Here is a 72,089-nt window from a genome sequence, read left to right as displayed (position 1 = left end):
ACCGCTTCCTTGACTGGTGGAGGGTCGTTAGCCGAACGGGTAGGACAAGGACTATAATTCTCCCTTCATTAAAAGTATTAATGATAAATACAAAGTAACTAAACCTTTTATAAATACCCAATCTTAGTTACTTAGGAAAATGTGAATAAGGTGCTAATCCATGAAATTACACTTTGCACTTTGTTTAAGTCAGTTAGTGGAGCGTGTATGGTTAACCGGCACACTAACTCGTATTTAACAAGGTAGGCAAATGGTAACTTAATGTTTATCATAGTATCGATGGAGCGTGTGTGGTTAACCAGCACATCGATTGAGGGGTAAACACTTAAGGGTGCCAAGTAATTTGCATGGTTACTTCACACCTTGTTTTGTGATCCTCGGCATCCCAGTCACAAAACCTGAAGGGCACACTCGAGATTGAAACATGCCATTGAACAGTTCAATGAATCTCAAAGATCTAGGAGTTTCAAAACCAATTAAAACCTAATTATTATTTCGTTTTTCATGGTGGAAATTGGTGAATCGTCATTCACCTACCTTCAAATATTTTATAGCTTGGATTACGGCATCCCTCTTCTAAGTTATAAAATAGTTTGTTGGGTCCTATCTTAATATTTCATATTGGGTGTCATATTAAGGACTTTAAATCAACTATCTTGAATATCTCCCAAAAGATGTCTAGTTTAGACATTTATGATCTTCCCAAATCTCTTGAAACAAGCTTTCCTAATGAAGATGATGTCCCTTGGAAATCATACTTCTTTCACCTCCTCCAATTATTCTCCCTAACCCACAATTTCTTGAAAAGTTTAAGATCACTCAAGCCCTATTCGCAAGGCAAGGTCTAGGTGTGGTCACATCTTGGAGATGTAGTCACATATTGACAAGACGGGAGAGTTAGGTGTCAAAGTCTTGAGAAAGTTGGTGGTTCAATCATTTTCTAAGTCACATAGTGAGTTCCTTTGAGACACCTATGAAACAGACTATGACATGACCCTTAATGATCTTATCTATTTGTTAAGATCAACTTCCTTAAAACTTGATGGACATTGACAATAGGGACACAGGAAATCCAAAAAAGCATTCTCTTCCCAATGGAAAGGGATCGGCCATAGTCAACTCGGTTGACCAAATGGTAAAGAGAAAAGCTAAGTCTGTGATAGTCCAGTGTACCATTATCAAAGGGTCCATATGTTTATATTTCCAAAGGAAGGGGCATTGGTTGCGAAGCTGCCAAATTTACCTAAGGAGGTTAAAGTTAACAAGTTTGACTCTACTTCAGGTAAAGTCCACTATCTAACTCTGTTAAGTTTCTATTATGAGATTCCTGATACATGATGTGACTGGGTCATATGGTAATGTTTTAAGAATCAAAGAAAAGTGAATAAACTTAAAGAAAGAATACGCTGAATCTGATCGCATAGATGGATTTCTATCGCATAGTTTGAAGATTGGATTCTTGAGCTACTTCTTAGGAGTTATGAGATATTGCTTAGGAATAGATAACAACAAGTTTTCATATGGATTGTAAGGATAAGTTTTTCCGCATAGTTTTAAAATAAAAGAAAATTTTTGATTTTATTTATTTTAAAATATCCTTACAATGGCATTTGAGGAAAAATTGTTGCTTATATGATTCCATTAATAGCAATAGTGGAAATATGAAATTGATTCCTTCATTTGTGGTAATGTCTAAATTTATCAAATAAGGAAAGATTCTCATCACCCAAGTCTCAATTGGACTGGAATTTGGAATCATGCAAGTTGTATAGCATGATGAATGAGAACTTTCAAGTATTGGAAAATTAAGACTAATTACTTGTTCACATGGATGTGTGAGTCAAGTAAAGGACTAAGGGGTCGAGTACACATTCTTATGCATTGGTCAAGTCCACCACAAAAGATCAATAAGATTATTCGTCATAATTTACTAAAGTTCAGTAAATATGGTTATACTTACAAGCTTAAGTGTAATTCTGATACATTGGAAAAAGGTTCCAATGTAAGGCAGAGCGAATAAGAAGAATTAAATTAGGCAGAAGGATAGAAGTTTCTCAAATCTGAAAAGATGGGAGAGTACTTTTGTATCAGTTTTTATGATCATCTTAATGATTTAGAGACCTTATCACAATTCATCCTCTAAGTGCTTTCTTATAGCTAAGAAGAGGAACTATGAATTGTTGAAGTGGTTAAATCAAGAAGATGATTCATACTTCGTTCCAAAAAAAATTCTTAGAGTCATACTCCAAGATTGTAACTTGAGTGACATGTCTCAAAGAAGGTTTAAAACACTTGTCAAATGTAAGAGTAAAAGTTTTCTACTCTTGTACATTTGAAATTGGTAAGTTGTGATGTTTTGGATAAAACAAAGACCAACTTAGGCCAATTGTGTGAAGTGTTTGTCTTGGTTAGAATCCACACTATCTCTTGGATGTTTGACAAGGGAGTCTTATAGGTCAAGAGGACAGTGGGAGTCTTAAAAGTCTTGAAAGTCTCAAGAACTAATCAAGAATAGAACCTGAAGTTCTTCACTAGCACACGACTTGAGGTTTATAACCTATCGTGTTGACATATTCTGTGCCCATTCCAGTTAAAGATGGCTTTGCATATGAGTTCTTAGAGTTTTCAATGTGTTGCACAACAACTTGGAAGCAATGGCAGGCCCTTGAGCTGCTAGGTGGCAAGAAGTTAAGATTGAGTTTAGTCCATATGAGTTTGGATTTGTCATTATCCTTGTCTTGTGACTATGGTTTTGACAATTCACATGGATAAGAACAAATACACCATTAAATCTAAGTGTCATAAGGTTGCTCTTCGATTCATGAAAATGATGGTAAGGAAACTCTTTCACTAAGTAGATTTTGAGTAGATAGCAATTGTGGGAATGACAAAAGGTCTAAACATTATGATTACGACGTCCCTCTTCATAATTGTTTAGACACACATGTGAGCTATCTAAGAGAGGTGTATGATATTGATAAAGTCTTATCAAGGAAATCTAGTATCAGAAATCTGAACTTTGGTAAGAAAGTCAATAAAGTATTGAATTCTAGAAGTTGAGTTGATTTCTGGGTACATGTCAAAGCTAGTGGGAGCATAAGTGTTATGCTAATAATCATCATGTTAGTGGGAGCATGATAATTATGATAAGTATTGCAAGTTAGCAATGTTAATTATAGAAAACAAAAGGTTTCAATTGGGAAAAGTTGTTTTTCCATAATTAAGGGAGAGGAAATTATACTTCATCTCAAATCTATAAGCTTAGATCGTGAGGTTTTAATCATTTAGTCAAGGAAATATATATGAATTTCATGTTGGAATGGGTCAACATAAGGAAATTCTGTATATGGGTCCATTATTTGCGTTCTTAAATTTGATTATGATTACGGCATCCCTTTTCATAATCTGAACTTGGCAAATAGAAATCGAAATGTTATAGCAAAAGACTGGTTTAGTCTTTATGTGAGACATCATGAATCGTGTCCCATATGCTTTGGATATAGGATCGATTACATGTGCTATATTCATCCTTTCTAAAATTTTCCAAATGCCTGGGGCATTAAGAAGGGAAAAGGTTTAGATCTGGATATGACTAAAAGGATTAAACAATTATCGAGGACAATCTAAGGTTTACCAAAGATTGGTTACTCAAGGACAGTTGGAAGTATAGTGATAATTCTGGAAGGACTATATTGACATAATCTGTAAGGAGACAACTCTTGTTCAAAAGTGATAGTCAAAATGGAATCTGGAAATGTTTCAAAGTTAGAATTTTCAATATGTTTAAGATTAGGAAACTTAATGCAAGAAGGATGTTTCTAAGGAGCTGATCTCTTTTGGAATTCTCTGTAATGGTTGTTGTCAAGTCTGTCTGACTTTGTGCATAATCATTACGAGAGGATCAATGCATATAAGTTTAGAATCTAACAGATTTCAGTAAATGACATGAATTTGGAATTCTTGTATTTGCAGTAAGGATTTGGGAGTGTGAAAAGAGAATCATTGAAGTTATGTTCAATTGATCTAGTTCACAAAGTAAAGATCATAGACAAACATAGTATGCATACTTGGTGTATGACATGACTAGTGTTTAGAAAACATAGTGTACATGCTTGGAGCATGGGACAACTATTGTTTTAAATTCAAGAATATAGTTGATAGCTGAAACAGTATACGGTGAATAATGTGTAATCATATGGTGATAAATAAAAGGTGTTTTATTAATGTTCATATGTTTTGATACCATATTGGATTTGATTATTCTTGTGTTTCATTTTGCATGTTTTGACTTCCAGAATAAACTAGGTTATTCTTCCGGAACGACTAAGTTATTCAAACCATCCACAGTTGGCCATATGTTGGAAGTAGATATGAATCAAGACTATCATGGGTTGGCGTGTAGAGGTCTAAGATGTTGGACAAAGGGCTACAACACTCATGAGTGCTCATAAGTTCTGAGTATTGGATTCAACCCGCGCTCATTGGAATCACTTCATGGATTTTATCACGAGTGATCATGAGACGATAATATCTTATATTCTTCAAACCTAGAGATAGGAGTTGTTACTATGAGATGGTTGTACATTGATTGCACAAAAACGCATTTGATAACTCGGTGCTATAAAACGTGCCTTTGTGTATGATTCAACAAGTAGTAGAACAAGCCATATGGGTTGAAGTTTATCCATTCCTTTTACCTTCGGGATAAAAGCGATATCTGTGGGCCCCTCGATGATTTGATGATGACAAATGGAAGTGCTCAGCCGGGCCATGACTGATTTAATTTGTTCAATTAGTCAGTCGTCATAAATCGGAAATCGGGAAACAACATATGGACAGAGAGAATGATTATAATCCATGTCTCAGTCCATATGATATTTAGAATGGAGGAATATATGATCCCTTATCTAATGGATGCGTCATTGATTTGTTCAGAGTTCGACAGCGGCTTTAAGAGCTACGATTGCTAGTCGGGTTATGAAGTCGTACTTGCAATAATAGTTTTAGACTTATCCAAGTGGGAGACTATTGGATTAGATGTCTAAGCCCATAACTATTATTGGTATGTACTTGACCCGAGAGTAGCATGGTCCATTTGGGTTGCATATCATCAGGACAATTTGTTAGGATGGACTTTTGAGAGAAGGTTATTTATGGTTTATTAATATATTATAAGTTATAATATATTAATATGAAATCATATGTTTTAATTAGTATCGATCAAGAATTAATTTGGAATTAATTTAGTGATCAAAAGAGACTATTTAAATCTATGGGGACTAATTATGAAAATTAGTTATATTTATATGTGTTGGGCTTATGATCCATGTTGGACCACGTTTATGTATGGATACATAAAGAGTTGGGCCACATGAACCATGGATCATAAAACCCATGGGTATGGATTATGGGTTATACCCATGACCCTTGGAATCCTACATATAAATAGGTTACTCCATAGCCAAAATCACCACTTCTTTTCTTAGAGAAATATGGAGGTGTTTTGGTGCATGGAATTCTCTCTCAAGAGCCACCTTTGTCCTAGGTGTGTTGTGATTCCATTTGAGGCATTTCATAATATTGGTGCTAAGCTCTTAAGGCCAAATACATCAAGACTTCAAGCCACATAAAAGGTATGTTTCCCTAACTAGTATATTATATGGTTTATGTCAAATGCATGCTAGTTATGGGTTTAATGCCTTGGAAACCATTTGCATGTATAATTAGTGAAAACATAGATCCAAGGTATTTAGGGTTTTATGTGCACCATAGGATGTTGTATGATACCAAAACCCAACACTTACCTCTTGTCGAATTTTCATACAACAATAGTTATCATACGAGCATAAAGGCTGCCCCATTCGAAGCCCTCTATGGCTGCAAGTGCAGATCCCCTCTATGCTGGACTGAAGTTGGCGACACACAATTAGCTAAAGGACGAGATATTGAAAGCACTCTCACCGGTCTGAAAATCATAAGGGAAACGACAGAGAAGATCGTTCAGATTTGTGAACGGTTGAAAGCATCTAGAGACCGACAGAAAAGCTACGATGATCAACGGAGAAAACCTTTGGAATTCCAGGTAGGAGACCGTGTCCTATTGAAAGTCTCGCCATGGAAAGGCTTGATACGCTTTGGAAAGTGTGGAAAGCTAAACCTAAGGTACATAGGGACTTTTGAGATTCTCGCTAGAATCGGCCCTGTAGCTTACAAACTTAATCTACCACGTGAACTTAATAACATACACCCAACCTTCCACGTATCGAATTTGAAAAAAGTGTATGTCCGATGAGACTCTTGTTATCCCACTCGACGAGATCGAGATCAATGAGAGCCTCAACTTCATGGAAGAACCTTTAGAATTCATGGACCGAGAGGTCAAACAAACAAAACAAAGTCGCATACCCATCGTGAAAGTCCGCTGGAACGCCAAGCGAGGACCTGAATTCACATGGGAACACGAAGATAAGATGAAACAAAAATACCCGCATCTTTTTCTCTGATTCACTTGTATCTTTCTTGCTTTAAATTTCGGGACAAAATTCCCTTTAACGGGGGGATGATGTGACAACCCGATATTTCAACTACATGTAAACGACCTAAAAAGTCAAGTATTGTAACCACGTTAGTTGTAATAAAATTAACTTCGAAAATAAAATATCCAAAAATCAGTAATTAAATTACCTATTATGTTAGAAGTCATTAAACCGTGATCGTACGTAAAAAGAACGCCCAAATCCGACTTCGTATAAGAAAGTTAGGAATTTTTCAAGTTCGGATTAACGACAGACGGCTAAAAACTCGAATCAGAGATCGAGCGACTTTTGACCGGAATGACCTAAACGAGAATCGAAAGTCTCAACAATGGTATTTCAGTGGTAAAAAGTCTGGCAAAAACCGACGTCAGATAAAGAAGTTACGAATTTCTAACGAAATTTTCTTAACGCGACCTTTTAAAAATAAATAATAAAAATAGTTTCGGAATTTGCTGACGGAATCTAAACGAAACTTGTAGAGTATGGTCTCACCTTCGCGGGGATATAAAGAACGTCGAAAACGGAGTTCGTATGCAGAAGATATGAATTTTTGAAGTTTGCTAAATAATTAATATATAATTTTAATTCATAAATTTGGTATTATCCAAAGGGGGAGTCATCGGGTTTATCCGAGTTACGCGCCGCGTACAGGCGTACGCGAGGCCTTGGCCTCGGTTCGTCCACGTCACCCCTATGCGAGCTACCCCGACCCGTCCCATCCGCAGCTGAGGCAGTCGAGGACTCGGTCACGCATGACGCACGAGTATGACCCGCGTACGCTCGTACGCCCCGCGTACCGAGGCCTCTCAGCCCCCTATAAATAGAGATGTGAGGGTTCTGGGAAAAACACCCCATTTCTCTCATTTCTCTCTCGATCTTGCCTCGTTTTCTGTGCCCGTACTACCCCGAAGCCCGGATCACTTTGCTCGAGTCCCGAAGGTCGTTTGTGCCTCCGAGATTCCCGAGAATCCTGAGGAAATCCACTTTCGCGTGCCGAAATTCTATCCGGTTTTCATCCGGTAACCTCCGATCTTACAAGTGAGTTCAAACCCCTATAATTGACACTTTTAAATGTTTTATGAGTACTTTTACATGCTTTTAAGGGGGGGGGGGGGGGGAATACAAGTAAAACACTCGATTATTATCGTGTGTTATATAAACTTTCACTATACGCGTTTTATCGAAGGAATAACACGTTATTTAAAACTATTATAAGGAAACTTTCATATGCAAATTATACCACGACAACATTTTATCTTTTGAAATGAGAAACGATTTATGTATTTATATAAATCAGATATTGGCTTATACTACATTTCTGTGTGTCGGTTTTGGCACTGTAAAAACTACACTTTTCATAACAATTGAACATTTTCACTAAGGATTTATTATACAAACGAAACACACTTTTAGGAAACTATAATAGGTATAGTTTTACGAGAATACTAAGAACTTTTATATACATGGAAATACTATTTCAAGAAGCTACTTTCATATACAATAACAAACAAACGTTTTCACACGTAAATCTGTTTTATACTAAGTTTGTGAGACATTAACTTCACGTACGTTCGAGTACACATTTCAAGTCCTGTATTATATACCAGAATCCCTTGGAGGGGGAGCATGGTGTTTGTGTATAGATCTATACGGGATTGACAACTCGCGCCCTGACTGTTAGCTAAAGTCCACCATTTGACCTAAGACTAAATTAATGTGTGTAGTTAAGTTCTATGTCAAACAAATCGGAAACCAAGAAACAAATGCTGGACAATAAGTAATACCATGTTCCACGTATTTGTCCGGCTGATATCTAGAATAGAGGATTATATGATCACTTATCTAAATGACGCGTTCTAGTTCAACAGAGTTTAAAGAGCTATGATTGCTAATCGGTTCCTGAAGTCATACTTGCAACTATAGTTATTAGACTTATCCAAGTGGGAGACTGTTGGATATAGTGTCTAAGTCCATAATTATATTTGGTATGTACTTGATCCAACCCGGCATGGTCCATTTGGGTTCCACTTCACCCGAACAATTTTATGGATAACATTTTGAGAATAGTACAAGTTATGATTTATTAATATATTATAAGGTCTAATATATTAATATAAGATCATATTATTTAATTACTATCGATCTATAATTAATCTAGGATTAATTTAGAGATCAAAGATATTACTAATTAAATATGAGCTTCTATATTTATATAGTGTGGGCTAATGCTTATTTGGAATGGGCTAGGCTTGCATGGAAAAGTTCATGGATACTCCATGGAACTTTAACCCATAGATCTCATGCAAATGAAGAGACATGGGTATTAGGGTTTACATGGATGTAACCCTAATCCACCATACTATATAAAGGAGGTTTGGTTCTTGAAATCACACTAGTTGACACTTGTTGAGGTGAGTAAAGCAAGAGGGCCGATTTCAAGATAGTAGTGACTATTCTCTCAAAAGTTCCAAGTTTGTGGTGATTTGTGATTTCCATTTGAGGCATTCACACTATTGGTTCTAGGCTCTAAAACTCCAAGCAATCAACTACTACTACAAGGTAAGTATTTCTACTAGCTTTATTTGATTCATGTTCCCCATGCCACGCTAGTTAGGATATGAACCTTGGCAAATTAATTATTTGCATGTATCTTACACAAACAAAGATCCAAGGTTTATTAGGGTTGCATGTACACTCAGGAAGTGTTAGAATGCTCAAAACCCATCACCAGATACTATCATGTTAGAGTTAGGGAGGAGGACATGAAGAAGATCATGCTATGTACTCGTTATGGACATTACAAGTTCGTGGTGATGCTGTTTGGGCTCACCAACATACCGAAAAAATTTATGGACCTAATGAATCGGGTATGCAGACCAATGCTTGATCGCTCGGTCATTGTGTTGATAGATGACATCTTGGTGTACTCCAAGACCATAGAGCAGCACGAGGAGCATCTTCATGAGCTCCTGGCAGTTTTGATACGAGAGCGACCTTATGCCAGGTTCTCGAAATGTGATTTTTGATTGCGAGAGGTTCAATTCCTTGGACACCTTGTTAATCAGGAGGGGATTTTGGTCGACCCGGCCAAGATTGAGGCGGTTATGCAGTGGGAGTTTCCAAAATTTCCCTCGGAGATGAGGAGTTTCTTGGGATTGGAAGGGTACTACCGGAGATTCATACAATATTTCTCCAAGACTGTGGTAACCCCTCACTCATTTTATGAGGTAGGGGTGGATTTCCGGTGGGGCCCTAATGTGACAATCGTCAATCTTGAGTCAAGCCAAGTCATCAATTCAAGCCGGTCAACTCTATTAAACCTTGTGTATTAGGGTTTGTGTTATGTTCATACAGTGTAACTTGCTATATTAATGGGAAAACATCACTTGAGAAAAGTCTTGTGTTAAAAATTTCCTAAACCCTAGTTCTAATCAATGAACTAGAACGATAAAACAATGTTGCATGCTCAACGGGAGTGTGTAAGATCCTTAAACAAGGCTTAACAGGGTTTACGAACCATGCATTACGGTGCCGGATACTCACAACTATCCCACATGAAATCTCTCTCAATCGTTTCCACACTATCTCTCTCTATGTCAAACCTCTCCCAAATCCCTCTAAGTATGTGAAAACTCTCGCAAATATCTCTTTGTATGAGAAACCTCTCCAAGAATGTCAAATCTCTCCCAAATCCCTCTAAGTATGTGAAAACTCTCGCAAATATCTCTTTGTAAGAGAAATCTCTCCAAGAATGTCAAATCTCTCTCAAATCCCTCTAAGTATGCGAAATCTCTCGCAAATATCTCTTTGTATGAGAAATCTCTCCAAGAATGTCAAATCTCTCTCAAATCCCTCTAAGTATGCGTAATCTCTCTCAAATATCTCTCTGTATTAGAAATCTCTCCAAGAATGTCAAATCTCTCCCAAATCCCTCTAAGTATGTGAAAACTCTCGCAAATATCTCTCTGTATGAGAAATCTCTCCAAGAATGTCAAATCTCTCCCAAATCTCTCCAAGTATGTGAAATCTCTCCCAAATCTCTCTCAAAAGCTTCCCGTAACTTTTTAGAATCATTCGGGTCATTCCGACCCTTAACCGGGTCAAAAACAGCTTAAAACGGGGTAAAAACGAGAAAAATGGACCTTAGGAACCGAAACCCTCTTATAAGAGGCGAAGTTCCTTAGGACCCAAAAGTCCTCTTAGGGACCGAAAGTAAGAGGACCGAACCCTCCTGATGCAGAACCGAAACCGAGAGCAAGAACCGAACCCTCCTGATGCAGAACCGAAACCGAGAGCAAGAACCGAAACCTCCTGATGCCGAACCGAACCTCCTGATGCCGAACCGAAACCTCCTGAGCCGAACCGAAACCTCCTGAACCGAACCGAAGGTATTGTTCACTACTGTTCACTACAGTACGTTCGGTTCTGACATTCTCGCCTCTTATCCCGAACCGAACCCCAATGACCCTTCAGACCGAACCCTCGCCCCTCGCTCTCGCGTCTGACTCGCCCCTTTCGTTTCCCTCTGTTCGCTTCCGGCTACAGTCCTCAGCGTGGACCGGGTCTCGGCCTAGGGACCGAACCTTGGCCTAGGACCGAGAGGTCTCGCTGGGAACTCATTTTCTCCCGGTTTTCGCGTAGTTTTGTGTTTAAGGCCCGTTTTTAATTATTTTAACGTGGGAATTTCACCCAAAATCATATTTTAACATAATAAACCCTAAATATTCACAATTTAATCATATTTTCATAAAAATATTTATTTAAATAATGAAAGCAAGTGGGAAAAGTACAAAGAGGTGGAGTGTTGACTTTGCTTTACCTTCTAACACAAGCAACCACTCCCACACCCACTCTATGACCAGCCACACCCCCCCACCTTACCTAGGTCACATCAATGTCTTTTCCACTCAATTATCCCTCTTTCCCACGTTTTTGAGGGCTGAATATTCATCCTCTCTCCTCACTTCTCTCATTTGCTCTCATTTCACAAGAAGATCAAACTCTTTCCTCTCTCACTTTCTCTCTCTAGAAATTCGAGATTCAAGGGCTGATCTTGAGTTTTTCCTCCACATTTGGTAAGCATAATCCATTCTCTTTATGATTATCTCAATTATTTCCACTCAAATCATAGATATCTTACACAAACTCTCTCATAATTGTGTTAGATCTTCGAATCTTCAAGTGATTCTTCAAGTGTTCTTGGGTTGAACACTTATCTTCTTCAACACTTACCTACTGAAATCACTTAAGGTGAGTTCATACCCCTACATTTTCATGTTTTCTCAAGTTTTCAGGGGGGGGGGGGGGGGATACAAGTTAAAACACTAAGAACATAATTAAATTTTTCTAACAGCCTTCATCAGAAAAGTTCAACTCCATTCAGGGACTGTTTTGGGCATTTTAAACATTTTTGTTTTCAAAACTGTACAAGGTGAAAATAGATCTAGTTTGTAGCTTTAAAATGACTACTTGCACATCTCCATACGATTTTTCTACAATTTATGGTGATTTTTACAAAACTGCCTATCATTTCAAACAACAATCCGGACCAGTCTGTGATTATGGACATTTTCACCCAAGTTTGAGGTCATTAAAAATCGTGATAAACATTATGAGTAAACTAGACACATTTTGTGAACTCTCAAAATTTACGGATCTAGTTTTCGACTTCGTATGATTTTTCTGTGATTTTTACAAAACTGGGCAGAATTGCTAAAGTTAGCCATCAGCATGTAAATATCATAACACTTTGTAATATGTTGAGCAAAGTGTATAATCATAAGTTCTAATATTTGAATGTGTTTCCTTGTTAGTTTATCATTGTGAACTGAAACTAAGTTATTCATATTAAATATTGTTCATTCATTTAGAACACGTATTATGTAACTATAAAAAGTATAGTTAGATAAATCCACAACACTAATACATCTCCATAAAAAGAATTCATACATATTATATATATTTTAGATAAACTATAATAGGTATAGTTTATGATACATCACTCAACACACTCGTACAAAAAGGGTACATTCATACAAGAAAGATTTATATCCACACACATTTCACGTGAACTTGTTAACCTATGTTGTGAGACTCTCTCTCCCCGTACGTCCGAGTGCGGGATATAATTCCTGGTAGTTATAATCAAAATCTCCTTGAGGGAGAACGTGATACTTGTATATAGATCTATATTGGGTTTGACACCCCACACCTTGCTGCTAGCTACAGTGGGACCTGCAGGTCTACGGGTGACAAATGTCATTTCATTTTCGCGACGCCTGAGAAACGTTGTGGCAGGTTCACATAGTCACAGTATGATTATAGCGACTCACCTAGGGAGATAACAATTCATAAAGTTTACGGGGTTTCATAAAACCGAAGTAGGTTTTTGATTGATAAAGAAATTTACTTTCCACATCATTTTAAACTCACGACGTTTCTACTAAGAAATGATGATCTCTTATACATTTTTAGTCTTTGGTTATAAGGCTACATTTTTCGGATTTCAAGGAAAATATCGGATTTTTCTGACACAAACGCGACATTTACATGTGATAGACTTCTACTAAGTTTTATTAATAAAAGCTTATGAACTCACCAACCTTTGTGTTGACACTTTTCAAACAACTCGTATTCTCAGGAAAACACTAAACAGGTAATCAAGTGCTTTTGAGGATGGGACGTTAAGATGTCAAACTTTTCATATTTTGACAACATATTGTAATTGATTTTGAAACATGTAATTCATACAAGTGATGTAACTTTTTCAATTATATATATGTTGGTTGTGTTTGCTTAAATTACTATTGAAATTGTGGTTATGATACTATACATGAAGTCCTCCACCCCCGGACGTTTCCGCCATCCTTGGTTTGGGGGTGTGAAACCTAAGCAGCCGACTGCATTTTACACTCTGTGACAGCGACTCTGCGAGGCGCCGGTTTTGACAGTCGTTGAGTGAGTTGAGGATTTCGTGGTGTTCTGTGATGCATCGATCACTGGAATGGGAGTAGTCCTTATGCAGAGAGGATGGGTGGTAGCTTATACATCACCGCAACTGAAGCCGCAAGAGACGAGATATGCCACACATGATCTAGAGTTGGGAGCGGTGGTAATTGCTCTCAAGATTTGGAGACATTATCTCTATAGGGTCGCTATACCATATATACAGACCACAAGAGTTTGAGACACATCATGGATGAGCCGAACCTGAACATGAGACATCGCATGTGGTTAGATGTAGTCATGGACTATTACTGTAGGATCCTTTACCATTCGGGTAAAGCGAATGTGGCTGCAAACTACCTGAGCCACAAGATGGCTAGATTGCCTATTCTAAAAACATGTATGAGGATATCAGTGGATTCTCCACAAGTGGGATTGATTACACATGCTCAGGGTTAAGGGTGTACGATAGGAGTACTGGAAATTAGATAGTCGGGGATTATTGACCCGTTGCGGTCAGGTATAGGTTTCGATGTCTAAAGAGGTAAACAGATTGTGCTAGAGGAGGCTCATAAGTTTCATTTCTCCATTCACCCAAAGGTCACCAAGATGTATCAGAATCTGATTTTGAGCTACTGGTGGCCGTGCATGAAGCGAGAGATTGCTTGGTATGTCGAGAGGTTCTTGACCTGTAGGATGGTCAAGGCCAAGCATCAGAAGCCGCATGGCAAGTTTCAACCTCTGGAGGTTCCCAAGTGGAAATGGGAGCATATCATGATGGATTTTTATCACCAAGCTACTAAAGATGGCAAGAGGTTTCGAAACCATTTGGGTAATCATGGATCGATTGACTAAGTGTTCCCATTTTCTGGCCATTCGGGAGAGCACGTCGGCTGAGAAGCTGGCTGACGGGTATATCTGCAAGATCGTTGCTCGCCATGGGATTCTGGTCTCTATTGTCTTAGACTGTGATGTTCGGTTCACCTCCGGTTTTTGGCAGAAATTCCACGAGGAACTTGGCACGCGACTGCATTTCGCTACAGCTTATCATCCGCGGACGGATGTTCAAAGTTAGTGGACCATACAGACCCATGAGGATATGTTGAGGTTCTGAGTTATTAACTTTGGTGGGAGTTGGGATTCCCACCTACCACTTGCAGAGTTCTCTTACAACAACAACTTCCATTCTATTATTGGTGCTCCACCTTTCGAACTGTTGTATGGGAAGAGATGTCGTATGCCAGTCTGTTGGGGTGAAGTCAGCGACATGGTGATGGGTCGGACAGAGGTAGTTTTGCAGAATACCGAGGAAATCCAGTAGATCAGGCAGCGGTTACAGATTCCTTAGAGTCGGTAGAAGATCTACGCTTACTGACGCCGATCCAAGTTGGAGTTCCAGATCGGTGATATGGTATTGTTGAAGGTCTCATGCTGGAACGGTGTGATCCGCTTTAGGAACAGGGGAAAGTTGGGCCCTCGATACATTAGACACTTTCGGGTTATTGCCAGGGTTGGCAAGGTGGCATATAGACTTGATCTCCTATAGGAGCTCAGTTAGATTTACAACACTTTTCACATCTCCCAGTTGATGAAGTGCATACTAGATGAGGAGGCAATGATGTCATTAGATGATATTTAGTTCGAGGAGGGACTGAATTACATGGAGAGGCACGTGGTAGTTCAGGAAAGGAAAGTGAAGGTTCTATGAAACAAGGAGGTACCTTTGGTGAAGGTAAAATGAGAGCATCGGAAGGGATCTAAGTGGACTTGGGAGCCGGAAGCGGAGATGCGAGAGCATTACCTGGATCTGTTTGCGGCAGCAGACTTTGAGTACGAAGTCTAGTTCAAGTGGGGTAGAATTGTAACATCCCGAATCCTATGTATTTATTTCAAGCTTTTATTTTCACATTTTTAGACCTACTTGACGAGTTGGTTTCCCCAACTCGTCGTGTAGAATCGGATCTGGACATATAGTTTATGAGGCCTACTCGACGAGTTGGAGGACCCCAACTCGACGAGTTGAGGTTGTGCATGAAAACCCTAATTTTTAGGGTTTTCTCCCTATTTAAAAGACCTTAAGTTGTTTCTCCCAGAAACACTTTATGCTTTCAGGTCCAAAGAGAAACCCTAATCGGGCTAACCTCCATTTTGAGTTTGTGTGTGTGAGGCTAAAGTGTGTGTGTTTGTTGCATTTTTGATGAGGATTGAATATTTAGAGGCGTGGAACAAGAAGAAGCTTGTAGATCCAACATCTACTTTGTTTTTCCATCCATTTGGAGGTAAAATGTCATTACCTTGGCTTTCCATTTCTTAGATCTCCTCTTATGTAAGTATAACAGTGTTTTTGGTGCAAAATGGGGGTAATTCTCAGGTTTGATCTTGTCATGTGAACATGATCTCAGATCTTGACTACTCTAAGCCCTTAAGAACATAAAGTTCTCGGCTTTATCTATCCTTAGCCCTTCTCCATTCCTGAAACCACTTCCTAATTTTACTTTGAATGTTTTAGCCTCATGTAACAAGGACAGAAGGAAATATCGGCAGAAGCGCCTCATAGAAAATGTCCCAATTCTGGCAGCGGTGCCTAAGTGACAAGATTAGCACCTGCGCTTGACCAATGTGTCATTGGCAACAATGGACTTCATGTTGTTTCCTTAGGATGATCCTTAGGAATGAATGAAGGAGAAATAGCTGATTCTTAGGGTAGATCCTTAATAATAAACAAGATAATGGGGATGGGTAATTCGGTTGATTGTTTGATTGTTTAAACATAATAATTATATTATTGTGGGTTGAAAACCCTATGTACTCACCAGGTTTCCCAACCTGACCCACTCAGTTTATTTATATCACAGGTGTTGATATGAAGTCACATTACACTGAGAGATTTAAAAGAGATGTAGATCACTAGTGTAAATACATGTAAGTTCTGTTTATGCTTATGTTTCTGTATTGACGATGACATCCCAAATGTTTTAAAAGTGAATAAAAACATATTTCTTTAGCAATGCTTTGATAACGCGATTATCATGTTTTTCTGGGAACAAATTCCGCACCATTTTTATTAACAGAGATACTCTAATTTTTATAAAGCATAAACAAAATCGGTCTTTTCTGGCCGTAAAAATGGGGATGTCACAGGTTGGTTAAGGTTTTCTCGATCTTCTAGACTCAACATGGACTCGACGAGTTTCTTCTCAACTCGGCGAGTTGACTCAATGTTTCACGTTTTCTGAGTTTCTAAGGAGCTCGACGAGTTAGTGGATGCACTCGACGAGTCGGGTCAACATGGACTGTTGACCTTGACCGTTGACTTTGACTTTGACCAAAGGTTGACCAAGTATGATTTCTGAGGGTATTTTGGTAATTTGGGATTTTAATGGAATCAGTATATGATGATTACATGCAATTGAGTTTGGAGCCGAGAGTTGGAGCTTGTTCTTCTTGATTTCAGCACTATTTGTGAGGTGAGTTGTCCTCACTATACTACCAGGGTCGAAGGCACCAATGTCGGCCCTTTTTTGATTATTACCTGGTTATTTCATGAAGATATGCTTAGTAACCTATTAGTTCGGTATCCTGGCATATAGGGTGATGCTATGTTAGTGACCTGTTAGGTCGATATCCTGGTATATATGATGGTGCTATTATTAGTGATCTTTTAGATTGGTTGGACTGTTTGTACATGCTAGCTAGCATATGATATTATGTGTTGATTGTATATGTGTGGTTGTATTGAGGCAAACTTGCTTTTTGTTGAAGGCCAACATACCCAGGGTAGACCAGATAGACTACAGACCCATTAGGGCATATCAGTTAGACTGAAGGCCCGAAGAATGGTCCAGACATGCTGAAGGCCTAAGAGGTCGGACCAAACATGCTGAAGGTTATGAGAGTAGTCCAAATAGACTATAGGCCCGATAAGGGCGGTCCACTCATACTGTGGACTCTTTATGCATGTTGTTTTCCTATTACGATATGGTTATGATTTGTATGGCATCGGTATTTTGAGGTAACTCACTATGCTTCGAGCTTACAGTTTTGGATTGTTTTTGGGTTTAGGTCATTTTTGGTCACTTAACTTTTGGTTTTGTGCTCATTTGGTCACTTAACTCTTTATAAGTTTTAAAGGTCATCAAACTTTTGGCTTTGTGCTCATTTACACAATTAACTTTTGGTTTGGTCACATTTAGTCACCTAACTTTTAAAATTGTGCTTATTTAGTCACTAAACTTTTAAATTTTTTCAAAAGTTTAGTGAGTAAATGAGCACAATTTTAAAAGTTAGGTGATTAAATGAGCACAAATCTACAAGTTAAGTGACCAAACCAAAAGTTAAGTGACTAAATGAGCACAAAGTCAAAAGTTTGATGACGATTTGAAACTTAAAAGGAGTTAAGTGACCAAATGAGCAAAAAACCAAAAGTTCAGTGACTAAAAATGACCTAAACCCTTTTTTTTAGGTACTCCAGATGTCGCGGTAAGGTGAAGGCTTGACCGTGCATCTCCTTGTATTTTATGATTTTGATTTTTGGAATAATCTGATATGAAACTATTTTTAAAACATTGTGTAATAAATAATGGTTTTTGGATTTTTGAAATTTTTTTAAATTTTCATGAATTTTATGGATGTCACAATGTCATCCTGACATTATGTTTGCTACAATATTGTATGCATGTTTTCAAGCCAGTCCTAAGGAATCTCATATTCTTTCTGTAAAAAGGATTTGTCATTACTTAAAGCGTACACCTAATCTTGGGTTATGGTATCATTGCTATTCTGAGTTCAAGCTAGTCGAATACACTAACTCCGATCATGGCGGATGTGGCAGTGATGGTAAAAGTACTTCCGGAGGGGCTCAAATGCTTGTAGATATATTGGTGAGCTTGTCCAGCAAGAATCAAACATTAGTGGCTTGCTCTAGCTCTAAAGATTTCTCTTTGGTGCTTCTACTCAAAAGATTTTCTGCTTTTATTATTCTTCTGAAAATGCTAAGTAAAGAGCCTTTAAAAAATAATTATATTCCCTTTTAGATATTATTATGTTAACTGTCACTTACACTTTTATCTTCTTGCCTATTATATCTTATACATCATTAAATGAATTGGAGATGAACTTCAAAGTTCTCGATTGCAGCTCCACTCTATGAATCGGAAGTTGAACCAATTATTGTTGATGAGCTGATGTCGTTTACGATTCATGCTGATTCTACCTCAACGTGACTAAACACACTCTATTCTCTCCTTAGTTTATTCTCATTAAAACATAACGATTCACTGTGGTATACCACACACTAATAAAAGTTTGAAACGTTGTGATAGTTTTATTATATTTCCTTCTTTTCGTAGTTTATTTAGGTAATTTCATGTCATTTTAGTTAACCTTCATGCATATTTTCTCTTTTTTGTTATTTTCATCTTTATCGGTTACTTTCTAGTCTTTTGAGCTTAATTACATGATGTATCAAGACTATTCAACACGGAGAATGGATGGAATATGGGACTTTGCAAGCTTGTAGATTACTTATGTGCTAATTTATGGAACTATTGGAATTGGATTGCAAAGGAAGAAGATAGTTGGCTTATTGCCAATATAATGATGAAGAAGGTTGGACTAAATCTTAATTGAAGAATGATGATGATGAGGAAAATACAAGCCATTGTATGACAAAAGGAGCAAGGGATCATCTTTGAAGAGCTTAAAAGGCATAATTGGAATGGATCAAGATTTAATGGGTTGGATAAAGAGACACATTTGAACATGGGCCAAATTGGCCCAACCAGCACTTTCATGTAGTCTATGTGGAGTCCCAAATGGTCTGTGTGGATCATGCTATAAAGGATCCAGATTTTACCCTTTTGCCTCAATTTAGGGAAAGTTGGTGGTATGATTTTGAGCATGTTTTTCATTTGTGTTTGGGACCCTTTGACTGAATTTTTTATGAGAAAAAATAGAAGGAGCTCTTGAAGAAGCATATATATTTTGCTTTTTTTAAGGTTTGAATATTTGTGGACTATTTAAACTTTCATCATGAACAATGTTTCGTGTTTGTAACTATCTTGTTTTTCCTTAATCTTAGACATGCTAGGCTAGATTTATCTTTGGTAGATGTTGGTTTCACCCATGGATGATTAGTTACTTTGAAGATTTCTTATGAACTTGTGTTTGAAATTTATGGGAATGCTTTCTAGTTAAACATCTTCTGCGATTTAAAAAGCTGTATTATTGGCCAAATATGAAGATAGAGATTTCCACCTATGTTGGTAAATGCTTGACTTGCTCAAAGGTTAAAGCAGAGTACCATAAATCGTTTAGTTTACTACAATAACTAGCAATCCCATAATAGAAGTGGGAACAAATAACCATGGACTTCATCAGAAAACTGCCAAAAACATCAAGCGGTTATGACACCATATGGGTAATGGTTGACCGTTTTACCATGTCCTCCCATTTCTTAGCCATCAAAGAAACTAATAAGATGGAGAAACTCACTAGTACCTATCTCATAGAGATAATTAGATTGCACGGTGTGCCAATATCTACCATCTCAGACCGACATATTAGATTTACTTCCAGATTTGGAAATCACTACAAAGGTCTCTAGGAACCAAACTTAATATAAGTACAACATACCATGGAAGGGCACCAACAGATTAGGAAAAGAAGGTAAAGTAAACCCCATTACATTGGACCTTTCAAAATCCTAACAAGGGTTGGTCCGGTGGCTTACAAGCTCAAATTACTTCAAGAACTTAGCAAAGTCCATGATACCTTCCGCATATGTAATCTTAAAAAGTCTCTCTCTAATGAGAACATCTTTATTCCACTCGATGAGATCCAGGTCAATACTAAACTTCACTTCATGGAGGAATCAGTGGAGATCATGGATCGAGAAATCAAAAGCCTCAAGCAAATTCGCATACCTATAGTAAATTCCAATGGAACTCTCGTAGAGCGCCATAGTTTACTGGGGAACGTAAGAATCAAACGTGACAAAAGTATTCGCAATTGTTTACCAATGCTCCCTCCACTAGTGGAATAAAGTAATATTAGAATAAAGTAGCCTAGAACTTATTAATTTTGGGAAGAAATTCCCTTAACGAGGAGGTAACGTGACATCTCGAAATTTAGGTCATATACTATGAACGGTTAATTTACAATAAATCTCTTTGTAATTTGACTCATTAAGCTTGTGGTGCATCTAATATAAAATAAATGGTTTCATTTCAATTATTATAATATACCATATGATATCTAACTTCCAAATGTGTAAACTGTGAATTAATCAAACAACTCAAACTACAACCCTAGTTAATGCCACTAAAAAACTAAAAATTCATGTTAGGTAGTTGTGAGCAAAGTAAACATTAAAATCTCATAGTAAAACATTTTTAAGATATGACAGCTTTATGAAACGCAGTTTGTATGCAAAATATATGATATTTTGTATGCAAAAGATAAGATAGTTTTAAGAAAACAAATAGTAAAACAGACTTTGTTTAAACTTCTAAAACCGAATCGATATTTTGAGGCACTTGCACACCTTCGATGGAAATTCCAAGAGCATTTTTGGACACATGCTATGGTTTAATATTTAATTTCATACTCAAAATAGTTTGAGTGAAATATTTGCAAAAGACGAAAAATCGAGCATTATGGGCAATTTAGACGTAAATCTTTAAACGCGATGTCTCGGAATTCCATAACTTGAAAAAGTAAACCGTTAGGGTTTTTGGAATGCTTTAACCCGGATCTATCTAATGGAACTTTTGGAAAAATTACTCGACATAGATCTCGATACACCAAAATATGATGGTTTTCGGTAATTTAAGAGGGTGTGACACCCTTATCCAACCCACCAAGACCCATGAGACTGCAAAAATATGATCTTGGCCATACTCCATCCCTCTCCCATATTTCTTTTCTTCCCTCCACCATCTTAGGTTATGTACACTCCTTTCCAAAGAGTATAAATGATTTGGTGAAGCATGGATTCCAAGGGTGTGTGTATGTACTCATTAACTATAAATAACATGCATTAGACACTTCCAATCCTCACAATTTATCAACTTTTTCCTCTCTATCTATACGTGTCTATCTCTCTAGATCACCACCACACTCCACCAACCACAACCATAGCACCACCCTAATCCACAACCCAAAAACCACCTTATAATTCCTTCCCTTGATAAAGATCACCAATTTATCCCTTCCCACATCCTCCTATATCCTCCCCTCATTGTTTTCTACCACGAAGAGGTAAGAAAAATGTGGCAGCAAACTTACGGCTACCCAAAAGACTCTCTCTCTTACTAGAAACCATGGGCTTGGTTCTTTTAAAATGTATTTTAAGTATGAATTTAATTATACAAAGATACATTTTGGTATTCAAAGCATATTTACAAACACTATTTTGAGTATGGTATACTTACAAAGAAAATACTTTTTATAATTTTTAAAAGTATCATAATGTTGTTAGCAGAAAACATGTGACCCTCACCAACTTTGTGTTGACTCTCAAACTACATGTATTCTTAGGGAATCAATAATATCAAGCATTTAGATAGTGGAAAATCATGGATTGTAGGTGATTTAAGTTACTAGTCTTTGTTATGTTTGCCTATCTATTATGTCAATTAATATATTATTACTATATGTAAGAATCTTATATTCATACATCAAGATGGAATACAAATGTTATTCTTTTTTATTGTTGTACTTGTGCTATATATTTAGTTTACCTGTGATCCATGAACTCGGTCACATAGCCTGGCATGTTCGCCACCTCAGACAAGGGTGTAACAGAAAAGCTCGAGAACATTATCATCATGAAGGACATGCGTAAGGGACGACTCTAAGCACACTGACAAGCCCAAATCATGAGAAATCTACCACACCAGATCATATGGAAATCTAAACCACCTAGACATCTATTCGGTCAACCGGGAAATAAATAAGTTTTGGTCCTTGGGAGACATATCAATAAGAATCTATAGAAAGGGACGTGATGGCTAGTTTACCGATAACTGACATGCCTGCTAAGGTAGCTAGAATTAAGATAAGCAAGATAAAAAGGAAAAAAGAGGGCTGACAATATGTTTGCATGCATTAAGAACTACGCCACACGTGGATTGAAGATGCCAGGCGCACTCTAAGAACATGACGAACATTCGGTTCCAAAAACCTTAAATTTGTCCAAATTGAAAACTAGGATCAGAAGGGGAAAGTTAGATGAGGTGTATGCAAGAAAATACATTATCCATTAGGTAAAAAAACACATCTCGAATCAATAAATTTTGTAAAACCCTTGGTTTTACCCAAAAACTGAAAAATCCTAAATTGGGTATAAATTAAAAAATTAAACTAGAAATTTAGTATTTGGATGAGATAACCGGTAGTAAAACTATACATTAGGTCAATCAATTTCGAAAAATTCGACCGGAAATTTTTATGGGTGAAAAACCCCAAAAAATCGAAGATATAAAGTTCAAATAAGTGTTAAGGGTTAGTGTTGAAGATGTATTGGAAGTAGAATCGGAAGAAACGAAATATTAAAGTTTGGGATTCATCGTGTGGTGTACTCATCGGATGTATATGGCATCCAATCGAAGTGAGTCCAATCAATCTTTTTCGGAGTAATGTCAATTAAAGCCAAAATTTTGAAATTAAATACTGGTCTAATGTTGGTGCACACTATTAAAAATTTCAAAAAAAGAATTCGTTTTTTCCTAGATTATTTTAAACTACTAACCCTTAGAAACTTGACCTAGCTAGAAATCAAGGAACATGGATAGAAGATTTTCATTCAATAATATAGGAAAATTCTATTCATAGACCGATAAGAAGACATATTGCTACTATAGCAATAGTAGCATGCGATAATAAGGGAAATCGTATATCCTAGTAGATTAAAACATATAAGAGTTAGAGATAAAACCACATTAGTCAATCCTAGGAATAGTAAGTAACCTACACTTTATCATTCGTGCAGACTACCTTTGAATGCTAACATTGATACACCCAACCACCATTCAAACCATGATCCAACATCAATAAGTAAATAGGTTACTACACTGGATTAAGGAGATTAAGAGAAAGTTTGCAAAAGACAGTAGGATTATGAAGAGCTCTCATTTGGTAGAATACCCAAGTCAGGACTTTAGGAATAGATGCTACCTATACACTCTCGTGGGAAGAATTAAAGTAGCATTTGATAAGGGAATTTTGTTCAAAAGAAGATGTGGGTGAGTGGAACATGAATAATCATTTAAGCACTAGGAAATCAAGTTTAACCATCTATACCATATGCTTTGATGACCTAGCTATTGTATGTTTTGAATTGATAGGATCAAAAAGCAAGAAGATTGAGGCATGCCTTTAAGGGCTAGCTCATAAATTTAGAAGAGCGAAATTGTGCACCCCAACCCAATACATACAAAGAAGGTAGATGCTTAGATTTTAACTTCAAGGAGCCAGTGATTGATGGAAAATCATTCAACTCAAGCAAAAATAAGAATAAACCCAAGCAATTTAGTAAGAAATGGGAAAGGAGTCCCAAGGGAGAATGTGGCTAGCCTTTGTGGAGGGAAGTAGACAACAGGAAGTATTGAGAAAGAACACCAACTCCACCAAGAGGATAGTATGGATGGCTCCTTAAATGAAATGATTGTAGTCTTTATCATCAAGGAAATTGTAAGGAATTTAAGTGTAACAACTCTGGTACATCCAGACACATCTCAAATTCTTACAGAAGCCAACAAAGCCAGTAAAAGGAAAATATTGGAAGTTAGGAAATTAGGAATAAGAGATTTCGGGAAAGCTTGATAGAAATGATTATATAATGTTTGAAAAAAGATTGGAAATCCTTGAGATTGTACTTATCTATATATATATATATATATATATATATATATATATATATATATATATTATTGTGATAAGTCTTCGAGCCTAACAACATCTATGGTGGTTTTTGCCTTAGTTAAGCATGAAAATCACAACAATGAAAAAACCAATGTTAGTCATTGTTCAGGAGAGGGTCCTGGAATGAGACTCTGATGGTCTAGTAAGTATGAGAGAATTAGGGTTTAGTTTGAGATAGATAGATAGATAGATAGATAGATAGATAGATAGATAGAGAGAGAGAGAGAGAGTATATCCCCTCTTATGGAGAAGAAGGGTCTCTATTATACATGTCACTGAGGGAGCATGTTCCCATTATTACTATTTGTCTTTTCTAGATCGACGGGATGTTGAGGCGTCCTATTAGCAGATCATGCACCACTAGCGGTTATTTGCTATTATTGTAGAACCACTAAAAAACAACGTTATGAGCGCTACTCTTATCGCTCTAGGGAGTGGTTCGTACTGTTTTGGGATGTTATATACCAGGGCCAGTTGCTTTGATTCGGACCTTAGCGTTAGAACGTTGGGGCCTAAGTATGAGGCCTAGATGACGATGTCCTGAGCCTAAAACTTATTCTGAGTAGTGACCGTTAGAAAATCATCCTGTTATCTTTAATGTATTCCTTTAAAGGTATGTTAACAAGTCCACTAGGCTAGTAAACATCAGTGTTAGCCTTGGGTAGTTGAATTGTTCTATGATAGATTAAGGCACGTGTTCGGTAGGGATGGTTTTAACATCTACTGACGTGATGGGGCCGGCTGCACATACAGTTTGTATTGGAGCGACCGATCGATTCTTTTGCTCTATATTTTAAATTTCGTTTTACTAGGAGCAGCTTTGATCATTATAATTGATATGCTTCAACGGCCTTACTATGCTTCTGTGACATTCTTTTCTTACTATTTTCTGAGATCGATACTGACAGTCATGCGATCCGACAATAATCTGACATCTGAAAAGTTTGAGTTTCTTCAGTTTTGAATTGGGTTTATCCTTGAACACGGACTGTAATTTTCGAATGAAAGGGGTATTTTCTATCAGCCACAAGCAAGAAAGTTTGGAGTCCCTATGTCGATTTTTGAAGTGGGGCTTCAGCTACCAATATCATATTTATTTAATGAGTTATGCGTGAGTATGAATTCTCAGTGGGATGACCTCACTCCTAATGTCGTTAACAAGATATTTGGGTTTGAGTTATCCTGTCAAGCCTTGGGTGTAATCCCTTAACTCCAGGCTTTTATTTCTTCTTTAACTCATCAACCCAGTCTGGCATACATACTTTCTCTCAACGGCACAACACTTATTCATTTAATGTTAACTAGAGGACTACTCGAAGGATATCAAATTATTAGTGGTTGTAGGTTAAAAGAGACTTGATCAGTCTTGGATATCCTCATGTGACCATCTTTACGGATCGGTCACCTCAACTATTCGACACTATTTTGTTTCTGGTTGAAGCGTTGAAAGGGATCTTCTTCAACAGGGAAGATTAAGAGGACTACTCCTAATGACAGCATGAATAAGTACTGCTTGTTGAGCCCTGAGGATAATGCCTCAATTCTACATGGAGAAAAACGTTAAGTGAAATTTACCTACCCCCTCTTTATTTTTTCTATGAGGAGCTTTCACTAAGGAGAAGTTTGGTAATTTAACAGTTGTTTTTGTTGTTGTATTTGTATGTGCTGAGAGGGTTTTGTCCCTCAAGAGAATGTTGCATGGGAAGTTTAAGGGTGACCTTCAGTATCGTGAAGTCTCTTTGGTGGTAGATGTCACACCATCCACTGGCACTACTCGTGCGCTCGTTTTGAATGTTCCTCCTTGCTACGTATGGGGGACCTTGTGTGCAAGCCGACTTTAGTCCGTCGAGTGTATGTGTAGGTGGTGGTTTCAATGGTGATCCTTATTTTTTCTTTGTCGGAGTATGGACGTCGAAGGGTGAGATCGTTGGTGGTAGTCAGATCATCGTTAAGAGGCGCACATCTTGGGTAGACTCTCCACTCGTGAGTGACATTAGGGCTAACAAAATTGGTGGTCAGTTACCAAAAAAATGTAATATTTATTTCTTATGTGGAGGCTTGCCTGATGTGATTGACATTCATGATGATGACACTACATACCAGTTTGAGGGAGCCGACCAGGGAACCACTGCACCACATCAATAACCCAAAAAGAAGAAGGGATATGGTTGATTTAGATGATGGTTATCTTGGTATTAAGCCTGTGGTTGGTTCTAAAGTTTCCTACCTTTCTTGGTTAGTTCCACCACCTAATGGTGCTATCTATGGTGTCATTTCTACACAACTAGGAAGCGATGATGTATACCCCACGAGATGGAATCTTACTCACGGGTGTCTTCTGACACAACCTTCCAACAACAAAGAATGGTGTCATGATGCGTTTCCTCTAGCCACTTTGGAGTCATTGCAGCTTGTTTCTCATTCCCATATGGCTACCAATCTCCTAAAAGCTGTATCTCATGTTGTTCTGTATTTCGTAGCAGCAGTCAGCCATCTTCATTATTCTTGTGCCGACCTGGCAGAATTGGTTGCCATCAAGACAAAGTGTGATGAGCTTAGATAGAAGGTGTGGCTCCTTGAAGATGAGACATGCAAATTTGAGGAGCGTTATGTTGTTTTAACTGGAGAGAAGTCTACCACTAAAGACCAAGTAAATAGCTTTGATGGGGAGGTGGAGCGTTTGTCGCAGCAAGTGCAAGATCTGGTGGTTAAGAAGGAAGTGCATATGAGACAACAAAGTGAGCAGCTGGCGGTCGAAGCGTCAATTGGGAGAGCTTTAGAGGAGGATTTGGCTTGGATCCTTCAAGGTGGTGTGGTCCGATTGACCAAATGATTAAGAGTGAAGAATTTTCACTTAGAGTCTGGCACTTGAAGGCGACTTACATGGCCGCTGGTATTAAGAGTGGTAAGTAGACGGAGCAAAAGCAGTTGGGCATATGAAATTTTTATCTTCAGGAGCCGAGCATTGTGTTGTAGTCAGCGCAGTCAATGAATGCTGCCATAAAGGCATTCTTTGAGATAGATTTATCCTCGTACCTCCGCCTTGGTGAGTTAGACTTGGTGGGGATTCGTTAGCTCTGTTTGGATCCTTCAGCAGAGGAACATCCTCTGATGGGCTATTTGGGGAATGCCAGACCTTGTTCTACTTCTCCTAGCAATTGACTCTTCTTTTTTCCTTTAAACTCATCATATGTTGTTACAAGCTTATTTGTGATCTTTATGTAAGTATGGAGAATACCCAGTGGAAAATACATATTTATATTTTTTTTATATGGCATTGTGCTCTTGTTTAAAATGCTTATCTGCCTCCATTTCTGGTGGTTCATGTTGGCCACTGATGTGTGCCTTCACTGCTTTTCTTAATTAAGCAATCCTCTCCTAAGGTTTACCTTGGACTTTGGGCTTGATTGGGTTAATAATTGAGCCATCTGTTTAATCTGCGACTCTAGAGTCCTGAATGCCTAAGTTCCCTTTTTGAGTCATAGGCTTGTTTTTCTAGGTCGAAGAGTTTTAGTTAGCTTTTAGTTTTGAGCTTTGGCTAGCTCATTATTTTGGGGTGTCGTTTTATTAGATCTTATTGATTACCCCATTGGGACTTTGCTCAAAGTCCTAGATCTTAGGGAGTTGCACTTCCATCTTAATCATCTAAGTCAAGCCAGGATCATTACCTTGAGGCTTTTAGGACTTAGGTATTATTTGTTTTAAAGGATAGGTTATGAACCTTTGAAGCCTTTATTCATTTCATGGTCAAAGCTTGTTGCCTTTTGGACCGAATTGACATGTTTAGGGAATGGTTATGAATCTTTGTCACCTATGGTCGCATTCTCATAATGGTTTCGCTAAAATGATATGGATGATCAGTCCTTGTTACCTAATGGTTTTTTTAGTGGTCAATTCGCATCACTTTACGAATAACTTGTGTAGAATATCAATATCATCTAACAAGAATAAAAAGTAACTACACTATGATACAAACTAAGGAATGGATCTTGGGCCAGTTAATGGGTGTGATTATTCATCTGGAGTTTGATCATGTTATACTTTCCCCAATTGTACCTTACTTTTCTCCTTGCTCTAGAAGTAGAACTGGTGCATGTTATGTGCATGCCAGCTATAGGGGATTGGTCTCCTGTCCTAGGCTTCTAGAACATAGGCTCTGTTCCAGTGTGCCTCTACAACTTTTTATGAACCTTCCCAAATGATGCTCATCTTGCCTTCAAGATGTGCATGGCTGGACTCATTGTTTTGTAGTACCCACTCTCCCACCTTGATGTTTTTTACTCGTACATGCTAGTTGTAGTAATTTTTGGTGTGGGCCTTGTAGGCAGCTTGGTGAGGCTCGGTAGCTTCACGCTTTTCGTTGAGTATGTCTAGGTCCTGATGAATTTCATCCTTATTGGTGTTCGCATCGAACTTTGTTACCCGTAAGGATCTGCTTATGATTTCGAGTGCGAGTATCGCTTCCGTGTCGTACGCTAAACTAAAGGGGGTTTCTCCGATGCTAGACCTTGAGGTCGTTTGGTACGATCAAATTATTGTTGGCTATTCTTCGACCCAGGCTGCTTTTGATATCATCAAACACTTTTTGATATTGTTGATGAAGATCTTGTTCGATACCTCAATCTAACCATTGTTTTGGGGATGGGATACTGAGGTAAACTATCAATGGATTGGCTTCCCCTCACACTATTCTTCGACCCAGGCTGCTTTTGATATCATCAAACGCTTTTTGATATTGTTGATGAAGATCTTGTTCGATACCTCAATCTAACCTTTGTTTTGGGGATGGGCTACTGAGGTAAACTATCAATGGATTGGCTTCCCCTCACACTATTCTTTGAAAGCTCTACCCTCGAATTGAGTACTGTTATCACTAGTCAAAACCTTGGGTGTACCAAATTGGGTTAGGATATTCGTCCACCTAAACTTTATCATTTGCCTGCCTGTGACTTTTGTTAATGGTTCAGACTTGATCCATTTGGTGAAGTAATCAACAATGACTTGCAGGAATTTTGATCCCCCCGGAATACCCGGGAATGATCCTTTGATAACTATCCCCACTGATGGAAAGGCTAAGGGCTGCTAATGTTGGTTAGATGGATGTCAGGTTTGTTCTAAAATGGGGTGAACGCTTGGCACTCCTAGCATTCTTCGTGAGTTTAGTTGCATCTTTATATATGTCGGGCCAGTATACTCCCAGGCGAAGTATCATTCCCATGAGCAATGATCCACCTTCGTGTGCCCTGACCTCGCCTACTTGACTTTCTTCAAAGATAGATTGTCCTTTTCATGGGTGATGCATCTGAGCAGGGTGCTAGGTACCCTCTCTTGTATAATTGTTTCTCTCTTACTGTGAACTATGAGGCTTTGATTTTGATTTTCCTGGGTTTTGCAAGACCGTTTGGGAGGATACTATGCAGGAGGTAGTCTAGAAAGGTCTTGGTCCAGTCAGGGGGAATTACAATGGCATCGACTTGTCTATTATCAATGATCCTCTTTGTGGAACTTCTACTAGCACTTTTTTTGTCAGGTGATCGAAAGATGTTGATGCTAATTTGTTGAGGATGTCACCCGTAGTTTTTTCCACCGGGGAATCTTCTTAATCTTGATGTTTTTAAATGAATGTGTTAACTTCCATGTTGTTTCCAAGTACCTCTACATCGTTTGATATTTGTCTTCGTAAGTGCCATTTACTTGGTTAGTGATGAGTAGAGAGTTGCTAAAAGCTAAGAGGTGTTTCACTCGGACCTCTCGCACTAGGAAATACCCGCGAGAAGCGCTTCATATTCATCCTCGTTGTTGGAGACTTGGAAGTTGAATCTTAAAAGATAAATGATTTCATCACCGCCGGCGATCTTGAGGATCAAGCTCCCATCGGATCCTTCCTTCCTTGCAATGTTGTTAGTATGTAGCTACAATATCTCCTTTTTACTTCAAGATCCAAAGGATCTATCAACACATCCGTCGGCACCCCTTTGAATGTATCGGCGATTTCTACCAGGAAGTCTGCTAGAGCATGAGTTTTGATGTTGTCCTGAGTTTCCTGGTCTAGTAGTTCGATGTTCCACTTCGTCAGTTGTCACGAGTTTTCTGGTCTTAGAAGGATTTACTTCACCGGGAAGTTGGTCAGAACCTCGACCTTATGGGACTGGAAGTAGCATCGGAGGCATTTAGCTGCATAGATCAGTGTGAGAACTAATTTATGAAGAATTGGGTAACTGAGCTTTGGTCCTTGTAATGCTTTGCTCGCAAAGTGTATCAACAGTTACTTCTGGTCCCTTTCGATTGTCAGTACCAACGATATGGCTTTACCAAATGCTGTCAGCTATATTTGTAGGCTCTCTCCTGGTAGGGGGCGTGCCATGGTTGGGAGCTGTTATGGGGAGTCCTTAAGATGTTGTAAGGTCCTATCGGCCTCTACTGTCCAAAAGGTTTCCTCAATGTCTCTAAGTAACGCTGCTTCATGAATTCTTTTTATAACTATGCCTTTAACATAAACCTTGAATTTCCTGCCGATTTGGTCGGTGAAGACTTTGTCCATCAAGGGTTGGTACGATGCACCAAAGTTTTTTAGCCCAAACGACACTTTTTTGGTTGCAGAACGTGCCACAAGGAATGTGTAATGTTGTCTTTTCCTCATATTATCTACACATTTGGACTTGGTGATAGCTTTGTAAGAATCGAGGAAGCACTCAAGCTGAAAGCCTTCCAAGGATTCAACCTTTTGGTTTTTCTCCAGGAGGGGGTAATGATCTTTTGGGTAGGTATTCTTTAGGTCAGAGTAATCAATGCACGTTCGTCATGACCCATCGTGTTTCTTTACCATCACGGGGTTAGCTATCCAAGTAGGAAAAATTGCTTCATGGAGAATGACTTCACCTACCAGCTTTACGACTTCATCATTGATTACTTTGTTCCTATCAACCGTTTGTCCCTTCTTTTTTTTTTTTTTTGTTGGGATGTTTCCCTACAAAATGTTCAATCTTTTTTCGATGACCTTATGGTTATCCCCTATCATGTTAATGGGTTGTCAGGCAAATATGTTGGAGAATGGTTTCAAGAGTGTGATTGGCTTGGTTTTGGTTTCCGTTGATAGGTTGATAGCCATCGGTATCGCTTGCTCTGGGTAATTCATGTGGATGACGTGATTTTCTATTCGATAGTCCTCTTTTGACTTTTTAGGGGCACAAACTAGCTCTGGGGGATACAATAATATGGTGACAGATGTGTGGACCTGGGTTACAAGCGATAATTGTGGATGAACTGGTACGTGTGCTAAACTTAACTACACCGTTGATGGTTGATGGTATGGCCTACAATTGGAAAAGCGTCGGGCGCTTGAGCAATATATTTTGTTCCATTAGGAAACGTATTACTGAGAACTCGATTGTTTGTGTGATGCTTTCCTTCCGGTCGTGGCTAACGAATGTGAGGGGGTGTATGGTACCCAATGGTTACAGGCTATGTCCTATGAAACTGGCCAAAGGGCCACCTCTTGGTTAGCAGTACCATTATCTATGTAAACGTGGTGGATTGTTTTTGGTATACACATGAAATGATTACGAGCAGATCCTTGGGGTTCCAGTCATGTGGCCTCGGTTCCTCTGATGACAAGTTGATGTTCAAGAGGTTTATAGATAGTAAGTTTTAAGTCCCCAAATCTGCTTGTGTATGAATCAGATCCAATTGATGGTGCGGAATCCCAATCAATCGGATAATGTCAGATCAAATAGAATAGAAGGAGAAGAAGAATAACTTGAATCTATGATGTATTCAATGTTGGAATGAAGATCCTTGCACATAGATTCATACATACACACACACACACATTCTTCTCTCTAACTTTCTCTCACACCTTGCAATGCACACACTTAAGCTCCATGGTTGTGTCTATTACCTTACATACGCTCCATACCCTATATATATATATATATATATATATATATATATATATATATATATATATATATATATATATATATATATATATATACGGACCTAAGGCCAAAACCCAATCGACCGAAAACCCAATGCTAGGCCGAAAACTCATGGGTTTTCGGTCCAAGCTACAATTAATCCTAATATTAGTTTTCGGCCCAAATGATAAAACAATAAATGCTTAGAAAAGAAAAGTACAAACCAATTTTAGACACAACAATCCCCCCCTTGGTTTATAGCTTTCTTTTCTAAATGACCCAACAAGCTCCCCCTTAAAAACTAACTGTCACTTCTTATCAATCTTCATTGGGAGCCTTGCTTCAGCTATTATTTTCAAATTCTTCACAACATCAGGGTGAATATATGAATCTTCTATGAATGACTTCATCTTGAGCAGTTGGTCTTTTCTTCAAGATTTGACTTTGAACGCACATTAGGTGAGGATGCTTTATGTATTGATTCTTAAAAGATAGCACTTTCAGGTTGAGAATCTTCAAAGAGAATAGAGAGAACGAATCTTCGGGATCACTTCAGCAGGTTTAAGATAGCAGTAGACTGATTGAGGAGGCTTCAATGCAATCCGTGACATAATCTTCAATTTTAGATTCACATTGCTTCTGGGGTTGACAAATTAAATGTCTAAAGTATAATCTTCATTTCTTGCTCCTTCGAATGAGAATTCTTCGATGATCACCGATGAAGCCTTGGCTCAAAAATCTCCAATACAGTCTCCACGAGTCTCATCTACGCCTGAAATCACTTTTCAAGACAAAACAAAACTAAAAGAAAAATTACCACATACACACACAAAAATATTTTTGGATTTTTGATATTTTCTTAAAAAAAAAAAAACAGAAATAACACTATTTTTTAAAATTTTTTAATTTTTTTTTTTTTGTTTGATTTTTGAATTTTTCTGATTTTTTTGTTTGATTTTTTAGTTTTTCTGATTTTTGTTTGATTTTTTGAATATATATATATATATTTTTTAAATTCTCCCCCTAAATTTGAGCATAGAGGAAAACTATGAACAAATTTAACAAAAACAAAAATATATGGGTTCAAAGTTGTTAGACAATCTTAATCCGTTTGTCAGTACATTCCCCTTCATGAATAGATATGGTCGATCGCCGGTATTGTGGTCCACTTAAGCACGAAAAATTGTGACGAATTTTGGACATGCTATAAGTGACAACACAAGTTGATCATATGTTCCTAAATATAACTTCCTAAGGACCATTCATCTGACGATGACCAAGGATATTGTTGTCCACCTAAATTGAGCAGCCAGACCTACAAACAATCTATAACTGTTCAATTTTAGATGTACCAGAACGTGTTTCCCGCTTCCTGATATACCCCAATAATTAAGAACATCCAAGATAATCCTTAATTTAGGTGAGCAGAATATTATTCATAGAGAGGATAAAGTTAGATTATTATTAATTATAGTTATTAGAGGGATTGAGAAGTAGAAGGTTGCATATGCTGTGTACCAGGTCGGATTGTTAATCACACAAAGGAGACAACATATGGCTAACAGATAGGAAGAATTTCATAGATATAATATGTAGAGAAATAGATTTGCATATGTTGCAATCCAGGTCGGATCTCTTCCAATCACGTAGAGGAGGAAACATATGACTAACAGAAAGAAAGAAAGAAAATAATTTTCTACAGACCTACTTTATTGGTATTCCCGAGTCGCCCTATCAATACCGGAATTAAGGACAAAATCTGTACATCGAGGAAAAGTTAAACCACATCGAAAATAGAGCCTAGACAATTCTGATAAAGGCCACCAAATCAAGTAAAACCAGAATCAAGTCATTTGATTTCTTAAGTTCATATGCACCTAGTCAAGTCCATTAAAATCCTTCGTGCCTACCAGCGCATTGAAAATAGAGCCTAGACAATTCAGCTTTGGTACTTTACACAGACTCAGATTGCCTGTTATCACTTGTTGATATCACTTCCCAATAATAACTACTAACTAAAAACTATTAAGAAAATGAAGATTGTCTTTCAAACGAATCAGAGTAAGATAAACTTACGAGTATAGAGAAGAAAACTCAAACTGTAAGTCACCGATTAAATTTGCATCCTCAAGGTCTGAGAACAGCACATAAAAACTCAGAACAGATCCGAAAATTCTTCAAATCATTAAGCATAAACCCCATTTGTGATCCCTTCCTTTCTTCCATTCCCACAAAGGACACATACTCTTAAACAAAGTTTTGAATGGTGTACAGTTGAGAGATTCCTCCTATTAAGTTCCTGGAACAGCCACTATCAACAAACCGAAGTCTGATGATATGCCTCCTTAGCTGTTCCGACACCGAGCGGGATCAGTTGGTATTTGGAACCCAATCCATTTTGAAACTGGTTGACCTTTGTCATCCTTGCATGGTACTCTCTCCCATGACATGTCCTTCTTATCACAAACATATGATGTAGAAATATTAGAATCGTTAGTAGATTTGGGAGAGTGAGCCTTTTGAACCCATTTGTAGTTGGGTTTAACCCATTTCTTTTTCGTTTTGATGGGTGGCTCAGTACTATCTTTTGATCTTGATGTCGTCCGTTAAGATGACTTTGATTTTGGATTCACAGGAGCATCTCTTCAATTTGGATTCTTGGCCGACATTCCCTTCTTATCCTTGGGAGTTGGATTCTTGACCTTGTGGAATTGACTTTTGGCCTTCATGGCATTCCAGTCGCTATTGTCTGAATATGGCCTCGAAGGGTTTCTTTTAGGGTATCTCCCTCTTTGTGTTTTCTACCTGCCTTGTGCATAGTAGGGAACGTATGAACGATTTGGACAGTTTCTTCACTGTGAAGTTGTTTCTTCCTGCCCCTGGTAGCGTATCCTTGCCTTGTCTCTGGTTGTTCCCACATGCACATTTGCAGCAAGTCGGGTAATTCACTTGATTTGGTGGCCTGTATTTACCAACAGCAGGTTGATCAGAAGAAACTGAGTTCGAAGCAACAGATTCAGAGTTCAAGGAGTCTTTGGATTGTTCAATAGTTTTCTCCTTGTTCTCATCTTCTTCTACTTTACCTGCACATGTAAAAGAATCATTAGAAACATTCACTTCATCCTTTTCTGGCACAACCGCAACAGGTTTCCCATATTGGAGATGCGGCTCCTTGTTAATTTCTTCCTGTGTCATAGGGATGGATGTGTAGTTATGATTAAAAGGTAGAGGAACACAATCATACCCTATACCCTTGTTTTGATTATCTTTGAATTTTAATTGGTTTTCAAAGAAGGACTCGATTGTCTTACTTAACGCAATGTAATTTTTAAAACTAACATATGTTTGTCCATACTTAATTGTCAAAGCATCAAGTTCTTCAGTCACAACAACAAGTTTTCTTTTGATGTGATCATAATTCTCACACTTATTGTTGTAATCTTCTTGCAGTTTTTGGAAATCCTTGATTTTGTCTTCTAATTGAGCCTTCAGGGGTTTTTGTTCTTTCCAAATGGTGTATCTTTCATATTTTAGATCCTCATTTTCCATTTTGATTAGATCTATAGATGCTCGTAAAAAATTAATAGTTTTAACACAACATGGAGTACATGAAACTTCATTTACCGGAATTGATGTGGAACTCATTTTCTTTTCTTTTCATTTTAATTTATTTATTTATTTTTATTTTTTTTAATTGCCCTTTGACTTAAAAACAAAACGAGAAAGTCAACCTTAAAATTCAAATTTAAAAAATCAAACTCAATTGTTAAACTCGAAAAGTCAAACTTCAAAGTCAAACCGAAAAGATAAATTTGAAAATTTGAAAGTTAAATGAAAAAGTCAAAATTTAAAGTCAAAGGTCAAACTTGAAAAGTCAAAGTCAAAATTTTAAGCAAAAAGGAACAAATAAAAGTCAAAAGTTAAAAAAATAAAAACTAAAATTTTTGGGTTGAAAATGGAATTTTAAAGTAAAAGAATTTGAATTTTTAGGTTGAAAATGTCAAATTGTGAAACTTGGAAGCACCGGGGAGAGGTTATGTTTAAAAATTCGAAGTTAAGTCCCAAGGGATTGGCTGGTTGAGTTGGTTAAGCGCGCTGACTTGTGAACTAGAGGTCCCAAGTTTGATCCCCGACAACCTTAATTCCATTCCCCGTTTTTTATATATAAAGGAGCACTACTGCCGAAGTGAGCAACGAGCGAGGCGAAGATGATGCTGCAAGGACGAGGCTGATGATGCAATGCGAGGACGTGCGAGGCTGCTGAACGAGAAGGCATGCCAACCGGAAACCCTGCTAGACCGTAGACGTGCAAGCCATAAACTGCCGGGCCGCAAACTCCGAACCATAAACTCGGATCGCAAACTCCGGACCGTAAACCCTTCAAAGACCATAAACACAACTTCAGATTGCGAAAAACACGACGTTTTTCACCAATTTTGCTCCAGAACTCGATCAAAAACTCGTTTTTAGGAAAAACACGAAAAAGAAACCCCCCTTATTTTGCCAAGATCTATCCAAAAACGCAAAAAAAATAAAATTAAAATGAGATCAAATAGGCTCCCAATCTAAAAAAATTGATTGATACAACCAAGCTCTGATACCACTTGTAAGTCCCCAAATTTGCTTGTGTATCAATCAGATCCAATTGAAGGTGCGGAATCTCAATCAACTGGATGATGTCAGATCAAATAGAAAAGAAGGAGGAGAAGAATAACTTGAATCTATGATGTATTCAATGTTGGAATGATGCTCCTTACACATAGATTCATACACATACACACACACTCTCTCTCTTCTCTCTAACTTTCTCTCACACCTTGCAATGCACACACTTAAGCTCCTTGGTTGTGTCTATTACCTCACATGCACTCCTTACCCTATATATACATATGGACCTAAGGCCAAAACCCAATGGACCGAAAACCCAATGCTAGACCAAAAACTCATGGGTTTTCAGTCTAAGCTACAATTAATCCTAATATTAGTTTTCAGCCCAAATGATAAAACAATAAATGCTTAGAAAAGCAAAGTATAAACAAATTTTAGACTCAACATAACTCCACATCATCACCGACCTCGTGGCACTCGTACCTATTATGCGATCCTTTGATGGTGGGAACCTCGTCCTTGGGATCTTGGTGTTTTTTACTACGTTGGTTGGTGCAAGAGTTGAGCTCCGGTGGCTCATTTGTAGAAAGCGATGGTGTGCCTACTACCATAGAAAATTGGTAGAATTTACAAAATGCGTAATAGACAGCATGGTCCATGGAAACTACATGGTTGCCCCCTTTTTGTCGTAGCGGTTGTGGCCGAGAGACCATCGGCTATGATGACTTAGTCGACCACCGTAACCATTGGGATGATGGTTGTGACTAGCAAACCACTAGTTGTGACAACTGAATGGATGCTAACTAAGACATTACGGTTACGGTTGTAACCGGTTGTGTTGTTGTGAAAGGCGATGATCGCCATAGGGTGTTGATTATTTGCGCTGCTATTCCCATTATTAGACCTAACATATGTGTTGTTGGTGTGTAGGTGGAGGCTTGTCCTTCTAAGACAGATGGTTGTATGTCATCAAGCGGCGAAATTGATGTAAATTATGGATAAACAATAAGAAATAGTATCCATTAATAATGATGTAGTTGAAGAATTAGAAGTAGGACTAATAAATGGAAATTTAGTTGTCCTAACAAAAGAGGAAAATATTCGACCGCAGAATAAGACACCGATATCCCTCAATAAGAGCACCCTACGGTCTGAATTTCGGGTTGAAATTCCTAAAAGAAGGGGAGAATATGACAACTGAGAAATTTCTATCAAACAACCATCAATAGAGTTTAGCTTATAACAAGAAAAAGGTTAATAGGGTAAAAAATGAGTGACCAAAAAGTCATACCACTATTAATAATGGTTATTATATTTGGAAAGTACATAGTAATGTGATCCCTATGATACAAACTTTATAAACATTCCCATTGGAGGAGCTATGATTGTATGAAAAGTAAAAATTAACCCTGTAACTAACATAATTAACGTCAAAATTTTATAAAGCAAACAGTTGAGTTATGACTAAAGTCGTTAAAAGGAAAATCATAGTATTCTGAGAGATAAGAACTTTGATATGAAAATGCTTAACAATAGAGTCTGTATACATAAGATACGATTATTGGAATAACATAAAATACAGGTTAAACATAAATGTTAAATTTTGACGACACAGCCTTAAGGATTGTTGTAGTACTAAATGATAGCTACAAAGATATATAACGATGGTAAGAAATAAGGTTCATACAAGGAAGATATAAATTTTTAAAGAAAAACTAAGGACAACGCATGAAGTGCATGTTATGTCTGACGCGCATATCTGACACCAAAATTCATTGATATTTGAGAGACATGGATGACAATAAGTGTCACATGTGGCAAGTTTTTATTGGATCCATGAATCATGTGCATGACACGTACAAGGTGCACCGTGCACATATTCCTTATAAATAGAGGATTTAACTTCTCAAATTACAAACTTCAAAAGCTTATTCGCTTTTTCTCTTAGCAACCAATTTCGACATTCTATTACCCATCGGATGGCACGAAGATTCAGATGTAGTAGCTAGAGTCTTCATAATCACACTACTAGGGTGAGTTTCAAAGCCCCACTTTTAAGGTTTTAATTTTTTTTTGTCGGGGGGGGGGGGGGGGGGGGTAGGGGGTAATACATGCTTATAAAACTTCTTTATAAAAACATATTTTATAAATATATTAGTGGTTTCTATGTTTACCTAAGAAACGATAGGATAATATGCTAGTAGACACTATGTCTATACCTAAGAATTGATATTATGCCTAATCGTCATGTTACCTGATATACTAGGAAAAGATTATACCTAGATGTTATGATGTCCGATTTCTTAGGATAGCTTAGTACCTACATGTAATGTTGGCTAGGTTTTAGGATAGGCATTATACATAGTTGTTACTCTACTCTAATATCCTATTATAAAGATAATCATAATTATTGTATATATATATATATATATATATATATATATATATATATATATATATATATATATGGTAAAAGAGAATATATGTATATATCCAAGAATAATCATGGAATATCCACTCATTATTATTATCTTATATATATATATATATATATATGTGTGTGTGTGTGTGTGTGTTTAATTATGATATCAAAGAAAGGTTAAGAAAACACAAAACGATAATCATACTTAAGATTAAATAAACACGTGTTAGTGAGCTATTATTATTCACCCTATAGCCTAATTTGTAAGATCTATTATTTAGGTATTCATTTTAACTTATAGTGGGGGAGAATGGTTATTCCTATAGACAGAGCTTTGCATGAGCCAAATCTTTGTTCAATTGCAAGGGCCACAAGATATAAGCAACATGGTTATTATGGGTTTATAGCTTATGCCATAGATACTCAGGTTAAGGAGACAGTGGATTTGAGTGGGATGCCCATTTTTTGGGATTTCCCTGATGTGTTTCTTGAGGATTTACCTGGAGTGCCTCCTGAGAGGGATGTTGAGTTTCGGATTGATCTGGTACATGGTGCGGCATCCACATCCAAGACACTATAGAGTCTAGGGCCACCTAAGATGCATGAGTTGTCTATGGAGCCTCAGAAGCTGCTAGAAAAGGGTTTTAATTGTCCAAGAAGCTCTACATGTGGGGCACCAATTCTATTTTTAAAGAAGTAATATGGTTCACACGAAATGTGTGTCGATTACTAGGAGTTAAATAAGCTAATGGTGAAGAACCGTTACCTACTTCCAAGCATTGATGGTGATGATCACTTGAGTGCTTTGCTGATTGTCTTATGTTGTGATTTGATAATTGTTTTATGTTGTGTTTTAGTTTGTAGGACGGTGATGATCACTCGAGGAGGTTTTGGCTCTAGTTCTAATTCAGGTTCTGGCTCAGGCATAAAAGTAATTAGTGAGCGCCTGTGTGATTTCATTTTGGCTAAGGTTACTCATGATATGTTGGATGCTACCCCTGTGTTGTTTGTTACCATCAAGGAGGGGATTTGGGAGCTGATGGATGAGAGGCTCAGGAATTTTCAAGCCAAGACTGCCTCAGGTCAGATTGGAGCTCGAACTCCCTCATTTTGGGAGTTCAAGGCTTGTGGAGCTCATGAGTTCTTCAGGGCTAAGGAACCCATCACTAGCCATCGTTGGACTGCTGACATGGAGAATGCTCAATGGACAAGATTTTTCCCTTATGGGAAAATATGGGATTTGCATCCTTCCCGCTAACGGATAGAGTACGTGACTACACTACAAGAAAAATATGCTTTTGCAATGGAAGGTCGTTATGGAATGTATTTTTATTGTTAATATGCAATTGATCATGCTATGGAATGTCGTTCCATAGCAACGTTGCTACCACATTGTCTACGGATTTTATTTCTGGTAGCGAGAATGGGACTTGCTAGGGAAAATGATACTGACTCCATATCCGTTGGTATTATGATATCGATATTTCTATGGACCAAAATTTTGTAGAAATTTTTAAACGAGATTTGTTACGAAGTCACTTTCCGTTGTACTACTGTTATCAAATTAATTATCATGGTTACTATGCAATGGAGTTTGTGACGGAAACCAATTCCATAGTTGATTTGCTATGGAAGTACCATTTGTAGGTATTTGCTAGGGAATTCTGCTATAGGATTTGATTTTGTTTGCTTGGGATGTTGTATGATTAATTAGTTTTCTTATTCTATGAAAGAATTATTATTATGATCAATGGAATTTATAAGATATGGTTTGAATGATATGTTTTTGAATTGGTAATATGCTGCATAAACTAATGGCTAAAAATGTAAAAATCAATAATAAAAGTCGATATTGCTGGCAAGTGGACTCGAACTTAAGCTTATGCTAGAAATGTGCGTGGTTAAGCCAGTTGTGCTAATCAAGTTGTGTATAATTTCTTGAAAACCATAGTATATAATGCATAATTCACCAAATAGTTTTATTCGAACTCCAGCCCTATTTTTTCCGAGGCCTGTCCGGTTGCACCTCTTGCACACCCTTAAAACTAGGCATGTTAAAGTATATAATCTATGTAGATTACTTTCCTTAATAAAGAATTCAGTACAAGCTTATTTTTAATTCCATTAACTATACTTCGTCACAAAAATAACATGGGTTTTACATATACTTCATGCTACTCAAACAAAATAGCAAGCAAAAATCACTAAAATGCCATTTTAATAGAATGATGTAAACATAAAATCAAAATAAAATTATAGTAGTATACAACTTCATAAACAATACAATATGAACACTAATATTCAATGTCCAATCTATTATCAACCATTTATATTTTTAAGAAATATACAAAACCTACCATACTCTACATACCAACGACAAACTGAAAGAACCTGAACTTTCTAAACTTTCGTATTTCTGAAAGACCCATACTTTCATACTTCACAATATTATTACTCCCAAAACATGCTACATGTATATTAATAAAACAATATTTTACATTGATAATTTATTTATATAGACTAGATAAAAACCGACTATTAAGCTTTTTACAAAATTTTACACATATTACATACTTTCCCAGGAATACAATACAAAAGTTATACTATTATCTATTCTACATCTTCTACCAGTACAAAACTATACTGGATGCTTATCACCTGTAATAGTTTAAACATTGAGAGGGATAATCTGGTGACACTTAGTGAGTTCAATAACATTTACAATATAACATTATGCCACATATATATCAATATGACAGAAGCATAGAGGGACAAGGAACAAGATAGGAAAATGAGTATCATATGATAGGCTTTCCATATCAGTGAATAGTCAGATTCAAAGATTTGAAATCAATGAGACATAAAAAATTTGTGACATCCCCATTTTCACAGCCAGAAAAGACTGATTTTTGTTTATGCTTTATAAAAATCAGAGTGCCTCTTTTAATAAAAATGTGCGGAATTTGTTCCCAGTAAGACATGATAAATACGTTATCATGGCATTTCCGAAGAAAAGTATTTTTATTCATTTTAAGACATTTGGGATGCATCGTCATTATCACTAGTGATTTATATCTCGTTAATCTCTCAGTGTAATGTGACTTCATATCAAAACTTGTGATATAAGTAAACTGAGTGGGTCAGGTTAGGAAACCTGGTGAGTACATAGGGTTTTCAACCAACGTTAATATAATTATTATGTCTAATTATCAAATAGTTAACCTAATTACCCATCTCCCTTCTCTTCTTTAATCTTAAGGATCTACCCTAAGAGTTGGCTACTCTTCATTCATTCATTCCTAAGAATTGTCCTAAGGAATAGGCATGAAGTCCATCATTGCCTATGACATAGCTATCAACCACATCTGGTAGTTCTATCACTTAGGCGCAAATGCCAGAATTTTGACATTCTATATGAGGCGCATTTGTCGGTGTTGTCCTTTAGGCACATCTGCTGGGGTTATGAGGTTCTCTATTAGGCACTTCTACCTATAGAGTCCTTTAGGCGCATCTGCTAGGGTTATCTTGTTTATTGACAATATAATTTTCGAGAGTCCACTCGCAATACATGTGAATGGGTTTTTAGAGTAAACTGGTGAACAGATCATTCACATCACCTACAGGTTGCGAGCCTGCTAGTGTTCCACTGGACTGTCTAGAATAGTCCCTAGGTTTCATCCATATTCTGCTAGATGATGGGACCAACATTTGGGAACAAGGCTTCTCACGTCGTCCACCTCTCACCCTTACCTCATGGTTTATATCACCTCTCAACTTAGAATCTAACTCATATTTCATCTACCCATGTTTTACCCAACTTATTATGTAAATATAAATACATATACAGTTTAAATAATATAAAATTTGTATAAAATCGTTCATCCAGCATAGATAGCAAGTACACATATAATATGCACACAGAGCATGTAGTTTATATAAAATACTTCATATCTATGTGTAAGATGAAAGGCACCATGCACTCACTTTTTAAGGTGGTGATTCCGAACTCAGATAGTGCTTTGTTACTCTTAACACAATTTTCCTTTTAGAAAACCTAGTATCATTACCACTAGAGTTTAGTCTATTATTCACTGAGACTAGTTAATAGTCTAGCTATTATTACTATTATTTTAGCGTTAAACAATACTTATATAACCCATAATAATAGCCCAAGTATTTATTATAAGGTCCTAATAACATTACTATATTGAATCAAAAGCTATACTAAAGATAGGTTAGGCGTAACTTAGTTACAATGGGTTTTTCTCAAAACTGGGCTCCGCTGGAGCAGTGTTCCCGAGCCAAAAGACCCTTTTTCTAGGGGCCATCGGGCACTCCGGGGCTTCCGCCTAGTTCTAGGGAGGTTCCCTAGGCTTTTCGGGGGGTTTCGGGGCTAGAGAGAAGTTCTAAAGAGAGAGTGAAGCGATGGGAGGTGTGAGGAATGAAGAGGGATTCACCTCTTATTTATAGGGGGGTGTAGGGTCACTCACGTTGTGAGTTTTATGATGCTAACGTAGTGAGCCAGTTGGAGATACCCAGACACAACCTGGTGCTAACACGTGGCATCACACATAGGGTGGAAATCAGGCGATTTTAAAAAAATTCATAACTTTCGCATACGTGCTCCGTTTTCGATGTTCTTTATATCCACGCATAGGTAAAAATAAGGTCTACAACTTTCATTTAATCTTTGTCAGCTATTTCTCGACCGATATTAAATTTAACAGTAGGAGGAGTTTATATTGTTTAGTGTCTGCGTAAAATTCATAACTTCTACATACGTACTCCGTTTTATCGTTGAGTTCCTATTAATGAGATATTCAACTCTCATTTAGGTCGTGTAGGCCAAAAACCGCTCGAACTAAAATTTGAGTTCCGGGTCGTGTATTGCTATGCCAAAACTTAGAAAATCCATAACTTCCTCATACGAAGTCAAATTTGTGCGTTCTTTTTTATATGTTCTCAGTTTAACGTATACTACAACTTTGGTTTAGATAACTAAGGCTAAAAATTCCTTTATCAAAAATTCAATATTTACGTCTCCCGGTGCGGTGCCGGTTTTGCCGTAAAATTTCGATGAGCCATAACTTGTTCGTTATAATTCGGATTTCGGCATTCTTTATATGTACGGTACCATTACGACATATTCTAGAGCATGGTCAAGATTATTTATTCTCAATAATGTCAAAAAGTTGTTTTCGACCCCTATTATCTCTAAATTGACAAGCCCAAATCTATGGGCATTACAAATTTCAACACATGATATACATCAATAAGTCTTCAGCCCAAGTGGCATAGAAAACATGATTTTAGAATATCATTTCAGTAGAATACACAGGCTTTCAGCCATGTCTTTGTAATATACTATGCAAAAGTGATGCTTATGTCATACAATTCATGGCTAAAGGCTACATACCAGTACCCAAGTGATGCTTATGGCATACACTTTGTGGCTTAAGGTATAGATAATTATCATAATAACATGGGAATGCACATTGAACATATAACACATAACATAGAACTTTCCCTATATTGAACTCACCGTGAAATCACCGGGGATTAAATGATAATTTGGGCAGCACTTCGGCTTTAAATATAACTTTCTGCAATGAAATTGGGGTTTTAGTTGAAAATCGGCCTTATACTGGCAGAGTAACGACTTAAAAATATTATTTTCTCGGGAACTTCAGAGTTTCGGGACATGCTTTCGTGTCAAGAATGATATATGGACTTCGGGGGTGTAAGAGGGGCTTGAGAGAGGCTAGAGAGTGAAAGAGAGTGAGAATTTGTAACCAAAAACATGGCAGCCTCGCAATCCTTTGATAGCTGGTCGAAGCCTCAGAGTACGTTGGGCGTACATGACATGGCAGCTGCTCGGTTCCTGGGTCTCAGACGTGGTTGTCTTATCCGATACGTGTTACTCGTGTGAAGAAAGACGGACATGGCCGACTACAGGTCGCATACATGCGAAGTACGCTGGGAGTACCCTCCCGATAAGACTTCAAAATTTCATTTATTTTTATTTAAAAACTTCAAAAATTCATGTCTTTTGCGTACGAGCTCTGTTTTTGACGTTCTCTATATCCACACGTAGGTGAAATTATACTCTATAACTTTCATTTAGATTCCGTCGGCTAATTTTGATTTCATTTTTAATATTATATTTTTAACAGGTCGGGACAGGAAAAGTTCGTTAAAAATTCATATCTTCTTCATCTGATGTCCGTTTTCATCTGTCTTTTTACCATTGTACTACTATTGACAAGACCTTCGATTCTTGTTTAGGTTGTGTTGGCTAAAAATCACTTGATCTTTATTTTGAGTTTTTAGTTGTCTACTGTTATTTTGAAACTTTAGAAAAATCATAACATCCTCTTACGAATTCAGATTTGACGTACTTTTTATGAAAGTTCTCGGTTTAATGAATACTACAACTTTCATTTAGATCATATAGGCTAAAATGTAGTTTATAAAAAACTCATTTTTTACATCATGCGGCGTCGTGCTGTTCTGTCGCGAAACTTATAGAAATAACTTCTTCGTTATAACTCAGATTTCGATGAGGCTTTCGCCTAAATATTTCTTACGAGATTCTTTACAACTTTCAATAATAAAATTTTACTTATTTCATATTTTATATTTTTGTTAAATTTCAATATTATATTGGAATCTCATAAGACTTCCAATTTTTCTGAGTGACTCTAAACATAGTTTTGCTTTATTTCTAGTAAAAACTATCTGTTAGAACTCAAAACATAAAATCACATAATATTTCATAATATTTTTCATTACAAAACACGATTTCAAAATGTGTATGTTACAAATACGTCCTTCTTTTGAGGATTTCGTCCCCGAAATTACATCGATTAAAACAAATGGGGATATTTCGCTTTTATCTCATTCTTATTTTGCTATGTATAATTTGCGCCTCTATGGTGTTTCCACTTGGCAAGCACCAACTCCACTTCTATATTACGTAGCTTAGTTGTCCTTTTATTTACGATCTCTTCAGGCTCTTCTAGATATCTTAATTTATCATCCAATTTCACTTCGGATAATGGAACCGCTACATCACATATTCTTAAACACTTATGCAGATAACTCACATGAAACACATCATGAATACCTGTCAAATCTTCCTGTAATTCCAAGCAGTATGCTTGTTTACCAATCCTCTGGGTGATTTTCAAAGGTCCAACATATCTGGGACTCAACTTTGCTTTCTTCCCAAATCACATAAGGCCTTTGCATGGGGATACCTTTAGCATTAAAAAATCAACCACCCGGAACCCTATCGATCGTCTCTTCTTTTCTGCATAGGACTTTTGTCGATCCTGCGCCACTTTCATTCTTTCTCCTACGATTTAAATCTTTTCGGTGGTGTCTTGAATCATTTTAGGGCCTCCAAGGATTTTTTGTCCTATATCACGCCAACAAAATGGCGTACGACATTTACGACCATATAATGCTTCATATCGTGGCATCTTGATTGAAGCCGGGTAACTGTTATTATATGAAAATCCGACAAGAGGTAAGTACATTTCCTAGTTACCATCAAACTCCAAAACGCATGCACGAAACATATATTCTACTGTTTGGATTGTTCTCTCCGTCTGACCATCTGTCTGGGGATGATAAGCTGTGCTGAGAGGAAATCGAGATCCCAATTCACTTTGCTAACTCACCCAAAAGTGAGAAGTGAAGCGAGTAGTACGATCAGAAATGACCTTTAATGGCACACCATGTCTCACAACAATTTCATCCTCCATTGGATCCATTTCACGCATGGCGAAAAAATAGGCGCTTCTAGTAAGGCGGTCAACGATTACCCAAATGCTATCATGCTGTCTAGCAGTCTTTAGACATTTGATAATAAAATCCATGGACAATTCTTCCCATTTTCATATAGGAACACTAAGACATGTTGGAGTTCCGTAAGGGTGTTGGTGCTTTGTTTTTACTTGTAAGCATACTAAGCATTCTTGTACATTCTTCCAATGTCTCTTTTTAATCCAGGCCACCAATAATTAGCTCTTACATCATAGTACATCTTACTTCTACCCGGATGTATTGAAAGGTTAGACTTATGGGCTTCATCTAAAATCGTCTGTCTTAATCTGCCAATCTTTGGAATCCATAGTCGATTCTTAAATACCTTCAGTCCTCGTGGATCATCAAGTAAAATATCAGTATAATGTATCATCCCTTTTTTCTTCACATTTTCTGGCTTTAAGGCTTCTTCTTTCCATTTCTCTAGTTCATCAAGAATAGTGAACTTCATTGTAGTGTGAATAATAGTATAACACATACTATTACGATAAACTATCCTGCTACGTGCATCTACAACTACATTGGCTTTTCTAGGCTAATACAGGATTTCACAGTCATAATCTTTGATTAGCTCCATGGCTCATTGTTGTCTCATATTTAAAGTTTTCTGACTGAGTATGTACTTGAGACTTTTATGGTGGGTAAACAATTGGAATTTTGTACCAAAAAGATAGTGTCACTAAAGTTTGAGGGAAAATACCACTCTAGCGAGTTCGAGATCATGGGTGGGATAATTTTTTTCATACTCTTTCAGTTGTGTTGAGGCATAGGCTATCACTTTACCACGCTGCATCAACACACAACTGAGTCCCAACCTGGAAGCATCATTATACACAGTGAAATCATTATCACCTTCTGGAAGTCATAAGATTGGAGCATGAGTCAAAAGATCTTTTAGAGTCGAGAAAGCTTTTTCTTAAGCTTCACCCCATTCGAACTTTTCTTCCTTACGTGTAAGACTAGTGAGAGGTACAGCTATATGAGAAAAGTTATTTATGAAGCCTTGGTAATAACCCACGAGACCCAAGAAACTGTGAATTTCAGAAGCATTACGAGGAACTTCCCAATTCTAAATGGCTTCAATTTTGGTAGGATCTACGGATACACCGTCATAAGAACTCACATGGCCGAGAAATTGAACTTGACAAAGCCAAAATTCACATTTTGAGATTTAGCATATAGTTTCTCCTTTTGATTAAGTTCTAATACCGCACGAATATGAATGACATGATCAACTTCAGACTGGGAATAGATTAGAATATCATCAATGAATACGATGACAAATTTATCGAGCATTGGACGACATACCCGATTCATCATATCCATGAATTGTTGGGTTTTGAGCAATCTAACACTCCTAAGTGTACATGCAACCCTAAATACCTTGGTTCTATGTTTTCTCTATTATACATGCAAATATCACCTTTCCAAGGTATTGTTCTATTCTAGCATACAAAACTTTGAATAACACAAGTTAGAATAACATACCTTTTGTTGGTGCTTGTCTTCATGAAGCTTGAGTGCCTAGTGCCCCAAGTGTGACACCTCAAATGGTTCACACAACACCATAATCACTTGGAATAACTTAGAGAGAAATTAGAACACTTCAAGAATCGGCATGCCCTCCATGCATCTAGTGGCCTATTTCTTACATCAATAAGATGCTTATATAGTTGTTACAATTAGGATAAACCCTAATTGTCATGGCTTTCCATTTCCTTGGATCGATGGGTTCAAATACACCATGGAGCATCCAATGGGTTTGAGCCCAACTTGATAATCCATGGAGCATTAGCCACCATATAAGTATGGATGATTTACACAATCAATCCATATATTTAATTAGTCTTCTTTTGATCACATAATTAATTCTAAATCAATTATTGATCAATACTAATTAAATAATCTTATTAATATATCAGAACTTATAATATATTAATAAACCATAAGTGTTATTTCTCTCATTTTAGTCTATCCAATTGCATGATGCCATGCAACCCAAGTGGACCATGCCGGGTCGGGTCAAATCTTACCAATTATAGTGATGGACTTAGACATTAATCCAATAGTCTCCCACTTGGATAAGTCTAAAACTATTATTGCAAGTATGAATTTAGAACCCGGATAGCAATCGTAGCTCTCAAAAGCTTCTGTCAATCTCTAACCTTGTCGATGAACTCTGACCTCTATCAATGACTTGTTCATTAGATAAGTGATCATATATTCCTCCATTTTAGATATCATATGGACTGAGACATGGATTATAATCATTCTCTCTGTCCATTTGTTGTTTCCCGATTTCTGATTTATGACGACTGACTAATTGAACAAATCAAATCAGTCCAGGCCCGGCTGAGCACTTACTTTTATCATCACTAAATCATCGAGGGGCCCACATGTCGCTTTTATCCTGAAGGTAAAAGGAATGGATAAACTTCGACTCATATGCTTGTACCAGCTATTTGTTGAATCATACACAAAGGCACGTTTTATAACATCGAGTTACCAATGCGTTTACGTGCAATCAATGTATAACCAACTCATAGTCAACAACTCATATCTCTAGGTTTGAAGAATATAAGATATTATCATCTCATGATTCACTCGTGATAAAATCCATGAAGTGAATCCAAATGAGCATGGGTTGAATCCAATACTCAGCCCTTATGAGTACTCATGAATGTTGTAGCAACTATTGCATTGTCTAAAGCACTTTAGACAAATCATAGAAGCCAAATTCACGACAGTCTTGATTCATATCTACTTCCAACATATGACCGACTGTGGATGGTTTGAATAACCTATTCATTCGGTAGAATAACCTAGTTATTCTGGAAGTCAAAACATGCAAAGTGAAACACAAAATAATACTAGTCCTATATGGCCTCAACACTTTGAGCGTAAATAAAACACCTTTTATCTAAGCACCATATTGATCACTCATTATTCATGTTTCGATTAATCAACTTAATACTTGAATTTAAACAGTATTGATGCCATGCTCCAAGCATGCATACTATGTTTCTCTAAACAATAGCTATACAATACTCCAAGTATGCACACTATGTTTACATATGGCCATTTCTTTGTGAAATGTATATCAATTGAACATGACTTCAACGATAATCATTTCATAATCCTAATCCTTATTGTAAATGTAAGAATACCAAGTTCTTGTCATCTACTGTAATCTATGCAATGATCCTCTTGTAACGATATTCACACAAGTCACAAAGACTTGGCAACAAACATTACAAACTATTCCAATGGAAAACAATTCCATGGATATGAAGTCTCAAATTCAAAGTACATTCCTTTGAACATCCTTCTTTGCATTAAGTTCTTTAATCTTACACAGATTCAAAGAATAACTTCCACCTATGGAAACGATTCCATATTCCCATCTTGGCCATCAATTTTGAACAAGAGTTGCCTCTTTCCAAAACAAATCAATACGATCCTTAATCTATACTTCCAATTTTCCATGAGTAACCAAACTTTAGAAACCCCCAAATTGTTCTCGACAATTGCTTAATCATCTTAGTCATATCTAGTTCTAATCCCTTTTCTCTTCTTAACGCCCTAAGCATTAGGAAAATTAGAATGGATGAATATTATAACACATGCAATCGATCCTATATCCGAAGCATATGGGATACGATTCATGCTATAAAATTTTTATTTGCCATGTTCTCATAATTCGAACAATGAAGAGGGATGCCGTAATCATAATCGAATTTTGAGAAAGCAACATATATTGAAATTCTTTATGTTGAACCATTCCAACATAACATTCATATATAATCTTGACTAAAGTTGATTAAAATCTCAATCTAAGCTTGTAGAATTGGAATGAAGTACAAATTTCTCTCCCTTAATTATAGTAAAATGACTTTTTCAAAGCGAGTTGAAACTTTTGTTTTCTATAATTAACATTGTTAACTCGCAACATAATCATCATGCTCCCACTAGCATATTATCTAACTAGCATACCACTTTATGCTCCCACTAGCTTTGACATGTACCTAGAAATCAGTCAGATTTCTGATACTAGATTGCCTTGATAAGACTTTATCAAATCATACACCTGGAGTCTAATCCTTTCCTTAGATAGCTCACATGTGAGTCTAAACCTTCTCCATTCTCATTAGTTAGTGTGCCGGTTAACCACACACGGTCCACTAACGACATGAGAATACAACCTTCACACTTGCTATCCACTTAATTCTACTTAGTGAAAGAGTTTCCTCACTATCATTTTCATGAATCGGAGAGAAACCTTATGACACTTAGATTTTGATGGTGTATGTGTTCCTATCCATGTGAATTTGACATGACCATAATCACACAGCAAGGTTAATGACAAATACAAATTCATATGGACTGAACTTGTGCAGTCTTAATTTCTTGCCACCTAGTAGCACAAGGGCCTGCCATTGCTTCCACGTTGTTATGCAACCAGTTGAGAACTGTCAGAACTCCAATGCAAAACCAACTTTAACTGGAATGGGCACAGAATATGTTAACACGATAGGTTACAAACCTCAAGTCGTGGTCTAGTGATTAAAAAAACTTTTGATTAGTTCTTGAATCTATCTTAAGATCCTTTTAAGACTCCCACTGACCTCTTGACATATAAGATTCTCTTTGTCAAGAACCATTCCTTGACAAAAACGAATATTCAAGCGTTAGTGCAGATTCTTATCAAGTTAAACACTTCTCACAATTGGTCTTAGTTGGTCTTTGTTTTATCCAAAACATCACAACTTACCAATTTCAAATGTACAAGAGTAACAACACATTTTACTCTACATTTAACAAGTGTTTTAAACCTTTCTTAAGATTATGTCACTGAAGGCTTAATCTTGGAGTATGACTCTAAGATTTAATTTTGGAACGAAGTATAATTTATCTTTTGATCTAACCATTTCAACAATTAAAGATTCCTATCCTTAGTCAAACTAAATGAACTAAGGTGTCCTCAGAGGATCAATTGTGACATGGTTTCATAATCACTAAGATAATCATAAAACAAGATACTCAAGTACTCTCCCATATCTTCAGATTAGAGAAACTTCTATCTTTCTGCCTTATTTGATTCTTCTTACTCATTATGTCTATCATTGAAACTTCTCAAATGATCCAGAGCTATACTTAAACTTGTAAGTATAACCACATTTACTAAACTTTAGTAAATCATAATGAATAATATTATCAACTTTGTGGTGGACCTGATCAGCGCACACCCAAGTGTATCCGATCCCTTTGTCCTTCACTTGATTCACATATACATGTGAACAAGGAATTAGACTTAATTTTCCCAAATATATAAAAAAAACTCTCATGATCATACAATACAAGTTGCATGATTCCAAGTTTCTATCCAACTGAAACTTGGGTGATGAGAATCTTTCCTTATTTGATAAATTATGACACTTCCACTAATGAAAAAATCAAATCCATTTACCCATATTGCTTATCAATGGAAACATCTAATCATCAATTTTTCACAAATGCCATTGTAAGGATACTTAAAATAAATAAAATCAAACCATTTTTCTTTTATTTTAAAACTTTGCGGAAAAATTTATCCTTACAATCCATATGGAAAACTTGTTGTTATCTATTACTAAGAAATATATCATAACTCTTAAGTAACAACTCAAAATTCCGATCACCGAACCATGCGATCGAAATCCATCTTCGCGATCAGAATCAACATATACTTCCTTTAAGTTTCTTCACTTTTTCATTGATTCTTAAAACATCAACATATGACCTCGTCACATTATGCAATAAGAATCTTAGAATAGAAACTTAATAGAGTTAGACAATGGACTTTACCTGAAGTAGAGTCAAACCTATTGACTTTACCATCCTTAAGATGTTTCAGGTAAATTTAGCAGCTTCGCAACCAATGTCTTTCCATTGGCAACAAAATCATATGGACTCTTTAGAAATGATACATGGGACTATCACAGACTTAACCTTTCTCTTTACCATTTGGTCAACCGAGTTGACTATAGCGGATCCCTTTCCATTGGGAAGAGAAAGTTTTTCCTAGACCTCCAATGTCACCATTTACAACGTCTAGATAGGTTTGGAAAGTAGATCTTCCAATCCAATTTACTTTACTAATGCTCCAAATCATTGCTGATTTAGCATCATCAAGCAAATAGGTAAGATCATTAAGGGTCTTGTCACGACCTGTCATCAGGGAGTGACTGAAGAACCAAGTCAGCAGCTAGCTACCTTGAGACTTCGACACCCGACTCTCCCGACTTGTCAATATGTGGCTTAATCCCCAAGATCTAAGCACATACAGACTTTGCTTGCCAATAGGGATTGAGTGACTTAGAACTTATCAAGTCTTAAAACTTGTGGGATAGGGAGATTTTGTAACGTCATAAACTCCGAAACCATTTTTTTTTTCATTTTTACAATCATCAAAACATTGAGTAACAAATTTAGGTTCCAATGTAACAATTTAGTAATGACCGAATACATAACAAAAGATCACAAAAATGTTTTCCCCGAGTGTGTGTACGATCACGCCGGCGCCTTCCCACGGTCCTCGCTAGTACCTGAAACACATAACACAACAACCGTAAGCATAAATGCTTAGTGAGTTCCCCAAAATACAACCTACGCACGTACGCCTTTACAGGCCTTGACCTTCCGGTCCATGTGTCTCAGGGGACTTCCGTCCCGACTGGGTAGACCTTCCGATCCTACCCACGTCAACCTTACGGTCCATATGACCACGCCTTCTAACCCATAGCATGTTGCCTTCCGGCCCAAATCATGCATATCATACATGGCACATATAACGAATAACTTATTACACATAAGGCATATATCTCATATCATATTCGACCTTTCGGTCACACAGTCAAACCCTCCCGGGTACAATATAGTGAGAAGACTCACCTCGTATGTCTCGCTAATTCGTAAACCCTGGAATCACTCGTGCTCGAACCCCCGAGCTGTAATCCTCCTATGACATCATGAATCTATAATTATTACTTGTACCACTAAAGTTGACCATCCTTATCAAGTCATCACAGGTTGACTTGGTCAAAAGTCTTTGGTCAATTTGACCGGACTCGGCGAGTGCACGATAGTGACTCGGCAAGTCTACGCGTTTTAACCAACTCGCAAGGATTTTCCCTTTGACTCGTCGAGTACTCCCCTGACTCGACGAGTTCCACCTGGGCCTGAATCACGGGGCCACCGAGGCTCAACTCGCCGAGTCGCAAGGACAACTTGGCGAATCCCAACTTGACTCAGTCCACCTGTCAAAACCTTTCTAACTCTTTGTGACTCACTGAGTCACCCACAACTCGGCAGGACTACACACTGGGTGGTCTCAAGGACAATCTTCAAGTGACTCGTCGAGTCTGTTCTTCAGACTCGGTGAGTCCATGCCATGCATCAGCTAAAACTGGCTTTTGCGGTCATATCCGTTTCATACACACATAGATCTGGCCTTCCCAAGCTCATTTATCATGTAAAGTCTAAGTCTTGGTTGCCATGCAACGCATATAAGGCTAATTTTGGAGAAATAACCTCTAATATGGCAACCCTAGCTTCCAACTCAAAACAATGGACATAAAGCTTGTCATATGGGGCCTCCTGGACCTGCTAAGGTCCAGATCTAGGTTCCATATCTCCATGGGACCTTTCATACTTCCAATTCAAGCCAAATAAAGCAAGAAGAAACCCTAGATTTGACACATCAACCCAAAATACGAAGTTTAGCTCTGAAAGTTACCTCAAGAAGGTTCCCTTGATGAAATAGAAGCAGATCCAAGCTCCCCAACTCTTCAAGCTTGATCTTCTCCCTCCTTTCTTGTAATATCACACAAAATGATGAACAAATGGCCTCTTATCACACTCACAAGGTCTCTCAGTCGTATGGGTGCACTTAGGGTTCAAGGTGGCCGCAAATGAAGGCCATAAGGTCCTTTACATAGGGCTTAGGACCGTGAAATTAAGGTTTCACTAAACAGCGCAGACTCGCCGAGTCCATCCCTTGGACTCACCGAGTCCGGACGCGAACCTCCGTCCAAAACCGCGACTCGACTCGGCGAGTTCGACCTCCAACTCACCGAGTCCCCTCTCAGAATATCAAAAATGTGAAAGTAAAGATACATGGGGATCCGGGCTGTTACAATTCTCCCCCACTAGAACAAGACTTCGCCCTCGAAGTCCCGCTAGGCAACTAGCTCCGGATGCTGCTCACGCATCTCACGTTCCGCTCCCAGGTCATCTCTGATCCCTTCCGATGCTGCCACTGAACCGATACCAGGGGTACCTTCTTGTTCCTCAAAACCTTGATCTTCCGATCTCTGATGGCTACTGGTCTTTCAGCATAATTCAGGCTTGCATCCACCTGAATATCCCCTAATGGAACTACCACCGATTCGTCGGCTATACACTTTCTCAACTGCGACACATGGAAAGTGTCGTGAATCTGCCCCAACTCTGCTGGCAAGTCTAAATGGTAGGCTACCCGGCCCACCCTCACGATCACACGGAAAGGACCAATATATTGGGGCCCCAACTTGCCCCTCTTCCTGAACCGAATCACTCCTTTCCAAGGAGAGACCTTCAGGAGTACAAGATCACCAACTTGAAACTCAAGCTCGGACTGTCGTCTGTCTGCATAACTCTTCTGTCGGCTCTTAGCGGTCAACAACCTCTGCCTGACCAGGTAAATTTGCTCGGTCGTCTGAAGTACGATCTCCGTGCTACCCATAACCTGCTGACCTACCTCACCCCAACAGATGGGGGTGCGACACCTCCGCCCATACAACAACTCAAAGGGTGGCATACCAACGCTCGAATGATGGTTGTTGTTACACGAGAATTCTGCCAAAGGTAGATAGGTGTCCCAGCTTCCTCCGAAGTCCAACACACATGCCCGAAGCATGTCCTCGAGTGTCTGAATCGTCCGCTCACTCTGACCGTCTGTCTAGGGATGATATGCAGTACTGAAATGTAACCTAGTACCCAACTCCTCATGAAACTTCTTCCAGAACCTGGAAGTGAAACGCACTTCACGGTCCGAAATAATCGAGATCGGCACCCCATGCCGAGATACTACTTCCCTCACATACAACTCGGCCAACTTCTCCGCAGAAGAGCTCTCGCTGATGGCTAGAAAATGAGCGCTCTTCGTCAGCCGATCCACGATCACCCAAATGGCATTGACTCCCCTTGCAGTTCGTGGTAACTTGGTGATGAAATCCATAGTGATTTGTTCCCACTTCCATTCGGGAATCTCTAGCAGTTGCAGCTTACCGTGCGGTCGCTGGTGCTCGACCTTGACCTGCCGATAAGTCAAGCACCTCTCGACAAACCAAGCAACATCCCTTTTCATACAGGGCCACCAGTACTCCTTCCTGAGATCCAAATACATTTTCATAGCACCGGGATGAATCGAGAATTTCGATCGATGTGCTTCCTCCATCAAAATAGTATGCGCACCGCCCACAAACGGTACCCAAATCGGACCCTGAAAAGTCATAAGCCCTCGACCGTCCGTGACAAATCTTGATACCTGACCTACAACCCGCCCCTTCTTCTGATGTTCTGGCTTCGCAGCCTCCACTTGAGCTCCTCGAATAATATCCAAAATCAGGGTCAATACCATCAATCTCATACAAATATCTCGGATCAGGGCGCTATCCGCCCTACGGCTCAACGCGTCGGCTACCACATTAGCCTTGCCCTGGTGGTACAGGATCTCACAATCGTAATCCTTCACCACATCCAACCACCTTCTCTGTCGCATATTCAGATTTGGCTGATCCATCAAGTACTTCAAGGTCTTATGGTCCGTGTATATCGTACACCGAACCCCATACAAATAGTGTCGCCAGATCTTGAGGGCAAACACCACCGCCCCCAATTCCAGGTCGTGCGTGGGATATCTCAACTCATGAGGCTTCAACTGCCTCGAAGCGTACGCTATCACATGACCCCTCTGCATAAGCACCGCCCCCAAACCCGATATAGAGGCCTCACAGTATACCACAAAATCCTCCATCCCTTCCGGGAGTGCAAGCACTGGAGCCTCGCACAATTTCTGATGAAGCGTCTCGAATGAGGACTGCTGCTCCGGTCCCCATAAAAACGTAACACCCTTCCGGGTCATCGTAGTAAGTGGCACAGCGATCTTGGAGAAATCCTTGATAAACCTGCGATAATATCCAGCCAAACCTAGAAAACTCCTGATCTCGGTGGGCGATCTCGGCACCTCCCACCTCAACACTGCCTCAATCTTGGCCGGGATCGACCAATATCCCTTTCTGGTTAACAAGATGTCCGAGGAACTGGACCTCTCGTAACCAGAAATCACACTTGGAGAACTTGGCATACAGTCTCTCTGATCTCAAAACCCCAAGAATCTCCCTCAAATGTTCCTCATGCTGATCCCTAGTCCTCGAATACACCAAAATATCATCGATGAATACGATCACCGACCGATCCAGCATCGGTCGGCACACCCGGTTCACAAGATCCATGAACGCGGCCGGGGCATTGGTGAGCCCAAAAGGCATCACCAAAAACTCATAATGTCCATAACGAGTCCTGAAAGCAGTCTTTTGGATATCTTCCTCTCGAACCCTCATCTGATGATACCCCGACCTCAAGTCAATCTTGGAAAACCAAGATGCCCCCTGCAACTGATCAAACAGATCGTCAATCCTAGGTAACGGATATCGGTTCTTAACCGTCAACTTGTTCAACTCCCTATAATCGATACACATCTGGTGTGAACCATCCTTTTTCTTGACGAACAAAATCGGCGCTCCCCAAGGTGAGCTACTCGGTCGAATGAATCCCTTTCCCAAGAGCTCCTGAAGTTTCGAGGATAATTCCTGCATTTCCGGTGGAGCGAGACGATAAGGCGCCTTGGTGATGGGCACCGCTCCCGGAACCAAATCGATACGAAACTCCACTTGCCTCTCCGGAGGCACACCCGATAACTCTTCGGGGAACACATACGAAAACTCGCATACAACCGGGACGTCATCAATCGAATTGGGCCTCTCCGCGGTCACACGAGTATCCATCACATAGGCTATGAATCGATCACAGCCCTGCTGCAAACTCTGCCTTGCCCTGGCAGCCGAACCAAACGCCGACCCACACTGGGTCCCCTCGCCATAAACCGTGAGCACTCCCCCACTAGGGTCTTGAATCATCACCAGCTGTCTCTCGCAGTCAATGACTGCTCCAAACTTACTCAACCAGTCCATGCCCACGATAACGCAGACATCCCCCATAGCTATAGGGACCAAGTCTATAGGAAACTCGACCCCAAAAATCTCGAGCACGCATCCTCGAATCACCTCAGTGGCGTATACCGCTTTCTCATTTGCTATAGCAACTCGCAGGGGTCGACTCATCACCTCCCGATCGATACCAATGTGCTGGCTAAAAGCCAACGAAACAAAAGACGGACTCGCACCCGAGTCGAATAATACCAAAGCAGGCACATGATTCACAAGAAAAGTACCTACGCATATAATAATATAAGCACAATATCTCAGTGTAAATGTAAATACATGAAAGAATACATACCGGCCACGACATCAGGCGCCGCGCAGACCTCCTCCGCAGTCAACTGGAAAGCTCTCCCACGAGCCTTCGGAGCCTCGGCCTTCACTGGTCAAACCTCGGGAACCCTGGAAGCAGGCGTAGATCCCTGGCGAAGCTGGGGGCACTCGGCCTTCCGATGGCCAGTCTGGTTGCAATGAAAGCAAACCATGAATCCCTTGGGGCAATCCCTAGCAATGTGCCCCTCCTTGCCACACTTGTAGCAAGCACCCGATCGACATGCCCCCTCGTGACCCTTGCCGCACTTTCTGCAAGTGCGGCTGTTCTGACCTCTGGATCTCGAATCGGCGGACTTGATCCGCTTGGCTGCCGGCTGAGACTGAGCTGGCCGCCGATCCACCCATTGAGACTCGGCCTCCTCCCTGGCCTGGGTCTCCAACTCGATCTCACGCTTCCTGGCATTCGCCTGAAGCTCAGCAAAAGTCTGATATGACAAATTCGATACGAACTCCCGGATATCCCTCCTCAACACTCCCAAATACCGACTCATCTGATCCTGCTCCGTGGACACCTGCTCGGGGCAGAACATCGCCCTCTCATGAATCTTCCGCGTGATCACCGTAACAGAATCATTACCCTGCTTGAGGGTCAAGAACTCCTGAACCAATCGTTCCCTCTCCACCGGGGGAACATACTCGTCTCTGAACATATCAGTAAACCTCTCCCAAGTCACAGCTGAGACCTCTGCCAGAGTGAAGTTCGCCGTCACGAACTTCCACCAATCCTTTGCTCCCAGGCGGAGCTGGTTCAAGACGAACCGTACCCTCAGATGCTCCGGACATGAACAAGTATAGAAGCATCCCTTGATATCCGCAATCCATCTAATCGCAGCTATCGGATCCTGCGTCCCGTCAAACTCTGGTGGCTTCATGTTGCTGAACTCCCGGAACAACAACGAGTCACCCCCCTATGGTCTGGCAGCGGCCACAGCTGCGGTTGCTATAGTGGCGGCAGCCTCAGTCAACGCGGCGTACCGCTCATCAAATGTCTCCATCAGCATGGTCTTAATAGACCCAAACATCTCCGGAATCTCGACCTGGATCACTGCAGCTACCTCCTCATTAATCATCTGACGAAGCTCCTCGTCAGTCACACTACTCGTACCAGGTCTGTGTCGTGGTCCAACCATGATGTCTCTGAAATACAACATAAAAATATCAGAGACTCTATCGGGCATAATTGCACTCGATGACGCAGTCCTACTCAGTCTCCGATACCCAGGGATTCTTACTTGGGCTGCCCACTGACCCGGTGTCCTTGGTAGTACGGGCCCAATACTACCAATTACACCGCGTCGGTATTCACCCCAAGTCCTCCTCCCCAAACCCCGAATCCTGAGTACTCTATTCTTGTCATACACTAGTTACCCACTCGATCTCAAGCACCTCAGAGAAGCAGGTTTCCCTAGACTAAGGCATCACAAAATTAGGCCACTCTAGTCCTAATATGTATACCTAGTCTACTAGCATGCGTATCATATCATATCATATCTCATAACACATATTGTAAGAGTATTTTGGAGATTTTACCGTTCGGGCGCTGGCTGACCGTACACACTCTTTCTTCTTTGGTTGTCTCAGAATCACTTATCAAAATTTTTTATTGATTTATTAATTAAAATTTTCTCAAATCCCCGGTTTGAGTTCAGTTACGCCCGAAGGTGTACCCGAATCCCTCAAACCAAGGCTCTGATACCAACTTGTAACGTCATAAATTCCGAAACCAATTTTTTTTTTTTCATTTTTACAATCATCAAAACATCGAGTAACAAAATTAGGTTCCAATGTAACAATTTAGTCACAACCGAATACATAACAAAAGATCACAAAAATGTTTTCCCCGAGTGTGTGTACGATCACGTCGGCGCCTTCCCACGGTCCTCGCTAGTACCTGAAACACATAACACAACAACCGTAAGCATAAATGCTTAGTGAGTTCCCCAAAATACAACCTACGCACGTACGCGTTTCCAGGCCTTGACCTTCCGGTCCATGTGTCTCAGGGGACTTCCGTCCCGACTGGGTAGACCTTCCGGTCCTACCCACGTCAACCTTAGGGTCCATATGACCACGCCTTCTGACCCATAACATGTTGCCTTCCGGCCCAAATCAAGCATATCATACATGGCACATATAACAAATAACTTATTACACATAAGGCATATATCTCATATCATATTCGACCTTCTGGTCACACAGTCAAACCCTCCCGGGTACAGTATAGTGAGAAGACTCACCTCGTATGTCTTGCTAATTCGTAAACCCTGGAATCACTCATGCTCGAACCCTCGAGCTGTAATCCTCCTATGACATCATGAATCTATAATTATTACTTGTACCACTAAAGTTGACCATCCTTATCAAGTCATCACAGGTTGACTTGGTCAACAGTCTTTGGTCAATTTAACCGGACTCGGCGAGTGCACGATAGTGACTTGGCGAGTCTACGCGTTTTAACCAACTCGCAAGGATTTTCCCTTTGACTCGTCGAGTACTCCCCTGACTCGACGAGTTCCACCTGGGCCTAAATCACGGGGCCGCCGCAACTCAACTCGCCGAGTCGCAAGGACAACTCGGCGAGTCCCAACTTGACTCGGTCCACCTGTCAAAACCTTTCTAACTCTCTGTGACTCACTGAGTCACCCACAACTCGGCATGACTACACACTGGGTGGTCTCAAGGACAATCTTCAAGCGACTCGTCGAGTCTGTTCTTCAGACTCGGTGAGTCCATGCCATGCATCAGCTAAAACTGGCTTTTGCGGTCAGATCCGTTCCATACACACATAGATCTGGCCTTCCCAAGCTCATTTATCACGTAAAGTCTCAGTCTTGGTTGCCATGCAACGCATATAAGGCTCATTTTGGAGAAATAACCTCTAATATGGCAACCCTAGCTTCCAACTCAAAGGAATGGACATAAAGCTTGTCATATGGGGCCTCCTGGACCTGCTAAGGTCCAGATCTAGGTTCCATATCTCCATGGGACCTTTCATACTTCCAATTCAAGCCAAATAAAGCAAGAAGAAACCCTATATTTGACACATCAACCCAAAATACGAAGTTTAGATCTGAAAGTTACCTCAAGAAGGTTCCCTTGATGAAATAGAAGCAGATCCAAGCTCCCCAACTCTTCAAGCTTGATCTTCTCCTTCCTTTCTTGCAATATCACACAAAATGATGAACAAATGGCCTCTTATCACACTCACAAGGTCTCTCAGTCGTATGGGTGCACTTAGGGTTCAAGGTGGCCGCAAATGAAGGCTATAAGGTCCTTTAAATAGGGCTTACGACCGGGAAATTAGGGTTTCATTAAACAACACGGACTCGCCGAGTCCGGACGCGAACCTCCGTCCAAAACCGCGACTCGACTCGGCGAGTTCGACCTCCAACTCACCGAGTCCCCTCTCAGAATATCAAAAATGTGAAAGTATGATTTCTAGTACCACAAATGCCCAACAAAGGGATTGATCTTTCACCTTGATTGCCATTTGGGATATCATCTTCATTACGAAGCTTGTTCCTAAAGATTTAGGAAGACCATAGCTGTCTAAACTAGACATCTATAATGGGAGAAATTCAAGTTAGTTGATTTAAAGTCCTTAATATAACATCCAATATGAAATATTAAGGCTAGGACCCAACAACCTATTTATAACTGGAAGAGGGATGTCGTAATCCAAATTATAAAATAGTTGAAGGTAGGTAAATGACGATTTACCTATTTCCACCATGAAAATGAAATATTTTATTATTAGGTTTTATTGGTTTTGAAACTCCTGGATCTTTTGAGATACATTGAACTTTCAATGGCATGTTTGAATCTCGATTGTGACCTCTCAAGTTTGTGATTGGGATGCCAAGGATCATAAACAAGGTGTGAATAACCATACAAATTGACTTGGTACCCTCAACAATATTACCTAATCGATGTGCCGGTTAACCACACATGCTCCACCGATCTATAATAAAGTCAAGTTACCCTTTGCGACTCTTACTAGTCCATGTTAGTCTGCCGGTTAACCACACACGCTCCACTAAGGACTTGGTAAGGTACAATGTGTAATTTTATGGGCTAGCACCTTTTCACATTTTCCTAAGTAACTAAGATTGGGAATTTATAAGTGTTTAGTTACTTAGTATTTTTCATTATACTTTTTATGAAGGGAGAATTATAGTCCATTCCTACCCGTTCGGCTAACGACCCTCCACCAGTCAAGGAAGCGGTGGGTGAGAGTGGACACCCATTAAACTGCCATTTTATAGACAGTAACCTTATACCTCCCTTATAGACCGGCTTCTTGAATGAGGCCTACTAACGGTAAGATTGACTTCCTCTTATACATATCTATATAATTAAAATTATAATAATAGGGTTGAATTTTAAACTTTTTAAAATTTCCATGTTCAATTTGGAATTAAAGTATACATGAGGAGTAACTTTTCAAATTCCAAAACTTGAGGGCAAGTTTTGAAACTATTTCAAGATTCTTTAAATCATAACTTATGAGTTTAATGGTTCATTAAAATGAAGACTCTTCATTTTAATGTAACCCCTTATTCTTTAAAAACACTTTAAAGAAGTGTCTCTTCAACATCCATAACTTGAGGACAAGTTATGGAGTCATTAAACTATTTAATGAAAAAACTCTTACATTTTATGTAACTTACAAAACTTTTATGAGTTTTTAAGATTCATAAATATGACTTTTTACATAACTTGAAGACAAGTTACAAAAACATATTTTATGAACTTCTTTTAGACTAATATGGATTGAAAACAACTAAAACATAATTTTTTCATTATCAATCTATAACTAACTCATAAATCAAGGAAACATAAAATTCTTAAAAATTCATAACTTGAGGACAAGTTATGAACTCCATACAATTTTCAACAAGATCATGAATTATATCACTAAACAATTTGCACACAATTCCTATGATCTAGCAAAACTCATAAGCATGATTATTCATAATCAACAATGTTCAAGAATAACATGAACACATATAAACTTGAAACTTTTATTATAGCATTGAAATTGGTTGAACATAATCATTACCACATTCAAAACAAGTTTTATAAACCCAAAACAGTCAAAGGTAATGATTCTAGACCAATTCCAGCACCAAAACTCGAAAATATGTTGTCTGGGGGTCCAACTCGTCGAGTGCACAAACAAACTCAGTGAGTTGGATGCATTTTGCCTTGGATTCATCGAGTCCCTTCATGGACTCGGCGAGTCTGTAGGGCAGATAGCACCAAAAGACGATTTTTAAGCAGTTTAAGCAAGTACAACAAGAAAACAAGCCTAGGCTCTAATACCACTATTGGGTTTTGAGCAATCTAACACTCCTAAGTGTACATGCAACCCTAAATACCTTGGATCTATGTTTTCTCTATTATACATGCAAATATCAACTTTCCAAGGTATTGTTCTATTCTAGCATACAAAACATTCAATAACACAAGTTAAAATAACATACCTTTTGTTGGTGCTTGTCTTCATGAAGCTTGAGTGCCTAGTGCCCCAAGTGTGACACCTCAAATGGTTAACACAACACCGTAAGCACTTGGAATAACTTAGAGAGAAATTAGAACACTTCAAGAATCGGCTTGCCCTCCATGCATCTAGTGGCCGATTTCTCACATCAATAAGATGCTTATATAGTTGTTACAATTAGGGTAAACCCTAATTGTCATGGCTTTCCATTTCCTTGGATCCATGGGTTCAAATACACCATGGAGCATCCAATGGGTTTGAGCCCAACTTGATAATCCATGGAGCATTAGCCCACCATATAAGTATGGATGATTTACACAATCAACCCATATATTTAATTAGTCTTCTTTTGATCACATAATTAATTCTAAATCAATTATTGATAAATAAAAATTAAGTAAGCTTATTAATATATTAGAACTTATAATATATTAATAAACCTTAAGTATTATTTCTCTCGTTTTAGTCTATCCAAGTGCATGATGCCATGCAACCCAAATGGACCATGTCGGGTCGGGTAAAGTCTTACCAATTGTAGTTATGGAATTGGAAATTAATCCAACATGAATACGGCAGGGGCATTTGTCAAACCGAGTGGCATGATTAGGAATTCATAATGCCCATAACGAGTACGAAAACCAGTCTTCGATACATCCTGCTCATGTACTTTCAATTGATGATAGCCAAATCTCAAATCCTTCTTCGAGAAATAACTAACACCCTGAAGTTGATCAAATAAATCGTCGATGTGAGGTAGTAGGTACTTGTTCTTGATAATAACCTTATTTAGGTCACGGTAATCAATACACATTCGCATCAAACTGTCCTTCTTCTTGACAAAGAGCATTGGAGCACCTAAGGAGAGGTACTCGGTCGAATAAAGCATTTGTCAAGTAATTCCTGCAGTTGGATCATCATTTCTTTCATCTCAGTTGGTACAAGACGATAACGAGTCTTTACAATCGAGGAAGCACCAGGTACAAGGTCAATTCGAAATTCTACTTGCCTGTTAGGAGGAAGTCCAGGAAAATCTTTGGGGAAAACATCAGGATATTCATTAACAGAGGCAACATCATCTACCATTTTCTCTTCCTCTTCTGAGATATCAGCGGTGTAAGCTAGATAGATAGAACACCCCTTCGATATAAATTTATGAGCTTTTAGGAAAGAGATTATTTTTAAGTTTCTTTGTTCACCGTAGACATAGATAGGATCTTCCCCTTCAATAGGAATTTTTACTATCTTTTCGTAGCATAAGAGTTCAGCATGGTTCTTTGACAGCCAATTCATGCCAAGATCAATATCAATGTTTGGCAAGGAGATAGGAATCAGGTTAGCAACAAAATTACAGTCTTCAATTTCTACGACACAATTCCTATAGATTTTATCAGCAAGTAATGATATACTTCTTGCAGTATCTACGTGAAATGCTTGCGCAAGTGCATTAGAAGCAATATGAAATGAATGCGCAAATTCATGAGACACAAAAGAATCTGAGGCACCAGAATCAAATAAGATGTGAGTAGATCTACAGTTGACAAGAAATGTACCCATCACAACATTTGGGTCCTCACGTGCCTCCTCTGTGGTTATATCGAATGCACAACCCTTAGATTTTGGCACCTCCTCCTTTTTAGTTGGAGTACTCTTTGATTGTTGAATAGGAGCTTGACTTCTCGCTGGTTGTTGAACACAAGCTTGACTCCCCGTCACCTGACTAGTAAAAGTAGAACATAAGCGCTTTTTTGTGGCCAATAATACCACAAGCAAAACATGTAACATCCTTCATTGGACAAATCAGCTTCTTGTGGCCTATTTCTTTACATCCAAAATAGACCACATGTCCTTTTTCTATTCTGCATTCACCCAGATGATTCTTTCCATAATTTCGACATGATGGTGATTGAAGAGAAAAATATTGTGACCTACCGCGACCATGAGAAGCATTGTGAGATTGCACTTGTTTACCGGAATACGCTCAAACGATTTGAGCTGGTGGAATAGAGGAAACAGGAACAGTTCAATCGATACATGGATGCTTCGAGACAAAAAGAGTGGCACCATGTATCTCCAAGTCATGCTTGCGTTTTCGGGCATACTCAACAACTTTATCAAATGATAGAACATCCTGATTACTCACGAAATCGTGGATTTCATATCTTAATCCTTCCATGAATAATAAAATTTTATTATCTTTAGTTGGAATGTACTTTGTAGTAAACCGTGCTTTCTGATTCAATTGCGTTTCATATTCATTCATGGTCATTCCTCCTTCTTTCAGTTCAAGGAACTCCTTCTCCAATATTCTTCTCATATCTATAGGACAATACTTTTCTAGTAATCGAGTTTTGAACATTCCCCAAGACGAATTCTCCTGATCATATTCTTTAATAGCTTCAAATGCTGCTTCTGACCAGACTAATGCTTCTCCGGTAAACATTGCGGAGGCATAATTAACTTTGTCTTCATTTATCACATGAGAGATATGGAATATTGTTTCCGTATTCTGTATCCATGTAAGAACAATAATAGGATTAATGGCACCTTAAAACTCTATAGCACCACTACTTTTGAAATCTTTAAATAAGGGATGCTTCACCTCTCCTTTTGATGATTCTCCAGTGGCTTTCTCTTTGCCTTTATCATTATCCTTATTGTGTTCTTCAAGAGTCTGTCGAATGATACTAGTAAGTTTACAAAAGAGTCTCTCTTCTCGAGGGGATACTGGAGTATTTGCTTCACCAGATTTAGGATCTCCACCCACTTCCGGTGTATGGCTACCTTCCCGTTCAGCCATTCTTCTGAAAATTTGGAGCAACATATTATTTTATAATATTAGGATTTATTATTGTCTAATACTTTACTTAAATCTTTCCTATGGTTTCTATCGATATATTCCTAATGAATCCGTTCATATATTGAACTCCCAAAGGTTTAAGCCTAAATACCAATCCATGATATTTAGTTCACTTATACTATTGCTCTGATACCATGATTGAAAGAACCTGAACTTTCTAAACTTTCGTATTTCTGAAAGACCCATACTTTCATACTTCACAATATTATTACTCCCAAAACATGCTACATGCCTATTCAAAAACAATATTTTACATTGATAATTTATTTCTATAGAGTGGATACAAACCGACTATTTAGATTTTTACAAAGTTTTACACATAGTACACACTTTCCCAGGAATACAATACAAAAGTTATAATATTATCTATTCTACATCTTCTACCAGTACAAAACTATACTGGATTCTTATCTCCTGCAATAGTTTATACATTGGGAGGGATAAACGGGTGACGCTTAGTGAGTTCAATAACATCTACTATATAACATTATGCCATATACATATCAATAAGACTGAAGCATGGAGGGACAAGGAACAACATAGGCAAATGAGTATCATATGACATGCTTTCCATATCAACGAATAATCAGATTCTGGGATTTGAATTCAATGAGACATAACAATTTCAACACTTAATATACATCAATAAGACTTCAGCCCAAGTAACGTAGAAAATATGATTTCAGAATATCATTTTGCTAGAATACACAGGCTTTTAGCCATGTCTTTGTACTCTACTATGCCAAAGTGATGCTTATGTCATACACTTCATGGCCAAAGGCTACATACCAGTACCCAAGTGATTCTTATTCCATATACTTCGTGGACTAAGGTATATCTCATCATCATCCTAACATGGGAAAGCACATTAAACATATAACACATAACATATAATTGTCCCTATATTGAACTCACCGTGAAATAACCAGGTATTAAATGATAATTTGGGCAGCACTTTGGCTTTAAATATAACTATCTACGATGAAACCGGGGGTTTTAGTTGAAAACCGACCTTACACGGGCAGAGTTTCGACTTCAAAATATAATTTTCTCGGGAACTTCAGAGCGTCGGGACTTGCTACGGGTGTTAGGAATGATATCAGAACTTCAGGGGTGTAAAAGTGCTTGAGAGAGGCTAGAGAATGTAAGAGAGTGATAATTTGTAACCTAAAACAGGGCAGCCTCACATCCCTTTTATAGCTGGCCGAAACCTCGGAGTACGCTGGGCGTACTTCGGTATGCTGGGAGTACGCGGCATGGCAGTTCCCCGGTTCCTGGGTCTTGGACGTGGTTGTGTTATCCGATACGTATGCCTCATGCAAAGAGAGAAGGACATGGCTGACTACAAATCTTATACATGCGAAGTACGCTGTGCGTACGAAACGAAGTACGTTGGGCGTACCCTCCGAATAAGGCTTCGAATTTTCATTTATTTTTATTTAAAAACTTCAAAAATTCATATCTTTTGCGTAAAAGCTCCATTTTTTATGTTCTTTATATCCATGTGTAGGTGACATTATACTCTACAACTTTCGTTTAGACTCTGTCGGCTAATTTTGACTTCATTTTTAATATTATATTTTTAACGGGTCAGGACAGGAAAAGTCCATTAAAAATTCATAATTTCTTCATCTAATGTCCGTTTTCGTCTTTGTCTGTCTTTTTGCCGTTATACTACTATTGATGAGACCTTCGATTCTTGTTTAGTTTGTGTCGGCTTAAAATAACTTGATCTTTATTTCGATTTTTTAGTTGTATACTACTATACTGAAACGTTACAAAAATCATAACTTCCTCTTACAAAGTCATATTTTCTCATTCTTTTGATGAAAGTTCTCGGTTTAATGAATACTACAACTTTCATTTAGATCATATAGGCTAAAAAGTAGTTTATCAAAAACTCACTTTTTACGTCATATGGTGTCGTACCAGTTTTGTCGCGAAACTTCAAATAGCCAAAATTTCTTCGTTATAACTCAGACTTCGATGATATTTTCGCCTAAATGTTTCTAACAAGATTCTCTACAACTTTCAATAATAAAATTTTACTTATTTAAAATTTTACATTTTCGTTAACTTTCAATATTAGATTGGAATCTCATAAGCCTTTTAATATTTTCCGAATGATTCTAAAGATAGAACTCAATACTAAAAATCATATAATATTTCATAATATTTTCATTACAAAACACGACTTCAAAATGTGTATGTTACACAAAAATGCATAAATGTAATACATTTGATGCTTTAAAATTTTGAAATGAAAAAGACAAAAATAACATATATATCATAATCCATAATGTAATACATTTATATTAACATTTCACCGAATTATTACACAACAAATTTTCTCCATACACAACAATTGATGTATTAAAATGTTGTATTGTACAAATCGATAATGCATAAATTGTTGTGTATGACAAAAAGTTGTTGTGTACGAATCACTTCCCTAATATATATATATATATATATATATATATATATATATATATATATATATATATATATATATATTAAAAGTGGAACAAGATTTTAACAATAAACTTTTTTACTCTATATTTTAGACACAATAGTTTGTTTTCTTGCCACTTTTAGTCCATATGTTTATAATATCATTTTTTTTACTTTGATTTTAGCCACAATACGCTTTCTTTGTTGCCACTTTTAGTCCCTATGTTTATGCCTTCACAAGTTTACCCCATGTAAAGCATGAGTTCTCCACTAGTTGATATTAAACCAAATTATCAAATCCAAAATAAAATACATGTATGTTTATGTCTTTACAATTGAATTTTATATGTATTTAATTCTAGATAAAAACAAACATTTTCTACATACAACTATAATCACAATACAATATAAACACTAATATTGAAAGTCTAAAACGCATTATTCAAACACCATTCAGACATCATTCCAAACTTTTACTCTTTTAGTCCCTTATTAACAACACAACATATTTACTAATCAAGTAACAACATCAAGTAATTACTTATCAAGTAAATGACTATATATTCGTACATTAAACTAAAAGAATGTACATAGCATTAATTGTTATAATATGAAAGTACACAATCAACAAACTACTCAAAAATTATACCAAACTCCCTAGAAAACCTAATAAAAAAGCATCTCACAAACAAATTTCACACCTAAACACCCATTTTTATCCATTCACAAAAGCATCTGAGACACTAATTACAAAGTTATGCATTGCACAAGTTCTATTGAAGCCATGGAAGTGTACATGTTTCCTTCTCTCCCTATTTAAGTTGAGATGAACCTTAGAACAAGTTGCTCTAAGATTCCATTTATTTGTTGCTCTACAGTAAGCATTGTTCAACATGTCCAATGCTTCCTGCTTCCTATGTCTCCCTTTAGCCATCAACATTATTCCCAGGACAAATGTTGAATTCAAATGTCCCAATGTGGACGCTTCTTCACACATCGTTTTCCCTTCATGTTCAGCTTCTACGAAACATAACTTCATCTGAAAAAAAAAACATTAAACACATAATTTATAGTTAAAATGATGTAAAACAAGAAGCAAGTTAATTAATACTATATATATATATATATATATATATATATATATATATATATATATATATATATATATATATATAACAATGTACCAATCCATTGATGAACAAAATATTTGGGTTTCTCATCTCTATGCATTTGTTGACAACTCCATGTTTCTGGTCAGACCAACCACTGAATCGTAATCCATGTAACTCCATATGTTTATATACTTCAACCATTTTTCGTGCATCATTGAAGAATATGCAACTGCAAATGAAACACAATATTCGCTCCAGTAAGTAAGGACAGCTTAAATACACTTTTGAAATAGAATGACCGCAGGCAAACCTTACACACTCTTCATCCTGAAAGCCTCAACTGCTGAAAATTTTCCCAAGTCGACTATTATTTTCTCCATCACTTTCAGTAGCATGTTTGTTAGGGATTTCCTTTGTTTTCTTGAATGCATCTTTGAAGAAGTACTGGCTTCCATAATAATAAGCCTTCACTAAGATATCGATTCTGCGAAAATGATTTTAGGGTTTTTGAATGTCGGAATTTTGAAATTTGGGTGGTTTGCAAGTGACTGAAATAAGAGTGAAGAATTGAAACAACATGTTTCATCAGAAAACATTATGGCGCCTAAAAGATTTTCCATTATAAAATTACCAAATTGTCCTCATACATACAATGACTCATATTTAATTAGTAAGTGTGGTTTTGTCAAAAGTCATAATTAAAAGATAAGTCAATTTCTATATTAATACACAACCGGAAGAAATGATATATGTTGATCAATGACCCATATGTTATACATTATGACAACCCGTAAATTATTCCGTCAATGTAACCAGTTCCTGTTAATAAAACCATTAGTATTTCCAATTTTTCCGTTAAATTTTGGGTTAAGTTAATTAAATTGAGACCTTATTATCATCTCATGAGTGTCCAAACCCATTTGAAACGCGTGAAAATACCCCAAATTATTATTTGGAAAATTTTTAGTTTAGACCACGTCGGGTTGCAACAACTAAATCGGGTACGACTAAAAGCCCCGTTTAACATCAATATCGGGTAGATTTCCACCGAGCTTCAAAATCTAACCCTATACAAAGTTGAAAGAATTTCATTTGAACCTTTTTCACTCTCTCTCTCTCTCTACAAACTCAAACTTTGATCCAAAAATCACCCTTTAAAGCTCCAATTTGGTATGTAATCCATCCTAGCTGATAGTGTAACATGTTTAGCTTTCAAATTCATGTTTAAATCATGAAAAAGGACCAAGAACTTGTGTTTACAGCCCAAGAACAGCCCTAAGTTGCAAACACACGTAAATGGGGTTTTGGAGCCCGAAAACCCATCTAAACCACTTCTGGAGCTTAGATATGACT

The sequence above is a fragment of the Lactuca saligna genome, chromosome 2, assembly GCF_052625555.1.
Source record: "Lactuca saligna cultivar CGN05327 chromosome 2, ASM5262555v1, whole genome shotgun sequence".
In the NCBI taxonomy this organism is placed as follows: Eukaryota; Viridiplantae; Streptophyta; class Magnoliopsida; order Asterales; family Asteraceae; genus Lactuca; species Lactuca saligna.
The sequence above is the reverse complement of the archived record's forward strand: the minus strand, read 5'-3'. Positions refer to the sequence as shown.